This window comes from Felis catus, chromosome A3, assembly GCF_018350175.1.
Source record: "Felis catus isolate Fca126 chromosome A3, F.catus_Fca126_mat1.0, whole genome shotgun sequence".
NCBI lineage: Eukaryota > Metazoa > Chordata > Mammalia > Carnivora > Felidae > Felis > Felis catus.
Genome location: NC_058370.1, coordinates 112,629,842 through 112,701,930, shown reverse-complemented (window position 1 = coordinate 112,701,930; position 72,089 = coordinate 112,629,842). Strand labels below are relative to the sequence as shown.

General features: G+C 37.8%; 1 long non-coding RNA gene across 1 annotated transcript; it reads left to right on the top strand.

The window, feature by feature from the left end:
* Nucleotides 1-37,654: 37,654 nt before the first annotated feature.
* LOC109498307 lies at nt 37,655-69,730 on the top strand. Its single transcript, XR_002740845.2, has 3 exons — nt 37,655-43,132; nt 56,723-56,836; nt 67,966-69,730. It is a non-coding gene; the product is annotated as an uncharacterized LOC109498307 (long non-coding RNA).
* The last annotated feature ends 2,359 nt before the right edge of the window (nt 69,731-72,089 follow it).

The following is a 72,089-nucleotide window of genomic DNA, read 5'->3' as shown; positions in this document are numbered from 1 at the left end:
AGTGTAGAGTGGGGCTGACAGGTGAGTACCATGGCAGTCAGGGAAGCATGTGGGGGCTGCCGGTTACAAGGAAATAAAACCTTGACATGAGGACCTCATTCCTTCTAATCTGAGTGGATCTCAAGAGGGCAACAATCTGTAAGTATTAAATTCTTGACCTAGGTATCTGTATTCATCTTGAGAACATATTTTGCTGCAAATCACAGTGACAACACTCCTGTTGCTTAGTTCACTGAAGAACAAAGTGTGAATTGGTGAATCATGGGAAGCATTTGTTTCCATCTCCATACGAGAGGAGTCTTTTAGGAGGTTTGGTCAGGACGATGCTTGGAGCCTGTGGTTGCAGGGTACCCAAATGCCTGGTTATTCCACTTACGAGATGATAATCATTTCAGTTGTTTCTTTTAATTTTAAGCCCCATAAAAGGAGTTATTAAAAATATGATTTCTTCTTAGATTTTCCTCAGTGTCTTTGCAATCTGTTCAGTATATATTAATGCTCAACATATATTTTCCCACTTATTTTTGAAAACGTTCCTGAGACACCACCTTAGTTTTTGTTTGTTTGTTTCAGAAAATAAGATGCTTTATGTGACCACAAGCAAGCAAAAACCACCCCAAAGTAGCTCAAGTAACATTATGGGAAAAAATAGCTTCAATGTTGGATTTTGAAAGCACTAGAATTTTCCTTTTCTGTTTTCAGCTGTGGGACAGAGGAAGAGACAGAGTCCTAAAGTTACTGTGGTGTAGACATCAACAACCATGGATGATCTTGGATGTGTCATTACCTCTCTGGGTCTTGATATCCTAAAATACAAAAGGAAAGATTACACTAAGCCATCTCTCTGATCCCGTTAGCACCAACCCTCTGTGATCTTGAAGATGTAATCTCTGGTTTATAGATCTGCATTTATGTCAAGGGAAATGTCATGGTAAGTTTTACATCATCATAGCAAAACTGCTAAAGTAGTAGATTGAACAATGCATTTGTATATCACAATGCAACCGGTCATCCCTCATTTATACAAATCTTGTAGAAGAAATGACAGTCAAAAGCCTCTCCATATTCAAGTATAAAAAAAATCTATAAAATTGTATTCAACTGGTTAGCAGCCTGTGTCTGAGGTTTTAATAGAGTTATATTTCTTTTCTGTGTTCAGAGAAGGCTTTTCCAAATGGATATGAGATGGGCACTTGATTTGGCTGCCCTTTCTAAACTGTAGACTGAATTTATTCATGCATCTCATGATTTATCTCCTTTATTTGTTTCATTAAACATGGTTTTTATTTTTTCAGAAGCCAGCGCATATATTTTGTCATTATGGAAATGAATTTCAAGTAGGAAGGAATGAGATAAAAGATTTATCCCGCATGAAACAAATCTGATGTGTGAAAACCTGCATTAGAAAGAAAAAGATATATCAATGTAAAAATTATTCACTTTGCCCAGATATTTAGGAATGTATTTATTCCTCAAGGATTAAATTAGAGAACACTTAACCCAATATTTATTCATTCATTCAATTAACACAGATTCAATTTATGCACAATTTTTATAATTTCATTTCTTGTTTAATTAGGTCAATTTGTGGTGTTTAAGTAACTTCTGATTTTTTAAATGAAAGCATAAGTAGAATTTCTATTTGACAGTAGTAACTACATTGGATTTGGAAATAATGCAAAATGAGAGGACAAATAAAACTAAGAGAAAACTAATAAAGGTTAGTATAAAGCAAACCAAAACAAAAAAAGAACAGATATGGTTCCACCTAAAATCTGAACAGATTAAGAAAAAAATACTGAACAGACTAAGAAACAGAAATACAAAATCAAAATAATGGTCTGATTTTAGAATTTACGGTTTAGAAAAGGAATCCCTCTCCCCACATGCCCCTTTCTCTTTCTCTCTCTCTTTTACACATACTCTGTCTCTCTCACTATTCCCTCCTCAAGTTGGGACACACTAGGTTCATTATGTCTCCCTTATGGGAGACACTGAGATTTGGGAATTTAATCCTTTAAAGATTTTGCCATACTAGAGATTCAAATAGGATCATTCAGTTGATTATACTGAGTTCCTAGTATGCTAACTTTTATAATGGCCTTTATTTCCATGCAAATGAATGAAAAATGCTGTGCATTCTGTGTGTGAGGGGCTAGGAGGATTCTGAAGATGTTATTAAAAAAAAAAACAACAACTGATATTTATTTGGCACCTATTATGAGCTAAACACTATGTTAGTCATTTTGTATGTGAGGCAGTTCACTGAATCAGAAATTAAGGCCTGAAGATGACCTTTATCAAGGAGAGCGTCTAGGCATCATCCCCCACCTTCAGGTTTAATATATCATCTCTGTACTAGACTCATTCCCTAAAGTATGGTCACAGTCTATGAATTGCTTATCAGCTGGTTGTTTTCTCAGTATAGTAGACAGAGGAATATAATACTGCTGGGCATGGTTATTGATATTAGGGAAGTATGAAATGGAGGAGGAGGAGGAGGAGGAGATCAGAATAGGGAATGAATATATTTATTTAATGAAGCAACAAGAAAATCCTCATGGGAAAGGCTGTGTTTGAAATTGGTTTCTAAGAAATGAAACAATTTTGACAGGTAGGAATAGGGCTGGGAACATTCCAGAAGAAAGGAAGAACTCAGACAGAATCACCTGTGCAAAAAGGAAATCAGACAGTTTTATGGGAATCCTTAAGTAGAAAGCCAAGAAGTTCTAAAATGTTAGATGAGATTGCAAAAGGAGAGCTCAATTAGGAGGCAGTAATAGCAGACTAACTCCATGTGGGTCTGGGCAATCAGTTGGATGGGGAGAGTGTAAGGGAAAGTGAAGACTACAGTGAGTCAGCAAATAGTTGATTTTATTGCTATTATTATTACCAATAGGAAAAGGAAACCAGAACTAGTAAAAATCTTCCTGTGTGAACCTATTTACATTGCTTTTCTTCTTGAACCCTTTCTTCTTGATACTTATCCTAAGCAGAAAATTAACAACAGCAACCGGCTCTCCATGCCAGATGTGGACACACCAAATGGGATCAATCCTTGGACTGGAAACCTGGGTTCCCAGGCTGTGGCCACAGTACTAAGGGAGAGTGGATGCCAGCAGTGCATTATCACATTTCCAAATTAGTCAAGAGATCAATTTTTCCCAAGACATTACACTCTCTTCATTGGGATAATTTATGTATCTATTCAGTTAGCCCAAATATTATTTTCTCTTTTAATTTATGGGTATTTTTTCAAACAAATACTAAGTTGTTAAGACTTAAATATTTATTGGGGCTCCTGGGTGGCTCAGTCAGTTAAGCAACCGACTTAAGCTCACGTCACGATCTCATGGTTCATGAGTTCGAGCCCCATGTCGGGGTCTGTGCAGCCTGGAGCCTGCTTCAGATTCTGTGTCTCCCTCTCTCTCCGCTCCTCCCCTGCTCACATTCCATCTGTCTCTCAAAAAATAAATAAACATTAAAAAAATTTTTTAAAAATTAAAAAAAGACTTAAACATTTATTAAGTTATTTGGACCTAACTACTTAATAAACAGAACAGTTAGATAATTTATTTACCTTTAATTTTTAATTTTTTGACCCCTGAGTGATGTGAGAAAAATTACTGATACATTAAGGTGCTATAAACTTAAATTTTGGAAAATATGCATGTATACCTGTCTCTCTAGGACTGGGCATTATTTAATGCCATTAGATAGGATAAAATTTCTTTAACTCCCAGTCTCAAGAATCTTTTTCACCATCCCACTCCAGCTACCCAATTCCACCATTATATTTTACACCTTGTTGTCAGGAATAACCGTACCATTCCAGTGTCCTGTTTTAATCCATTCTTTGACCCCGCTGGGAGTTCTATTACTGAGTAGCTTTTACATTACTCATTCCTTTCCTCATGTACTCTCTTCCCTGATCATCTAGATCAGAACACATGCTCCATTACACTAAATATTCCCTTAAATATATCTTCAACTCCTTTCCCTTCCCTTTTCCTGTCATACTTACTTTACAATATCTCTATATTGATTAAACACAACTCTCCAGATACCTCACCTCTGCACTCAAGCATCAGAGTGTAGTTGGAGAAAAAGACACAACCACGCTGCCTAGTCAATGTTAAATTCTCAAATACATCAGCAATGCCTCATGGCCAGCCGAGCAAATTCACCTTATTTTCTGAGATGACCCGTTTATACCTCCTTGTCTTCCAAACTCTAACAACGCTCCCCCAAATTTTATTCCTTACTTCCCTGAAAAACTAGAATCTATCAGAATAGACTTCTTTTCCCTCCCCAAATCTCTTTCTATGCTTGCATCCTTATCTCCTCTCTTTTTCTTCTTGTTTCATGATTAAACTAGCACCATTCTAACCTACAGTTTCTGTAGTTGCCTATTAGATATATTACTTCTTTAAGGGCTTCTCTTTGCATCTTACTAGTTTTTCTCTTGTAGATCTCTTCTGTAAATATAAAATCATGCTATAAAGTCTTTCCCCTTAAAAATATAGGAAAGCATTCACCTTAGATCAAGCAGTCATCCCATTTGCTCCCGCTTATAGCAAAACAAAAACTGTCTCTACCCACTGACTGTCTCTTCCTCATCTCTCATTGTCTCTTTGATCCACTCCAATTAGGCTTTTGTTTTCATTATTCTGCCAAAATAACTCTTATAAAGGATACTTCCATTTTTCCAGGCTCAGTGGTCTCTTTTCAGTTTTTATATTATCAAATTTCTCAGTAGCATTTGGCATTGATGATCATTCCTTCTATTTTGCACTTTCTCACTGGCTTCTGGGGTAATACTGTCTGAGTTTTTCTCCTATTTCTTTCATTATTGTCTGTTTCATCCACTTCCAGTGAATCCCTATATGGAGGGTTTTGTCTTAATCAACTATACACCGAGCACCTATAACAGAACCTGGCACATGGTACCATGGGCCCCAGAATAGAGATAAAAGTTTCAGATGGAAAATTTAAGGCAGACAGTGAAGGCTGTGACTTTGAACCAGACCTTAAATAAAAGGTAGCATTTCATCAAATCTTTTATTTTGAAGGGTTGGAGAAAAAAGCATTAGCAAAGATACAAATTTAGAAATCCTTTGTTTGTCCTCAAACAAACCCTGGAAATAATGACGTGCTTTTGTGTCACACTACAGCATGGAGGTTAGAGGGTTCAACATATTAATTTTAGGGCCAAACACACAGTGGATAACAGACATCTACACTAAGTCCAGAGGAGAGTGTACATTCAGAGCTTAGGGGTAGTTCCTGGCATATGGGGGATATTAAGGTACATGAATGGATTTTTACTAGAATATAGTATATTGATTAATTAATGCTTTTGCAGGCCATATTTGTGAATTGCAATTTTTTTCATGTCAATCATCAATTATTAACTTTTAGCTTAGAATCCATTCTTCCTTGCCTTGCTTTGTGATACATGAGCTGAACTCTATAATACATTCATCACCTTGCACAATGCTAGGCCTTGTCAGTAGAGGGCGCTGGAGGGACATCTCTTCCAGTTTCAGCACCTTGCCTTTTCTCTTGCTCCTAGGGCATAGTGGCCAGCTGGTAGCTTCCTAGGTAGTTTCTCCAGGATCCTATGGGTGGTTCCTGAGTGAATCTGCAGGTATCTCACTGGGGAGCTTCCTAGAAAGTCCTGTGGGTACCCCAGTGGGTGCCTTCCATGAAAATCTTGGCACCTCAGTGAGTGGTTGGTTTTTTGCTTGCCAGTCCCAGCCTGCAGGCATTCAACAAACCAGTCATCGGGTGGGCCACAGCCATACCCTCCAAGGAAATCTGAATCTCAGCCCTGGTGGAGCCCCGTTGTGAGGTGGTTTCTTCCTTGGGTACTCTCCTTTAGCCCCATTGGTAGTGGCTGCTCCTGTGTCTACTTTTACTGTATTCTTTAGTATTCTCTTATGTTTTACTAGTAAAATATTCATTCCCTGCATACTCGTTAATAATTCCTGATATTCAAGTTTCCCTGATCAAATTACCACTGTGGTTTCTGTGATTGGATTATTAGTAGTAACTTATTATTCCACATAAAATGGTTATCACTCAAGATGTAGCAATGGGTGCATTCAGAGTGTGCCTACTAAATGGTCATTTATTTTCCTTTCCAACTGCCAGCAATAGGTCATCATGTGGTAGACTCTACATCCAAACTCAAATAACCCAATTTACCCAAGTATATGTTGAAACAAAACAAAATAAAACAAAACATCATAGGGGCGCCTGGGTGGCGCAGTCGGTTAAGCGTCCGACTTCAGCCAGGTCACGATCTCGCGGTCCGTGAGTTCGAGCCCCGCGTCAGGCTCTGGGCTGATGGCTCGGAGCCTGGAGCCTGTTTCCGATTCTGTGTCTCCCTCTCTCTCTGCCCCTCCCCCGTTCATGCTCTGTCTCTCTCTGTCCCAAAAATAAATAAAAACATTAAAAAAAAAATTAAAAAAAAAAAAACAAACAAAACATCATAAAATGTCTCCAGTCAAATGAGTTTGAGAAGTGTATGAAAATGATGTTTTCTTTTCTTGACAACACATACTAATTAAACAAATATTTGAATGAGAATAAAATGAACTTGAGATTTAATTGTGATATGTTGAAATTGTATTTCCAAGAGAGATAAGTCATCAAATGGAGAAACCAAAACAAATAAAATATGTTTTGTCAAACTTCTGTGTCTATACTAGTAGAGAGAAAGAAAATACTGAGCCAGCATTGGTTAGTTCTTGAGGGAAATTATTACTGCATTTTCTAGAGGCATAAACCAGAGACACTCTATGGTATAGACTAGGGAGTAACAAATTATGGCTGCAGGTGGACCTCCTGCTTTTGTAAATAAAATTATATTGGAATACAGCCATGGCCATTTATTTACACATTGTCTATGGTTGCTTTTACTCTTTTATGCAGACTAGAGTAGTTCTGACACCAACTGAATGGTCCCAGAAAGCCTCAAATGTTTACTGTCTGTTTAGGAAAGTTTCCTGACTTTGCAAGACATGAGATTTCTGTCATTGGGGCTTAAAAGCAGCTAAAAAAATGGATTTGGCTGTGTTCCAATAAAACTTTATTTGTAAAAACAGCCTAGAGGTCACATTTGGCTTGTGGGCTTTAGTTTGATGACGCTGCTCTAGAGCATAGTGATAAATATTATCTGAATAAATGAAAAAAAAAAGAATTTTAAAAGATTCTAAGACTGCCTCCACATTCTGTTCTTTTTCAGTATGTGTGGTGTCTGTTTGATGGCCATGTGACAACTGAAGACTGGCTCTGATGGATGACTTAAGTAACCTCTGGAGGGTACCCACACTGTGACCATAAACCACTATGCCCGTGTGGAAAACACTGCAGTCCTGGGGCGAAAGACAAACTTCATGCTTGATAAAAAAACAACTAAAAGGTAAGGTTTCTCTCTGGTGTGCTGCAGTCTTCAGTCTTCTGTTTTTCATTCCCACTGGCAGCTCAAAGCTGTCCTCAATCCATCATATGCCTCTTGAGTGTGTGCTCTGGGTTCACTGTCATGATGAAAAACTACTTCATGAATTTAGTGTAGGAACTCAGGATTGAGTCTGAGCTGTTTACATAGCTTCTGGGGAAAATGACACCCAAATGTGGGGGAAACAATCCAAGGGGCATTTCAAGTACGTGTTTTAAAATAGAAATATTGACAATGGTACCTATTTTTTTTCCCAAAGGAGTTTGTTAGTTCTACAAATCCAGATAGGCACATTTCGCTGGCCAGTTTGGGCTTACCTAATGTGATGATGCTACCTCTGTTGCGTCACTCAGATCTACCTTAGCACCTCTATCCTACTGCCACTCTCATAATTCAGGTTTTCATTCCTCTCCTCTGAACTGCTACCTCTAACACCTCATGTTTCTAATTTGTTTTACCTTTTCCAGACAGATTAATCTTCCTGAAACACAAATCTGATCATGTTGCTGTTTCCCTCAGATATTCCAATTGATTCCCCTTTGTCTGGAGAATAAAGTCTAATCTTAGCCATTTGACAGTCTTCAGCTCCATTTATCTCTACCACTCCTGCTTACACCCTCCTACCTCCTTTCATGGAGGATTGCCAGATTAGTATATAGGATATCCAGTTAATTTGAATTTCAGATAAGCAATGAGTCATTTTTTGGTATGAATGTATCATATATATATGTGTATATATATATATATATATAATATATACATATATATGTATATGGAAGACATTCGTACTATAAAAATGACTCATTGTTTATCTGAAATTTAAATGTAACTGAGACTGAGTGTCCTATATTTTTATTTGCTAAATCTGGCAACCCTACTTTCATGCCCACTACATTTGCCAGATTCAAATAATCTTTGTTCTCTAGATGCCCCTATGGTTTTTAGCATTTCGGATTTTGCCAGAATTACCTTCTCAGTACCTAGATACCATATAAAAATTTATATAATGTTCCCTCTCCTTAGCCAACATGATGTAGAAGAAAAGATATAGATGAGATAGTACGAGGTATACTTGGATTATCATTATAGCTCCTACTTGGCCATCTCTGTGACCTTTGGAAAAACTGCTTAGCTTTTACAGACTTTAGTTTCTTTACCTACACAATAAGGGTAATAACCAACTTCAAGTGATTACTTTAAGGTTAAGTATGAAATTTTATAAAATCTTTCTAAAAATATATAGTTCATACAAGAGGTTCACTAACTGGCAACACTTTACTAACTTTCTCCTTATATCAGTGCTTCTTAAACTTGAGGAACCTCAAGGCCCCCAAAATATATCTGGATCCCAATGTAAGAAATGTTTGATTAAATAGTTCAAAGTTAAAGTGGTTACTTAAGGTGATCATTTTATTTTATTTTATTTTTATTTACCTCATAAATAAATAGACACTAATCAGACTTAACCAATGAAAGTCTGTGGCAAAACATGGTTTACTAGGTATTTATCTAGGTAATCCAGAATAGATTATATTTTTAGACTCCCAACAAAATACAAAGATGGTATTTTAAAACTGTCATAAAGAACTTCCATGGAATCACTGGAACACTGAGATGGTCTCATTAGAGAAACACGGCATTCTATCTTATTTGTCTGTATGCTTTACTCTACTAGACAGATTGTCTTTGTGCAGGATACATGTTTGAGTCTTTATTTCTTCACCATGGAGCCTTCTGCAGAGCAAAAACTTCTATTTGTTGACTGAAGAGCTAACTGATTGAATAGATATTGATCTCTCAAATTCAGAAGTATAGGCTTTAAATTTTTTTAAATAGTTTTGAGAAAGAGAGAGAGAGAGAGAGAGAGAGAGCATGAGTGGAGGAAGGGCAGAGAGACATAGAGACAGAGAGGGATACACAGAATCCAAAGCAGGCTCCAGGCTCTGAGCTGTGAACACAGAGACCGATGTGAGACTCGAACTCATGAACCATGAGATCATGACCTGAGCCAGAGTTGGACATTTAACTGACTGAGCCACCCAGGTGCCCCAGAAGTATAGGCTTTAAATGTTTGGCTTATGTATATGTTTTGCCCATTTGTCAATTGTATCCAAGTTTATTTTTGTTTATTTTTTTGCGGGGGGGGGGAGAGGGTGCAAGTGAACGAGGGGCAGAGAGAGAGAGGGATTGAGAGAGAAGCAAAGCTCATCCAGGGCTTGTGTTTTACCCAAAGCAGGGCTTGAGCTCACCCAGTGTGGGACTTGACCTCATAAACTGTGAGATCATGACCTGAGCTGAAGTCAGATTCCTAGGCCCCTTTTTTGAGACAATTGTATTTTGATACAACTGCATCACTTCTGCCAGGTAGAAATGGGTTATATAATTTGGGCCATGGTTTATTGGGCATCTGACTTGGCTGGCATATGCTGAGTCAACCAGATTTTTTTCTCACAGGATGTGAGAACTGTTGGCAATTTCTGGTAGGTGCTTAAAGTTAAAGTTGCTGTCTGGCTTTCATGAAGCATCTTAATTCTGCTGGGAGAAGCAGAGAAAACTATTCTGCAGAGGGTGATAGTAATGTGGCATCCACTGAGTCAGTGCTTGGAGAAATTGTAAAGTAACTTTGTGACCTGCTTTTCCACTTCCTGTTTTGGTATGTGGTGGGAATGAAGTGGTCATAATTATGATTTTTGTTTAAGGAAGTTTAAGACTATTTTTTGTTACTCACAACCAAATGATCTCTAATTACAGCACCCTGGTCAAAATGGGTATTCGAGTATACCTACCAGGATTGTTTCATGGAGTAGTGAGGATCACTTGTGGGCAGTGTAGATACTGCTGCAACAAAACAGAAGAAACTAAAGGAGAGCAAGGAAAAAAGGACCACTGATTGGCTAAGTGGCCACAAAAAAAAAAAAAACTGGGGAAAAATAGTCTCTTCTAATTTCTACTAAGTCCTAGTAGATGATCTGTACCCTCTCCTTCATTTCCCACGAAATGTTCAGAAAACATACCATTCACTATACTTTGGATATGTATGTCTTCTTGTACTGAACATGTAGGATGAATAAGTTGGATGGCAAGATTGATACCTGGATTGACTGATTGCAGCAATGGGGTCCAGACTTGCATCTCAGATGTGCTGGGTGATGGCTTCAGCCTTCATTTCACTGAGAAGAGTATTCGTAAAACAGGCATAATAGAAAGAGCCTTGGACAAAGAATTGAAAGATATGGGATAACAGCCAAGATCCCTCACTTCTTTGTTATGTCTCGGGTTGTATTACTGAGAGAGTAATCCTGGAAAATGTTAGATGAGTTTTACAAAGTTCAAATGTTATCAAGAGAATGAAAGCACTTTATAAACCATAAAGAGCTACAAAGGTTAAATGTGGTTTTAGGTTCACAGTTTAGGTTATGAACTTCTTTTGTTTCTTTCCCAGTGCTTAGCACAGCAACAGTAACGTAGGAGGTGCTCATAAGATGGGTGTTGCAGAAATGAATCTAGGCTTCAGGGTCACATATGCATTTTATATACATATAAATTAATCTCAGAGCATTCATTGACAAAGAGGATGTAAACTGTCCTATCTAGTGTGGGACAAAGGACAGGAAATAGCAACAGAATTGATTTATGTTACAAGGAAGCATTCAAATGATACCCAACAGTGAGAATAGTAGCAGAGGAAGTTGAATATCCCTCCCCTAGAGAGTCTAAAGAGATTGGATTCTGTTCTCCTTGGAACAATTTAAGTCTAATCTTGATGAACTTGAAGATCTCTCAGCATCTCCTCTATCCCTTTAATCTTAGGATTAAAATGAACCTGAAATCTTCTTTACTGCTGGGACAGAAATTGATGTCTTCTGTATGGGCTTAGATAACACAGATTCAGTAGGAAAAGTCCCACAAATGCACTGCAGCATTTATGTAGCTTGGTTGGTTTCTCCATTGGCTACTTTAAGCATATTTATTATAAACATTTTTGATGTGTAATTCTAAAAGGCCTAAAATAGTTGGTGGGCTTTTTTACCACCAGTGAATCACCCTGAGGGTATATATACCTTTGGGCCTCTGATGTAAGTAATAAAGGGAAAGTGTGACTTAGTGCTCTTGTGACTAATTTCATGTCAGTTGCTTTTATTTATGCAACAACATGAATGAATCACTCCATGTATTTCAGTGGCTTTACATAAATGTGTAAGCAATACATTCCAGTTTCTCACCGTGGCAGCTTTTAAAATGATGGCAACATATAGACTAGAAGACATAACGTCTATATATGTTCCTTTGCAGTCTTCCTGGACTGATGACCTTCACTCTTAGAACTGCCTTTAGATTGGGACAAGACAGACCCACCATTGGAGGCCCTGAACTTTAGAGGTCCCTGTGTGTCACACAAACACACAGAGAATATATTCATTTAAGAACATGTGATAATTTCTGTTTCTTGGGATTCAGGACTCAGCATGGGCACAGTGCAGTCTGAAAAACTATGAACATTCATTCTCATGGCATAATACTGTTCAGGTCTCGGAGAAGTACCTCTCCATATCTTGCCCTATATTTTCAAAACAAAAGGTAGCCATATCCAAATGCCATAAAAGTTTGTGAGTCATGCTTCTGCCAGTGTCATCACAGATGGACTGTGCTTTTGGAAATCAGAATTTGAGGGCAAAAGGTACACAGATAAAAGGAAAGGCAAACAATTTTGTATCTATCTGGATTTAGTGAGGAAAACAGAGCCACTTTAGGTATTATGGGGAAGAAAATATCAATCAAAGGAATTCGAGTTTACATGATTGTGGCAAGAGTGGAGAGAGTGAGTGCTGGGAAGTCTACAGCAGGAATAGTCACTAATGACCTCAGCCTGAAGCACTAAAGTGCGTGATTCTTAAAAGTGTGTGATTGCAGCCAGGAAACTGCTGCAACCTCGGCATCTTTGGGAATGCTCCTACCAACTGTCAGACAATCACAAAAATGTGGGTGCATCTGGGATGTCTGGGAAGTCCTGAATATCCCTCATCCAGCCATCAATCTGGTTATCACGAAGTCCCAAAAATATCATGAATTGGGTTTCTATGAACTTCTAAGAGATCTCAAGAATTTCTTCTCTAGTCTGCCTGCAAAATATCACGAGAGTTTCCCTCATTGGCCAGCTCTAACCCAAAGCCATCAAAATAGGAGATCTTCAAAAATACAGTTCCTGGCTAATCTTCTGCATTGCAAAGGAGGGGATAGTGCTGTACTAGGTTAACAAAAAGCAATTCAACAAAATTGACCCCTTTACCAACTCAGCACTTCTCCCTGTATTTAATTTCTTTTTTTTTAAGTTTATTTGTTTTGAGAGAAAGAGAGAGAGAGAGAGAGAGAGAGCGTGTGCATGGGAGTGAGGGAGGGGCAGAGATAGAATCCCAAGCAGGCTCTGCCCTGTCAGGGCAGAGTCCAGTGCAAGGCCCCATGATATCATTACCTGAGCTGAAAACCAAGATTCAAAAAGTCAACCGACTGAGCCACCCAAGCAGCTCCTTCATTTAATTTCTGAGTGATGACAAATATAATGTCTCATTTCTAACTAGTCTAATACAACTAACCTTGATTCAAGTGCAGACACATTCATTCTCCCGGAAGGGAAAGTACAAAGGCTCCTATGCCATTTTATCCACTTCTGATATTCTATGACTTGAATATTGAAATGTAGAGTCAACCCATAGGAGCATATTTTATGTTTAACAATGGAAGATGGAGAAGAAGGTTAATTTATGCAAATGTATATATATCAAAGAATAAAGAAAATATAGATAGTTACTAGCCCTTTTTCTACAACTTGTTGCATGGCCATTCTTGATACTCACAACTTCTGACTTCCATTACTGATAGTCCCTTTTGCCCTAAGCAAGTTTATCATAGTTTCCTGCCTACTAGGGACTCAGAACTGATGAAGTGATAAATTGTTCCCTTAGCAGTGGATATAGCCACATTAGCCGTGGTGAATGCAAATTCTTATGTTTGAGACTCTACATAATGTCCATAACTCCAGCCATGATATTACTCACAAAATGGAACGTTTTATACATCTGATTTTTGAAGTCTCCTCTGCTGTTTGTGCTGCTGTGGTTACATGAGACACAATACCCCTCAAACTCTGTGACCTTCTTGAAAGATCTGTCCACATACCTTTTCTCCTAAGCAGATTTTCAATTTTTGAATCTGGCTCTTTTCAAATCCCTGACCACTCACTCAGCTAAATTGTTGGTGTCTGCACACATAAAAGTGTGGACTTATATTTCCATTTCCTAGGCAATCTTGTCTTCCAGACAAACCAAATAACAACTCAAAATTCTATTTACAGGGAAGATATCCATGAAACAACGACCCTTCAAAGGCCACTACTGCCTTCCATTTTTGGGTGGTTTTAGATTATCTTTTGGGACCATTTGTGAACCGTGCCCAACTGTTTTCTCTTGGTAAACTGGTAATAGGGGAGTCTCCATGAGGCCACATGTAAGGTGAGAGAGAAGAGGCAATGAAACAGAAGTAGGCACCCTGAGAGACATGCTCATGCAGCTTATGTGTGTCTTCAGGACCATCTGGAGCCCAGTTTCTCATATGCCACTAACACTTGGTGATGGACTGCTGCCACCCTCATCAGTGTTTATGGCTTCGTGATTCAGATACCACTGCATGTGATGAACAGGTTGGGTTCCATAGTAACTCTGTGGCTCATATCAGTTATTCAGGGCCCCAAGTACAAAAGAAGCTATGTTTCAGAGGAGAATCGTTCTGCCTTCTGCAGAAGAGGGCATGAGTTACTCTAGAATCCCAAGGGTCTGCATGATGATTCATCAATAGTGGCATGCCAAGGACTCCATGCATCATATCCATCACAGATACCTCATGTACCGTGGGAACAGCTTCATTATAAGGCACAAGAAGCAGAGAGGCTTGCATGGGTGTGGACCCATGGCAGGGCCTGCTCTCTGGACTCCACTAAAAAGTAGAAATCATGTAAGTTACTTGGTAAATTGTCCAAGCAACTTTCATGCCCAAATCTGACATATGTTGTCTTCAAAATTCAAGGAATCCTTGGGGTGCATGCGTGGCTCAGTTGCTTAAGTGTCTGACTCTTGATTTTGGCTCAGGTCATGATCTCATGGTTTATGAATTTGAGCCCCGTGTCAGGCTCTGAGCTGACAGAGTGGAGTCTGCTTGGGATTCTGTCTCTCCATCTCTCTCTCTCTCTCTCTCTCTCTCTCTCTCTCTCTCTCTGCCTCTCCCCAACTCTTTTGCATGTGCTCTCTCTCTCTCTCTCTCTCTCTCTCTCAATAAAATAAACTAACTAACTAACTAACTAACTAACTAACTAACTAACTAAATAAATAAATAAACTAAAAAGAAAAAAAGAAGAAACAAGAGGCCTAGTAGGCATGGTGTTTCTTTCTTAGTGGTAGTAGGTTCCAGATATACCAGCTTGTCCCTCACCTCAGATCTGATATGTTGACATGCATTGGAACTCTAGAAACCTTACTCAAGTTACAGAACTCTGAGTTACTGAGGGGTTTATTTCTTATGTTTTGTCATACATGTGTCTTACCAAGGTATCTAGGGTAGGGATTGGAAACAGTTTTTCTGTGAAGGGTCAGATATTAAATATTTTAGGCTTAGCAGATCATATAACATATATAACATTCTTTGTCACAATAGCACTACTACTATTCCTCCTTCTTCTTCTCCTCTTCTTCCGCCTCCTTCTTTTCCTTCTCCTTCTAACAATTCTTTAAAATATAAACAATCGTTCTTGGCTCATGAGCCATGTAAAAACAGGCTCCCAATAGTTTGTTGATCCCTGCTTTGGGCAATATTTCTCCAACTTTTTTTTTCTTTTAAAATTTCCACTCCATTTCAAGACTGCTACTTTTGTAAAATACAGCAAAAAATGAATAGCTAAAAAATAAAATTATAAACACATAGGGCATACAAGTTTAAATTTTTTAATATTAGGTTCAACAAATTATGCTATCAAATTTCTATATAATTTCTAAATACTTCGTTTAAATTTGTAATTATTTATTTTTGAGAGTCAGAGAGAGACAGAACATGAGTGGGGGAGGGGTAGAGGTAGAGGGAGCTGATAACTCTGAGCTGTCAGCACAGAGCCTGATGCAGGGCTTGAACCCATGGACTGTGAGATCATGACCTGAGCCAAAGTCGGACGCTTAATCAACTGAGCCACCCAGGCGCCCCTCTAAATTTTTATATCTTACTGTAAATTTTTATAATTAACCTATTGCATATTAGCGACAAATTGGTCTGCAGACTACACTTTGAGTTATACTGATCTAGGGTATTTGTTATTCCTTGCTCACCAGGTTGGTCTGCATTCAATTTAGTGAATTTACATCATAATCTGTGAAATGACCAGATGGTCAACTTCCATAGAACCTAGATTGAAACTGTAGACTGGAAAGTTAATGTATTCCTGAATGAAGGCAGAGGAAGTTTGTTGCAATTCCTTCATTTCTTAAAGGAATAGAGAGAGAAAAAATTGTACCAAATCACTAACTTCACATCAGGTATTAGCGGTTGTGCTGATTTGCTGGAACAGTAGCTGCTATTGGAGTCACTCCTTGATTAATTTATGATAATCCATTGTAATTCTCTAAGATTCATCTGGCTTCTGCATAGTCCAGAGAGGTGAGTTGATGTGGAGTTTGATAAGCATAACCTCGCCACCATTTTTCGTGTCCTTGACAGTGGCATTAATCTCTGTAGTTCTCCAGAATGCAGTATTTTGTTTGTTTGTTTTACCAATCCATGTCAAAGGCTACCCGTGTCTTATTTTCCTGTGCCAATGAGGTTTTTGTAAAATACAATTATCTTGCTTTTGGACAGGGACAGATCTCTGCTTATCTCTGGGAAATCTGAAGTCTGGTATTGACACTTAGGCAAGATAAGGATGAGATAGGCTAGGTAGTGATTTTTTAATGTGCTGTTAAAAGTGCAAAATTTCCTTGGTAGAGGCCAGGGCCAGTTTTTTAATGTTCTTTAGAGACATGCAGGTTGGATGACTTATGGCTGGTTTAACCAGTTGCATAACCTGGGTTTGTCTCTAGGATAAATAGGGCGTAGAAGACCCCTCTGGAAATTTTTGCCACAGCTCTCCTGAACTGAGAATTCTCATACATATCCAGACGTGTGGTGGCTCATAGTCCAGAAATGAGGCTCATCCTGGGTGGTTCAGAAAGGAACCTGAGTGGCTGAGCCTGCAAGTCTGTTGGCCCCCAATGCTTCCTGTGTTTGCTTCTTTTTTTTTCTCTGCCATATGCTTTGCCTTAAATATACTTAGGATGAGTGTACTCTTAAGAGTCTATTCAATTCTCCAAAGTTACATAACCTTTGTGGCATCATTGCTGTTTTTAGATTTAATCAATCAGAGAACCAATTCAGACCCTTATTCTTAGAACATTTTCATTTTCCCATACCAACATCATTCCAATCTTGATTCAAATAGGAGGGGAATGAAGGGGTTTAATATAAGAGCTAGGGCTTTATAAATGTAGACAGACTTATGGGAATAATGGTGAGGGAGGCTGTAGCCAAAAGGTCACAATTATGTGGGTGTTATTAGAATTGCTGTCATTTTCAGCATTTGTTGAGAAAATTCCCACCTATAGGGAAAAAATAGCTATTTGTATAATTTTGACTAAAAACGTTGATTACTAAGTCTTAAATATTCAGACATGTGATGTGTGGGATTTTATTTACAGTCTTGCTTAATTGTATTGACTCAATAGACCACATATAGTATCTTTATTATAGTATATTTGCATTTAATAAAATAGTTTCTTGATAAAACTGGAGAAGATTTTAAAGTTTATTTAGCCACATGATTAAAATAGGCATAAATAATATGTAATAACAATGGTTGTGTGGGATTTTCTGGGAATGAGAGTTTGTCTTTATCAAGACAAAGTTTTGGGTGATTTTGGACTCTTCCTTTTTACCCCTACCATTCAAAGATGTTTTGCTTTTATCTTGTATTTCTTGGTACGATTTTGTTTTAAAATTGCTTTCTTAAATTAAAAAAAAAAATTCAAAATCCACTGACATAACCCAAATCCTTATTTTATATTTGGGGAAATTAGGGTCTATAGAAATACATGAACTTTCTTAAGGCCACATAGTGAAATAGTGCAAAACTAGGAGTCAAACCCAAGTTCCTAGCCCCTGACTATGTTCTTTTCAGTCTTTTTACAAGCAGATAGCAGAGATCATTGGACTCTTGAAGTTCTTTGCAGAGAAACAGAAAAGGCTGTGATGGCTTATTTTACTTAAATTCAAATAGAATTTCATGTTAGTCAAATAATCTATATTATATTCTAGTATATATGAATAGAAGCTAATACCAAATACATACTGTCTCCTTCTCTGTCTCTGTCTCTCACATGCACATACATGCACAAAAATAATTTGAAATTAAAAAAAAATTATCTTTTTCCTCACAATTGCCTCCCTCAAGTTGGAAGAATACCATTTTAGTGGCAGGGTACCTAAGTATAACTGGAGAAATACCAAATTCATAGACACAGATGCAGAATTTGAGAACCTGGTGACAGTCCCTGTTGTCTTCCTCCCATATTTTTTAAGGCTCTGCCTCAAAGAGTTATAATTAATATTTTATATATTTAAAATCACATGTGTTTTATACAATCAAAAAATAATTATTTTATTTTCTCTCAGAAATCTTCAAAAATGGAGTTTTGAGATCTGGTGAGAGATTTTAAAATACATTCTAAAAATGTCTTCTTCAACAGCCCATCTCAGAGTTTGGCCTTCAGTTGAAAAGTTTAAAGATTCAGAGGATAGTGTTCAAGTGACCAGAAAACTGGGGATTTTTTTTTTTTAAGTCTGGTGTACTACAAGTCTGACATTCTTTCTGATGAATTAGTACTTCCTCCTAATCTAAAAAGAAGATTAAAGCTTCATGAATAGTTCAATTATATGTTGTGGGTTGAGTATCATAAACATTAATAGAGAGTTACCAGAAGCATCAAGATAAAAATGAACCCTTAGGTAGGTTGCATCAGGTGCTCTTAGAACAAATTCTTCCTGGAATTTAACCTCGTAAGGGAGACTTTTCTAGCTATTGCACTTAGAGTTAGGGTGTTACATGACAAGTCATTCCAGGAGAGAGATAGCCTACCATGTTGTTTGAGAGTTTCAGTGTATCTCCTCATCCTGCATCTACAATTTCTGAAAGTTACTTATTAAGTATTTTTCCATTGAAGTTAAATACAACTTTAACATATGATAAGGCTGTAACTGAATGGTGTTTTGACCTCCTGGGGTATGGTGACCAAGTAGTCAGCCCCCAAATACTGAAGAAACTATTCTGTGTGCCAGGCATCCAGGTGGTGACCCCAGGGGTGGAGATGTGAGGGGGTATGACTTTAGAGACCCTGGGGCTTTCAGAATATGTGATACAGTGGGTAAGGGAATACTCAGGATCAGAGATGCCTGGAAGTAGCCAGATTAGGAATTATTAACTGAGCAGAATCAAGCAGGTGGTGAAGGAAGATTTCCAAGTGGCCAGCCACTAAGAAAGGAACTTTTCCAGGCAGAACAAAACAAGGCATTAAGAGACATTGCAAAAAGTTATTCTTAGAAGGATCCTGGGAAGTCTTTAATTCAGTGCCTGGGATACTCTGAAGGGTAGTTAAAAAGAACTTCTTAGACCTGAGTTGAGATCAAAAGAATTTTATTTTCTTAGGCACCAAGGACACTGAGGAAATTAATTCTGGTCTCAATATTGAAGGGAATTAAATGTGGAAAATGAGAATGAAAAATAGTGCTAGATGTTGACCTACTGGAAGATGATGTGCAAAGAACCCTCAATATTTGAATTGATTCCTTAACACCAGAGAACATTTGGCCTAGAAAGTCAGTGTCTCTCACCTAATTGTTTGAAAATTCTATGCTGAGTAAGTAGATCATGATGCATAACTTCACCATGGCTGTTAACACTCCTTCCCACTTTCATGTCTCCATCTTTTCCCCAAGCAGGTTTTCATATAGCTGGCTTCTCTGAATATAAAGGGATCATAAAAAGTGAATTTCCTCATAGAGTTGCTAGATTAGGCAAGGAAAAATACAGGAGCCCAGTTAAATTTGAATTGCATATAAACTATCCATTTTTTAAGTATAGGTATTTCCCAGGCAACATTAGGAAGATACTTGTACTAAAAAAGTATGCATTATATATCTGAAATTTAAATGTAACCAGGTGTCCCATGTTTTATTTGACAACTTACTTCTTCAGCTTCTTTCTCAGCTAATGCTTTCTCTATATCGTCACCCATTAGCTCCTTTTTTGTCATTTCTCAGAAGATGTTACACTTTCTTTCTAGGACTGATCCATTGATATGCACTCTTGATTCCATTCATTTCTATTTTTTCTAGAAGCTTACTCTATCAGTATTTCCTCCATTTTGCACTTTAATTTTTCTCCTCTTTTATAATCTCCTGTTTCCTCCCTTTCCTACCCTCTCCGTTTGCTCCTTTCCCTCTATGAATAATACATCTCTATCCTAACACAATTTTTTCTTAACTGCTAAGCTGCTCAAAAGAATGATCCATACCAACTACTTTTTCTTCTTCACAGTACCATGTTTTGCATTATAATTTTGTAGTAATGTGTCTGATTCTCTAAGTAGTAATAATCCTAACTGTGGAGAAATGATTGTCTAGGGAGGGCAGTGTATTATCTAGAAGTTTATTTCTTAAAATTGCAGTTTGAGGCGAGGCCAGATGATAGTCAAGGAAGAAGTAAAGTTGAGAAGCAAAAATAAACACTGAAACAAATAAAAATAAGTTTTAATAAAAATTGTTACTATTTAATGAAATCTTTGGTCCATAGATTATTTAATCCTTACAAGAAGGGGTGCCTGGGTGGCTCAGCTGGTTAAGCATCTTGTTCCTAGCTCAGATCTTGATCTCAGAGTCATGAGTTCAAGTCCCACACTGGACTCTATGCTGGGCGTGAAGCCTACTTAAACAAACAAACAAACAAAAATTCCTCACAAAAACTACATATAATTTTATCTTACTCAAGATCACCCAGAGACTAAGTGGTGGAGCAGGCAATTGAACATAAGGATTTTGACTCTAAAGTCTATGGGATGTGGCCATGAGTAATCATCATGTAAACAAATTAGATAAAATAAATGCCTACCCAATTGCTTATGCCAATTTCAGTTAGTTCTTGAACTGTATATTCTATCATTAGCATGATTACTGTTTGCTCTGGTTATTAATTGGGTGCAACATAAGTGCTTAATTTTTTAATGACATGATTGCTTGATTGCTTGGAGGAAAGGCAGTTTGGATCAATGAAGACTAAAATTTGCATGTTACAGAAATTCCCTTTTATCTACAGTTTCACTTTCCATAGTTTCAGTTACCCATGGTTAACTATGGTTGGGAAACAGATGTTACTTCTTCTGACAAATTGTCAGAAGGTTAATAGTAACCTAACACTGTCACACTGCCTATGCCATTCACTTCTCTTGACCTCATCACATAGGCATTTTCTCATCTCACATCATCACAAGAAGAAGGGTGAATGCAGTATAGTAAGATATTTTGAGAGCAAGAGACCTCCCTCACATAAATTTTATTCTGGGATATGGCTATAATTATTCTATTTTATTATTAGGTTTTATTCTTAAACTCTTACTGTACCTCATTGATAAATTAGCTTACCATGGTATGTAATTATAGGAAAAAGCGTAGTATATATAAGGCTTGGTACTGTCTATGACTTTAGGCATCCACTGGGAGTCTTGGAATGTATCTCCCATGGATAAGAGGGAACTAATGTATTCATTTTCTGGATGACATTTTTAAATTAAAATTTAATGTTTATTTTATTTTTGAGAGAGAGAAAAAATGAACAGGAGAGAGGCAGAGAGAAAGGGAGACACAGAATCCAAAGCAGGCTCCAGGCTCTGAACTGTCAACACAGAGCCCAACATGGGGCTTGAAATCACGAAGCCTGAGATCATGACCTGAACTGAAGTTGATGCTTAACTGACTGAGCCACCCAGGTGCCCCTTCTGGATGACATTTTTAATTGCCTGACTGAAATAACAACTTGGACTACTGCAAGCATTTCTGAGTCTTCTTTAAGTAACCAAGATTCTGGTATACCCAGCAATTTAATGTATCATATCTGTGTTTAAGATTGTATTTAGACATTAAGTAATGGAAACATGCAACTGGAAGACATGGACCTGAGCATTCTTTTTGGTGACTGGCCATAGAGTGGATTTTCTATATTTTTAGTATTTTCATCTTCAAATTTAGTGTGATTTATTTCCCAGTCTCTTCCACCTCCAGTTCAACAAATATGTATTAAACACTTATTACATGCATAGCTATTTGGATTTGCAGTTGATAAAATAATAACAAAATCTCTGGCTTTACGGAAGTGGTTGGGAAAATGAAACCCCCAGATATACACAGGATGATGAAAACCAGTGCTGAGAGCCTGAACCAGGATGGCCAGAGTGATGCTGGAAGAGAAGGCTCCCAGGTGGGGGACATCATTAGAAATTGGTGACTAATTGAATATGGTTGTCAAGAGAGGGCTATATTGTATGAACACATAAAGAACCTTTGAAAAGAAAAAAAAAAAAGAGAAGGTGAAGAATGAAGAATAAAATAACATCAGCAACATCAAGAAAAAAGTTCGGGGTTACCTGGGTAGCTCAGTCAGTTAAGCCACAGACTTTAGCTCAGGTCATGGTCTCATAGCTCATGGGTTCGAGTCCCCTTGTTGGGTACTGTGGTGACAGCTCAGAGCCTGGAGTCTGCTTTGGATTCTGTGTCTCTCTTTCCCTCTCTGCCCCTCCCCCAACTCGCACTCTGTCTTTCTCTCTTTCAAAAATAAATAAACATTAAAAAAAAAAACTAAAAAAAAAGTTCAGACAGGCAATTATCGACTAAATTCAAACTTTTATTTCTGTTAATGTTTTCAATGTTAAAAGTCTCTTTTCAAAAATAAAATTTAAAATTGAATTGAGCCTCTGTAATCCTCTTCCCTTTCCAGGTTTGTCTTCTCATGTTCTAATTCTTGCTAATCATTTTCACATCAGTTTGACTGCATAAGAGAAGAATGTTCAAAACTGACATAGCAACTTTTGAGTTGGGAAGCATATTTTTATTGTATTTTAAAATGCAGTGAGAAGTGAATATTTTGCCCTTACTTAAACTCATACACAATTTTTGGGAAAAAATAAAGGAGTTTTATTTACATGCAAGGGTGCCAGATTTTTAAAAGGCAGGGGCCCATGAAAAGGGACAATACATGATATTTTGAGCTCAGATTATTAAATGGCAGTCCCAACTCCAGTTTATAAAATGTTTTGTTCAGGTATGACAGAAACCAATAGGTTTTGATAAACAAAAAATTACAGGTCTCCTTATTTTACGTGGTTTCAAAATCTCTTTCCAGTTCAGCAAATATGTATTAAACACTTGCTATGTGCATAGCCTAATTGGCCTATGGCAGATAAAATAATAGCAAATAATCTCACCATTTTTGAGATTCCCCTTTCATCTGCTTGCAAAAGCATATGTTCTTTTGGATATTTTCTTGTTCATAGATGGTATTAGGAAAGCCCTTCACCCACAGCCCATCTTGGAAAACAGTCTCTTTAATTGAGAAATGCAAAGCTTTTCCAGGCAGGCTGTGGAAATATTGTGCAAAATTAGATTTTTTTCCCCCTTTAAGTCCCTTCTTTTGGTCAGCCATTCATTTGAGGTGAAGATTTGACTAAATAAGTTTGCTTTGTGATTTTCCCATTCAGTATTGTTAATTTGATTTCATAATGGGTTTGAGGCATGTGGTTTTCCCACTTTTAGCTCTAGTGCATAAGCATGGATATTGGACACGAGCAAACCTTGTATTTAGCATTGTTATTCTCTAACTGGCTCCACTTCCCACTCAGTGAAATAACTTGTAAACCAAAGGCAGGGATCTTAGGTGATGCTAGGTTGTCCTGTGGTTACCTGATCAGTGATATGTTCACTTTTCTAGAGAGAGAGTGGTCAGACTAGCAGGAATATTAGGATGATCTTTCTCTCCATGTACATCATGGGTTCCTCCTTGAGAGACCAGAAGTATTTCTAGCACTGTGATTTTTTTTTTCATTCACAGCTTTACTGAGATATAGTTCATGCATCAGTCATACAGTTTACCTATTTAAAGGGTATAACTTGATAATTTTTAGTACATTCACCAAATAGTTGAACTGTCACCACGATTTTAGGACACTTTCATCATCACTAAAAGAAGCCTTATACCCCTTAGTCATCACCTCCTAAATCCTCCATCCACTCCAGTTTTAGGCAACCACTAATTTATTTTATTTCTCAATAAATTTTTATATTCCTGGATTTCACATAAATGGACTCCTATAGTATGTTGTCTTTTGTAATTGGCTTTTTTTTTCATTTAGCATGTTTTCAAGATTCATCCATGTTGTAACATGTGTCAGTATTTCATTGCTTTTTGTGGCCAAATAACATTCCATTGTACGGACATATCACCTTTTATTTATCCATTTATTAATTGATAGACATTTGCATTATTTTCACCTTTTGGCTATTATGAATAATGCTGCTTGCTGTTCATTACAAGTTTTTGTATGAATGTATGTTTTCATTTCTCTTGAATATATATCTAGGACTGGAAATCCTGGCTTAAATGGTACCTCTGTGGTAGATACTGTAACTGTCTACTCTTTGGATCATATTCTTCTTGAGGCTTTTTAGTTAGCTTCCAGTGCAATCCCTAATGGGTAGAAACTCATTGGAAAGAGACTTTATCTTGTATTAGGCCTATTTCCTTGAAGTTTAACAACAATAAGAGTAATTAAAATTAGTAAAATCATACCTCAAAGCTATATAAACATATGCCGATGTGTTTTCTAATAGGTCCAATCACTAGGTTAAAAATCATGGAAGGCGTTTATTGGGCTTTCTTTTGGAAAGCAAGCTTACATTCATTGTGCTGAGAATCTGTAATTACACTAATAATTATATTTCCCAACTCAGGAAAACAGGAAATATGTAAGAGCATAGCGTAGGTCAGAGAATTAAATTTGGTTTCATGCATGTCATGGATTCTGGTTTTGGTGGGTATTAGGAAAGTTTGTGGAATGGGTTTATGGGTCTTTATCTGAATTTTTATTGTTTTTGTTTAGAATATACAGCATATATCTATTGAACTGTTTGTTTATAGGCTAGAGAGAACTTATCTATCTATGGCTTCTTAAGAGGAAGGTAATGTAAAGGTACAGAAATTATAACCTAGCTTTATAGTGCGATTATAGTCTAGCTTTACTGAAAGACAGTTTACTCTGGGGGACCAACTGAAATAAAGTGGAAGGGTTTTATGTGAAAATAATGAAACTTGTATTTAATAGAGGTGTCAAGGTTTACCTTAAACTTTATACTAAGCTTATTTTGGGTGGCTAACATCATTACTGAAAAAGCTATTTGTGAATGTGGACCCTGGAGGAACCTATCTTGGGGTCCCATGTGGGACATGTGGTTAGCCTTTTTAATCTTCTTTGAGCCATCACAGGGCTTTCTCTTTTCCGATGCCCAAATTCTTTCTGGTTTCTTTCACAAGTTTCTTGTTAAGTATTAAAATTTATAGAGCAAGGAGGACTGATTTGGAAAAGGAAATTTGTTGTTTCCAACGATCTTGGCCATCTTCATTCAATTGTTTGATTTGTAATGCTGTGAGATTTTTTCCCTCTTCTTTTGTTCTTCTTTAAGAGTCTTGATAGTGCTTAGCTATTTGTGGTAATTTTTCCAGATGAGCCACTTGCCAATCTCAAATCTCCCAGTAATTTTCTTATTTCTGTTTCTAATACGTATGTGTACCAGAATATTATATAAAGGTATCAGCAAGACTTTTTTTTAAAAGTCATTGATTCAAGAACCTTTTACCTATAGTTTTGGATACTTATCCAGTCTTAATAAGGATGACATTATGAATGGCCTACAATAATTTTCTTTTGAAGCTAATTATTTGTTATATACTCATCCTCTGGTATGATGTTCATTAGGTTTCTATCTACTTTGGTTAGTCTTTTTTCTCTCTCTGATATTCTTAACGAAGAATTGATTAAACTGATGGAAATTTGGCAGTCTAGGGTATAGAAATATAACATTATTCTAAATTTCTGTGTATTTTTTGCCTGTATTCTATAAATTTGTGACAGTATTTAACTATGTTGTGAACCTTAGCATGGAGTTGAAGAGGTCAGCAAGTTTTTACTGGGTATTGAAGAGAAAGCTCTTTTTTGCTAAGGGTGGGATCAGCTATTAGAAAGGATATGAGATTTTGTGAGAGTGGAAAAGGAACAATGGGTGAAGTGTCCCTTGAAACTGCTATGGGTAAGGAAGCTGTGAAATAATTTCAAGTTTTCTTCATAAGAGCCTGTATCCTCAGCAAATGTCAAAGGAAGGAGAAGGAACACATGTTTGGTTTTTTCCTACATTTTCATTGTTACATTGAACAGGGAATCTTGTGAAAAGAAAAAAAAAAGCTACATGATACTCATGTTGATATAGAGAGGATTCAGTGTAGCAATCAAAGAAAGCAGCCCATTAGGCTATTGAGATTTTTGTCTTGAGTTCAAATTCTCCCCATAAGTGAAGGATTATGTTAAAGGCACAATTACTAACTATGGGTCACAGAAAATTTGGATGGTCTTAAATGAAGGAATGCCACTTAGTCAAATACATACTTGTGATTATAATGAGAGTATATTAAATGCTGGTCACTCTACCCCAAAATATGGCACCTTAGCATATTGAATATTTTAGGATGAAGGAATTTGAGAAACAGCATATGCGGCAGGAAGGCCTTTGTGGCCTCCCCTGGAAAGCAGATCCTAAAACCCTCATATGAGAGGTGCCTTTTATATCCCTAGAAGAAAGGAGCATCTTTGTCTCTGAAGACGAAGGGACATAGAGAGGAGTCTGAATAAATTGTGTCTTGCTAAGTTTCTTGCAGTTTGCCATGATTAACTCATACCCTTTGTCTTATCATTATCTTTTCATTACTTTCCACCCTTCATCAAACCTAGTGTGAAATCATTCAAATTTAACTGTTTCTTCTGGTCCTCATTTCCTTATGAATGCTCCGTTGTCACATAAAACTTACATTAAATAAGCTTGTATGTTTTTCTCTTGTTAATCTGTCTTTTATTATAGGTGTCCCAGCTAAGAACTTAAAAGGGTAGAAGAAAAAGATTTTGTCTTTCCCTACATAAAGAAGCAGAGGTTTTAAGATAAGATGGGGGGGGGGAGTGTATCTTATAATTAATTACTTCTACAAACACACAAAAACAAAGATATCTGTCAACACAAGAGATTTGGAGATTTTTTCATCAGCAAAATATAGTAGTATCTGTGGACATAGGACATAGGACAACTTTCCTTCTCAACCATATTGTTAAGACTGTAGCCCCTGTGACCTGGTTGTTAGAAAGCCTGAGTCAGAGGTTTTCTGGATTCCTATCATCCAAGTCAGACACATGACCAGAGCAAAGATAGGTACCACCTCTCAACACTTGTTTCTGGTGGAGAGAACCACATAGCCAAGAGATAAAATAATCCAGAAAATCAGAAAGCCATGAGCTAGAAACAATCTAGTCGCACCCTCAGGGATAGATGTGCTATAGCAATGAGGCAAGACTAACCAATGGAGACACTGACAGCATCTTGGGTCTAAGAGATGGTTGTCACTTTTCAAGAATGCAGGTTAATCAACTCCAGTGGTTTAGGTCTTAGAAGGACTTCTAGAACACTGTTAAAATATTTTAGAAAAAAATCTGGGGTTGGGGAGAGAATTTTTATTTGTATGCAAGTGATCTAAACTTTAAAAAGGGGCCCATAACATAGAATAAACAGTGTTCAGAGCTTACCTTACTACACAGCAGTCCCATTTCTGATTGGATAATTTGGCACAGTTCTGACAGAAACCATGAGTTCCTATCTACAATATCAAATACCACAATCTTTCTTGTTTTCTCAGGCAACAGTGCTTTGGGAAAGGTTTCTTCCATCCATGGCTACTTCTTTGTGTGGATTTCTTTGTAACTCATGGCTGTTATTCAGAAGTTTCTGCTATTCATGGCCTTTCTTGAAAAGTAAATCTTTGTTATTTTAGAAATGTAAATCTTTTCCTGAGTGAAAAAAGCATTTGGCTTGATTTGTGAAGTTTACTAGACTGAGTGCAAAATCTCTTTTGCCTTCTTCAGTATTCCTTTTATATTTTTTCCATCATTTCTCTTCCCTTGAGACTGAGAAATGTAGAATAGAATGTATTGACATGGGTTACAATTTTGTCCTGAGCGAGACATTTTTATAAGAAGCAGTACCTGGAAAACCAAGGATTATAGATAAATATTTGTTCCATGCCTAACATTTATAATATATTAAGATGGGGAATGTAGAATAAACAATGGACTGGGATTTAGAACATCCAGGATCTGGTCTTGGGTCTTCATTTATGAGTTTAAACTTGAACAAAACTCTTTTTGCTAAGTCACAGGTTCATCTGTAAGTAGGATAATGTACTCTTTTTTCTAACTCGAACAGATGGTTGTGAGATTCAAACACCTTGAAAACTAAATATAATAGAATATGAGTTATTATCACTCAATTAAAAATAAAAAATGACACTGCCAAGATAATGCATTTGTAGTGTTAATTAAAGTATATAGTGATACAGTTTATAAAATAGAGACCTAAATGTAAAGTAAATATATATACACAGATAGATAGATAATTAGTAACAAAAATTCATATCAAATCAGTAGAAAGATAAATTTTGCCACACAATTAGCAAATATTTTAAATTTATTATTTCTAGGGTGTCAGTAAACCTCAGGCCCTCACACAATGCTGGTAGAAGTGTAAATTTATAAACATTTCTGAATGGCAATTTGTAAGAAATAAAAGTCTTGAACATGTGTGGGCACTTCTGCAGAGTAATTAAGTTTCTGGGAATTTTAACTATGAGAAAATAAGAAACATGCAAGATGAATGTGTAAGTATATTAACTTTAATATTAGAAGTAATTGCAAATGGATAAGAGAACCATTTATGTAATCAATAATAAATTAAAATGCATCATGTATTCAGTGGATATCATCTACTCTCATTCTTTTTCATTTTATTTATTTATTTATGTTTGACAGAGCAAGTGCAAATGGGGGAGGGGCAGAGGAAGAGGGAGAGAGAGAATCTTCAGTAGGCTCCATGTTTAATGTGGAGCCCTATGTAGGGCTCAAGAAATCAAGAATCGGACAGACACTTAGCCAACTGAGCCACCCAGGTGCCCATCACCTACTCTCATTCTTGTTGTAGTCATTGATAAGCTCCCTTGTCACCAACTCTCATTCTTTGTGGTCTTACTTCGTGATTCTCAGTTATTCTCCTGAATATATTTCCTTTATATATTTTTTAACTCATGTACATTTAGATGATCATTCTGACCCTGGATTCTCAATTCCTTGATGTCTCCTCCAGTGATCTTTTCTGCTATAGTACTGCAACACTTAAGCAACATGTTGTCACAGTAACTCCTACCAACAGTAGTTTTCAAATTAGAGTGCCTGTGCTTTGAAACACAAAAGACTTTCTTAAGGAATTCTTGGGTAATTTAAGGAAATCACTTTCCAAATTCCCAGGATTCAGAAGGCCCCTTTCCTGAAATAGATAAGCTTGAGAATGAGCTGGTGGTGAGCGTCATGTCAGTTATCCTTTTCTGTTTCCATTTCCTCAATTGCCCTTCTCCTGTTTTACTACCTGTGTTAATCTCTTATTGGTGCTAGAACAAATTACTACAAATGTGGAGATTTAAAGCACCAGAAATTTGTCATCTTATAGTTCTGGAGGTCAGAATTCTGAAAATGGGTCTTATGAGGCCAAAATGAAGGTATTAATGGAGCCGAGTTCCTTCTGGAGCCTCTATGGAAGAAGCTGTTTCTTTGCCTTTGTCATTTTGTGTGGGCTGGGCACTTTCCTTGGCTCCTAGCCTCTTCCTTCAACTTCATTGCCAGCAACATAACATCTTCCATTGCTTCCTTTGATCTGAAACTCTTGCCTCCCTTTTAAAAGGATACCTGTGATGGGGCACCTGGGTGGCTCAGTCAGTTGGGTGCCTGACTTCAGCTCAGGTCATGATCTCACATCTCATGGGTTCGAGCCCCATGTTGGGCTCTGTGCTGACAGTTCAGAGCCTGGAGCCTGCTTTGGATTCTGTGTCTCCCTCTCTCTCTGCCCCTACCCCACTCTCTCTCTCTCTTTCTCTCTCTCTTAAAAATAAACATTAAAAAAATAAAAACAAGTATTTTTAAAAATTGCTATAGGAAGAATGCTTCATGTTACATTATTTTTTTTTAATTTTTTTCAACGTTTTTTAATTTATTTTTGGGACAGAGAGAGACAGAGCATGAACGGGGGACGGGCAGAGAGAGAGGGAGACACAGAATCGGAAACAGGCTCCAGGCTCTGAGCCATCAGCCCAGAGCCTGACGCGGGGCTCGAATTCACGGACCGCGAGATCGTGACCTGGCTGAAGTCAGACGCTTAACCGACTGCGCCACTCAGGCACCCCGATATGTTACATTATCAAAATGATATAACAGTTTTACTTTAAACTTTTAATATTTACAACATGATGAAAATTACATTCTTTGCATGTATTTGAACTTCCAATGAGAAAACTTCATCACCACTATACTTTTTCTAAAACTTTGTACAGTTACTTTTAACTTTGAAGTTTATTCCCTCAAGTAGTTGGACTCCAACAATATATTCACATCGTCAGGTCCCATAATCCATTGTTCGTACAAGTCTTTCATTACTGTTAGGCTTGCTTGTACTTTCCTTCCTTCCTTATATATTTCTTGTACATGCCCTCAGTATTTTGCCCCATTCTCAATTCATCACACTTCCTGAAAAAGCTTCAACTTTGAGGCTATGGATAAAAATCATATTTCTAACTATACTGAGCCTGCATTTCCCAATTAAATGTAGCTTAAAAAAAAAGAAAGGAAATACTGACTGGTCTTACTTTATATTCAGTAGTTATACTAAATGAATATGGACTAAATATTTCTAATAGAGGCAGAGGTAATCAGACTGGATTAATAAAAGTCAAGACTTAATTACATGCTGTCTGCTGAGACAGACACTTTCAATATAAAAACATAGGTTACAAGAAAAAGGATAGAAAACAATATTCCATACAAACGCTAATCATAATAAAGTTGGAGTGGCTGTATTATTAGCAAAGAAGTATGAATAATGTTATCAAGAATAAAGGGGGTATTGCATAATAATGAAAGTTAATAATACATCACAACCATATGTTTATGTCCTCAATAACTGAACATAAAAATTTATGAAGGAAAAACTGATAGATCTAAAAGGAGAATCAGGCAATTTCAGAATTACAGTTCAAGATTGCAAAACTTTTTTCTCCATAATTAATATTGTAATCAAACAGAAAATCAATAAAAGCTGTAAGACTTGCACAACACTATCATCTGACTTGAACTAATTGCATTTATTAAAGACTCCATCCCCAAATACAGAACTCTATTTTTTCTATTTTTTAAAAAACACTTGAAATATTTACTAAGATAAACTATATTTCTTTCCATAAAACAAGTCTCAATAAACTTAAAAGTACTGAAATAACACAGAGCATATTCTCTTAGCATAGTAAAATTAAAATAAATGTCATTAACAGGAGAATATCTGGAAAATACAAAAATATTTAATAATTGAGCCACACAGTTTTAAACAGCCAGTACACCAAAGAATTGAAATTGGAAGTAATGAAAAAGAAAACACAACATCCGAAAGTCTTTGGAAAGCACCAAAAGCAGCTTAGATGGAAGTCTATAGTTACAAATGCTTTTACGAAAAAATCAGAAGGGTCCAAAATCAGTTATCTAAGTTTGCAACTTAAGAGGCTAGAAAAAGGAAGAACAAGTTAGATTCAAAATAAGTGAAAGAGGGGTGCTGGATGGCTCAGTCCGTTAGGTGTCTGACTTCAGCTCAGATCATGGGTTCAAACCCCATGTCTGGCTCACTGACAGCTCAGAACCTGCAGCCTGCTTTAGATTCTGTGTCTCCCTCTCTCTCTGCCCTTCCCCCACTCATGCTCCATCTCTCTCTCTCTCTCACAAAAATAAATAAACATTAAAAAATAAGTAAAAGAAAGGAAAAAATGAAGATAAGTATGAAAATCTGTCAAAAGTGATGGGAGAAATCAATAAAACATACACCTGGTTTTTTGAAAATATCAATAAAATTTATTAATATCTAGTTACATTGAACAAGAAAAAAACAGAAGACCTATAACGCAATGTCAGGCATAAAAGACACAGCTATAGAGCCTACATACATTAAAAGAATAATAAAGAATATTATTAAACATTTTATGCAGTACATTAAAAAACAGATAAAAATAGCCAAATACTTTGAAAATAACAAGGAACAAAATTGACTCAAGAGTAAATTGAATGACTATATATTAGAAAATACCTCCAAGGCCAAATGGCTTCACAGGTAATTGGTATCAAACACTTAAGGCAGAAATTATACAAATTCTTTCAGAAAATTAATGAGGAGAACAAGCTTCCTAACTCATCTTATGAGACCAATATTACCTTATTGCTAAACCAGAAGATGTAAAGACATTACAGAAAAAGAAAATGACATAGCCATATCCTTCGTGGACATTAATGTAGTAGTCCTTAATAAAATATTAACTAAATCCAGTGATATGTAAAAAAAAAGGAAAATATACCATAACCAAGTGGGATTTATCCAAAGAATTCAGGATAGCAATATTCAAAAATCAATCAAGATTTCAGTCTCAGCCAAGTTGAAGTTGATTATAGTCTATCTCTGTCACTGACACTTTAAAAACTCTGGAGGGAAGACACACACACACACACACACACACACACACACACACTCACACTCACAGTCACATACACACCCCTACATGAAGACTGTGGGGTAAATAGCATCAGGCTGATTAGGAAGGGAGCAAAATTAATGACCATTAAATAAGTAGGGCTCAAGTGCATGATAGTGCGGGTGGCTAAAACTGCAAGTGATTACTGTCTTTCTGGACAATAAGGAAATACTATAAACTGTATGTCCACAAACTTGAAAACAGATTAAAGGGTCAGCAAACTATGGTCTCTGGCTCAATTTAGCCAGTCTGTTTTTGTAAATAAAGTTTTGTTGGAAAACAGCCACATTTGTTGGTTTATTTGTTGTCTGGCTGTTTTCACGCAGTAACATCAAAGTTGAGTAGTTATGATAGAGCCTGTATGCTTACAAGCCTAAAATACCTACTATATGGCCCTTTACAGGAAAGGTTAGCTCACCTTTGACTTTTTTTTTCAGGGTCAGTTTTCAGATAAAATGTTTTGGAGTCATCCTTGACGTCTCTCTCTCTAATGCTCTGTATCTAATCTATTGGCAAATGTATTGGCTGTACCTTAAAAATATATCCAGGGCCTGATTGTTTCTCACTATCCCCATAGCTATCCTTCTGATGGAGGCCACCATTCACTTTTAACTGCATTATTCCTATAGATTACTCCATGTTTTATGTTTGTTTGTTCTCTCGACTATCACTCTGCACTGTACTAAACGTAGACAGGAAAAGCTGGTTTGTTCAAAATAGAAATCTATTGTGTGGGGGTGGCAGCACCTGGGTGGCTCAGTGGGTTACATGTCCAACTCTTGATTTTGGGTCAGGTCATGATCTCAAGGTTTTGAGATTGAGCACCTCACATTGGGTACCATCCTGGGCGTGGAGCTCGCTTAAGACTCTCTCTTTCCCTCTCCCTCTGTCCCTCTCCTGCTAATGCAGGCTCTAAAGAAACAAACAAACAAATTATAAATAAAATTTAAATCTACTTATGTTACTTTTCTGCTTAAAAGCTTTCTTTGACTTCCTATTTTGCTCCGAGTAAAAGCTAAAGTCCTTCCAAAGACCAAAAGACTCAACACGGTCTGCCCACCTACTTAGCATCTCTACCTCCAACATCTGACATCTTTCATTTTCTACTCTCACTCACTTCCTGACCCTCTCCATGGCTCACTTCATTTCAATGCCCCGTTGACTTCCCAGCAGTTCCTTGAACCTGCTAGCCACTCTCCTGCTCAGGGCTGCAGCACATGCTGCTCATGCCTTTCCAAATGTCACATGATCAGTGATGTCCTACTTGAGCCCCCTAAATAACAGTGTCATTCCCCCCCCTCCCCCCACCAAATCCTACTCTCTCCCTATCCTCCTTACTTTGGTCTATATTCTTATTAGTACTTTTCACATTCTGACAATAAATATTTGTTGATGGGTTTATGAAAATACACAGAATATTAAAAATATTATGTCAGAAAAACTCTCAAGCTATGTAAATTAAAAAATACATATTATAATACCATTCCCCTGAATATTCTCAATTTTTTAAATAAATTTTATGTATATATGTCTGCATATACAGAAAAGGATGAATGTGTATTCACCAAGGTCTTTTACTGTGAGGAAGAATGTGAGTGGTTTTAATTTTCTTCAACTCCCTACAGTTACTGTTTATTATAAATTTTTTTAATGTTTATTTTTGAGAGAGAGACAGAGACAGAGACAGAGCATGAGTGGGGGAGGGGCAAAGAGAGAGGGAGACATAGACTTCAAAGCAGGCTCCGGACTCTGAGCTATCAGCACAGACCCTGACAAGGGGTTATACTTACAAACCCATGAGATCATGATCTGAGCCGAAGTCAGACACTTAAACCACTGAGCCAGCCAGGTGCCCCTAATGTTTATTATAAATAGACCAAAAATATTACTAAAATACAGGGAATAAATTTCCCTGAAAAAGTTGTATAACTGACAGGGGTCTTCAACTTGGTGCCTCTTTGATACATTTGTTTCTTTTTTTTAATGTTTACTTATTTTTGAGAGATAGTGAAAAAGAACAAAAATGGGAGGGGTATAAAGAGAGGGAGACAGAGGATCTAAAGCAGGCTCCATGCTGACAGCAGAGAGCCTGATGTGGGGCTTGAACTCATGATGTGAAGCTTGAGCCCACAAACCATGAGATCATGACCTGAGCTGAAGTCAGACATTTAACCAAGTGACCCACCCAGGCACCCCTCTCTATGATACGTTTGTAACACGGGGACATTACAGTGCCCAGAGTTCAGGGACTTGAAATCGTAGGCTCATGGCCGGAGAAGCTGTTCTAGAACATCTACTGCCGAGTATGAACTCAGGCTGAGTTGCCATATTGTGTGCGATTGTCCCCTCTTCTTTAGCATATCACTAGATCTCTCATAATTCAAACCTCTTTAAAAGATGTAATTTTAATAATTTAAGGCTTTTTAAATCTCGAAATTCACTCACTCCACATTAACTTGCCTTTTGACAAGAGTACAAACTTAACTGTTTAAGTAAATGGGTAGGCTATTTGTATGTCTAAACTTTGGATATATTATTCATGCCTCAAATCTGCTTCTTCCTGTTTTCACCAGGGCTTAAAAAAAGAACAAAACCCCCCAAACAAAAACAAACCAAAGAAACAAACAAAAAACCCCCAAAGCCTTAACACTAGGTAAACTGTTTTCACTTCTAAATACAGCTATGCAAAAAATTCACCAACTTCGGTTAAAGTAGGAGTTACTCACTAATTATACTGCCAACTTTAGGTTGATAGATACTAGATAAAAGTGGGATAGGGTATCAACCCATGGATCAGAACCTTGTTTTATTTTGCTTTGGCTTCTGAAAAATCAGTGAATGCTCTATTTAGGAATGTTCAGAACTGGAATATCATTTGAGTTTTGAATAGTGACAATTTTTTAAACTGAGTAAGTTTACTTCAAAGAAATATACTTTTTAAAAAGAATTTAAGTGTTTTTAAAAAAAGTTTGCTCATTTTTGAGAGAGAGAGAGAGAGAGAGAGAGAGAGGGAGAGAGTGAAAGAGAATGGGGGTGGGCAGAGAGAGAGATGGAGAGAGAGAATCCCAAGCAGGCTCCACGCTGTCAGTGCAGAGTCCAATGTAGGGCTCAAACTCACAAACCATGAGATCATGACCTGAGCCAAAATCAAGAGTTCAATGCTTAACTGACTGAGCCACCCAGGTGCCCCAGAAATATACCTTTGAGAAGAGATAACATTGACACAATTTTAGACCTCTCTAAACACTAAAATGTTTATTAGATTTCACTGTTCAGTGTTAAACCCGTTTCCTTCCTGGTTGAGGTGTTCATACTCCTCTCTCATTTGGTTCTCTCATAATATAGTATGAAAAATACATCACTCACTCATGTTTGGGTCAGTACAAATGGGTGACTGTTACTACAGTATCTGCCACAGCATTTGTGATGTTTCTGGTGTTCCAGAAAGTACAATTTCCATAATTTTGGGAAAGACTCTTTCTTGCTCAAATTTATCCAGACGCATACTTCTCTTTGAAAGTTTGCTGGCCATTTCCTCTAACAAACTGATATCTGCTGTGCAATCCTTACTGTGTATCCTCATGGAATCTTATAAAATTAACTCTCATTGAGCTGTCTACAGTTCTGAGGTCTTTTCCCAGAAAACACTCATATCCTTTTGCCACAAGTCTTTCTTCCTCCATTTGATTTTTGGGTCTGTGGTTGAGGGGAAGCTCCTAACTAAAAGTATAAAATTAGTTAATTGTTAGAAGTAATGAAAATAAATAGGTTGGATTCCTGGCCCATTGTTGACCTGAAACCTAATGAAGCTTTCAAAAGCCTGCAGGAAATAAGGGATGAGTTCTTGGCCAACAGACCTTGGAAGGGAGAAGTCACTTCCATTGGCAGTTGGAGCAGATGGCATCTTAAGCATGACAGATTTCCCACTACTCCAAGTAGAATCAATATCCAGTAGCATGAAGTAAATTAGCTGGCAGTGGGTAAGAGGTACGCCTATTAGTTTGATTTAGGTTTGGGTCAATTTGCATAGTTTTGCCATGATACTTTGTTTCAGTTCATTGCTTTTAACCAGATCCAACAGCAATCATCTCAAGGATTCTGTGATGACTGGCTCACCAAAATAAACCTGAAACTAGGAAGATTTAAGAAGAAAGAGCAAAAGATCTGAAGGAGCCAAAACTATATCTCCATGCTGGCTTTCTTCCTCTGTGGATATTCAGCTAAGGCAATTTCCCTGGCAGCCCTCTCCTGAGAAAAAGTCATAAAGTAGGAGCAGGAGGATGGAGAAGTATATGGAGAAGAAGTATATGGAGAAGATACCAATAGTTTTTGAGTTTGCTTTATGTGTGGTGTTTTCTACCTGGAATTCTTTTAATTTTTATGACAGATCACACAGGTAGCTAGTGACAATCTGACCTCAGATCCATGCTTGGCTGAGTCCAAAAGCCATGCCTTTTCAAACTTTCAGGTACATTATGCTGATGGTTGGTCTTCCATTAGCATTTAGCTCTTTTCTTCAACTCAGCATCCTGTCTCAGTCTATTCTGCAAGACTTTGCTCCCCAGGAAACTATGTGCTTGGCCTCGGTTGCACTGACTAAATAAAAGGGCCAGTTGTGTTTTAATTAGGAAACTGTAACTTAATGTGAAGAAATGAATTCCAAATGGTGAATTGTTTTACATACTAATGCAAGAACTATTCACCAAATATGTGCCAAATATACTGTCCTGAGTACTGGAGAAACAATAGTGAGCAAAAAAAAAAAAAAAATGGCATGGCCCTTGGTTTCATGGAGCATAGAACTTAAGGAGGAAATAGGCATTAATCAAATAGTCACATAATTACATGTGAAAATCCAATTGTTGAAAGTGATCTGAAAGAGAACTAAAGGATACTATATAATATTGAAGTCTGGTCACAGGTTGGGTTCACAGAGTAGAGGACATTTATTTATTTCATTTTATTTTTTTTTAATTTTATTGTTTATTTTTGAGAGAGAGAGAGAGAGAGAAAGAAAGAGAAAGAAAGAGAAAGAGCGATTGGGGGAGGGGCAGAGAGAGAGGGAGACACAATGCGAAGCAGGCTCCCGGCTCTGAGCTGTCAGCACAGAGCCTGATGCAAGGCTCGAACTCATGAACCGCGAGATCATGACCTGACCCAAAGTCAGACGCTTAACTGACTGAGCCACCCAGGTGCCCCGAGGACATTTATTAAAGAGTATTCTTGAGGGCATCACCTGTGGAAGGAAAGAGAGCAGGAGAGATCAGATTGGATTGTGATGTAGGCTCATTGAAGACTTCAGCTGACATTAGGAGAGCCCCAAAAGTAGAACACTGCCGGGTTGCCTAAAGTTGGGATGAGGGGCCAGGTCTTTACAGTTCATCTCAGTCAGACACTGGAGTTTTGTTGCTTTGGAAGAGAGGTGTTTTGAGAGCAGAGTAGAATGTGTGAAAATGGATACTTTTACTTACAATTTAGCTTATTGGGGAAAGGGGGATAGAATGGTTAGCTAGAGGACAATGAGGGATGCATGGAGTATTCTGTCTTCAGCAGAAGAAGCTCAGGCATGGTCCTGTTGAGATGGAGAAGCTTGGCGGGATGGGTGCTTCTAGGGAGGAGGTTTTTCCAGAGGCACAGATGTCTCCCCATGAAAATAATCTAGTGTAAGCCCTGCCTTGTTTCTTGGTTGGGGTTTAAGTATGATACACGTAGACTTAACACTTTCAACTCTTTACTTAAAGGTGTTTTTCAACATATTTGCGAGAAAGCCCACCTCAGCAAGTAGAATAATGAAGGTCAAACATAGAAGCCTGGGTCACATGCTGGGCATGAGCTAAAGGGGGGACATGAGTTTGGCACAGGATATTAGGAACGATCATTTTAGGATCTGGAATGGTATCTCACACTAACACAAAGGATGTGACTATTGATTGATCCAGAGCTAGAATTTGTGCCTTTATTCTAAGTATTGGAAATTTGCATGGTATAATTAGAACTAGCAGGTATGGTTGTTCCCAAGAAGAGAGGATTCAAAACATAGTAGCTACTGGGGATGGCAATAGAGAACTACATTCAATGTTAAGCTCTGTGGTTCAGCTTATCAATTATCTGCTTATACCTGGAATTGAAAGGTGAGAAAATATGAATTTTGAGCTTTTTGTGATGATAATATTCTAAATATGTTACTGTGCCATTTCATCACAAGGGATTTTGCAGTTTCCACTTTCAATCTGGGTGGCTAATTCTGTTGTCCTCACAAAAACACATTCATAGAGGAAGACCTGTGATATGTTTGTTCATTCATTCAGCAAATTTTTTTTTTAATATATACTGTGGGATTGGCACTTTGCTAGTAGCAAAGTAGAAACTGGTCAGACAAAAGGATTCAGAACAGTCTTGCAGGCGAAGACAGACAATGGTACATGACAGAAATAACTAAATGATTGCATATTTTTATAAATGCTTTAAAGGGAATGAGAAACCATGGAAGAGAATCACAGAACAAGAGTGATGTGGTAGGTGAGGGAACTCACTTTAGACAGAGTGATTGGAAAGATCTTTCCAAGGAGTTGACACTTTGGCTAAGACCTCAGGTTAAGAGAGAGAAGCTAGAAGAAAGAAGAAAGAGCATTACAGGCAAAGGGAACAGCATGCATGAAGATCCTAAGGCAAGACAGGGTTTGGTGGGTACAAGAGCCTGAAAGATGCCCAGAAAGATTAGAAAGGTTGCAGAGGAAACATGTCATATCACCAGTATCCATAGGTAGCCACGTGGAAAGAAGCATGAATTTTATTTTCAGTGTAATGGGAAGCCGTCAAAGAGTTTAAGAGGAGACTCAGGACCTGATCCACACTTAAGAATTATCTCCTGGCTGACTTATGGGGAAGAATTTTGGTGAGGGAAAGAGTGGAAACAGTAGTTTATAGAAGAAATAATAAAAGTATGGTGGGAAGACAAATTCATGGATTAAGTCACATTTTTGAGAAAAATGATTAAAATATTAATGAATTGAATAGGAGATGTTATGGAGAGAAGTAAATCTTGGATGACTCTCAGATTTCTGGATTGAGCATCTGGATGGTTGCTGATACCATTTACCCAGAAGAAGAAATTGGAAGAGAGTGGGGCGACTGAGGATTCAGTTTTGAGCATGTTGTGTTTGAGATATCTATAAGCTATTGAAGTGGCTATTTCAGGGAGGTAATGGGATATGTGTATGTTTAAAGATGAGGGCAGTGATCTGTGTATGAAGAGTAAATTTTGGAGTTGATGACACATAAATGATATACAGTCCTAGTAAAGGATGAAATCATTTAGGGAAGAAAATAATCAGGTGTAAAAGCACACCTTTCACAGAGTCTTGAGGAAGTCCAAAATTAAGATTTCAGGTGGATGATAGAATATCTTGGCACTAGAGTCAGAATTCCCCTGGTATAGTGACATAATATCTGGTTACATTTTCACAATGACACTTAGGAATAAATAATAAGAACACTTTTCATTTATAAAGCAATTGCTATGGCAGTCACTCTTCCAAGGGTTCCACCTACAGTCGCATATATAATTCTCACAACAATCTTATGTGGCAGGCACTACCATAGTCACCCCATTTTATTGTTGAGGAACCCAAGGTCCTGAGAAGGTAACTAACTTGCCCAAGGTTACACATGGAGGCAAGATTCAAACCCAAGCAAATTGGCTGTAGAGCCTGTACAAAGCTGTGATGCTATTTTACCCCTTAAAATGCACTTTGCATTTAGGATGGTGTACTGTCTCAAGTGGTAAAGGTTATGGATTAAGGCTACATTCAAGGGTGCTCATGATTTGCCCATAAGTCTATCACAGAGCTGACTGCACTGAAGGATGAGATCTGATTCGCCATAGGGGGAAAGAGAGGCAGAATGCACATGAGGTCTCACAGCAATATCTGTTCATCTTGTAATTTTCCAACCAGTACCCTGAGTTCCAGCCCTAGTGATGGAGAGGGAGAGAACAGCTTCTCCATGCTGTCTCCAAGACAGCAGGAATACAAGGCAGTGTGGCTGGGAGAACCCCTATAGCTAGTGTCACACAGAGGAGGGTGTCTACTCATTTCTGCTGGGTCCACAGTGTGGCTCCCCCTGGTCTGCAAGGCTCAGGCACAGTGTCTGTTGCAGAGAAGAAGGCTCTCTGCTTTTGGATGCTTTGTGAGTTTAGTGGTAGCAGATCATGGAGACACTTGGATTGGTGATGGCAGCATGTTTTGTAACTGCTCCATGGGCTCTGTGTCAACCTTATATCATTCAGAGGAAAACTTCAGCATGGATTTTCAGGTTTGGCAGACGATGTGGGGTAATGGAACAAGGTAGAGGGAAAGTAACATGAACCATGTATGTCAGTTATTAAGTTTTTTTTTTTTTTCCAGTTCCAAGTTCACCCTTTTATACTCGTCTTGTGGTGCTGGACAAGGACTCTGAAACCATGTCGGCCCCTGGATGGTTCCATGGTAGGCTCTGCCAGTAAGCCACTATGGGGAGACTGCAGAGCTGATGGAGAATGTAGACATGCTCCTTTGTGTTTGCTTCCCTCAAACTCTCTGTCTGCTGGCTGTTCTCAGAGGGCCTGCCTCAGCCTCACTTTTCACCCTGGCAACAACCACACCTGCCTACAGCAGCAGCTGAATCCAGTTCAAAATTCGCCAGCCTTTGAAGAATAAGGCTTCTTTGCCCCACTGAGCCCCCTCCTTAGAGGGGTCTTGGTCTCAGTCTCACGGGCCCTCCTCCAAGCTCAGATACACCCACCAATGCTCAGTCCTTCCTGAGATGTCTGAGATTCAGCTTCCCAGGATTCCTTGTAAGTTGTAATGCTCTAGTCTCTCCCTTTTGTTCCTTGGCTGTTGGGATGACAGCTGTCTCTTGCAGGCATTACACCTGTTGTACTATAGAAATGTCCTCTTATCCTTTCAGTTACCTAGTTAATAGCTATTTATCTAGCTATCACATCTTTATACTAAATTCTCCCACTCAGATAACTCACATGGTTTTTGTTTCTTGCTGGCACCCTGGTGGATAAGCCATGTGTGTTTATAAATCCCTGGGCAGGGAGGATACTTCCAGAATGCTTGTGTATGGAATTTTAGGAATACTGTGATTATAACCCTAGGCTTGACTTCAGGTTTGATATGTCTGGCACACCTGTTCTGATTTGTGCCTCCTGAAATCAAGCTCCATATTCTGAGCAAACCCACTGGAGGAATTTCCCACCTGAAAATATGGACAATTAAACTCACTTGACAGAGGGGTTTAAAGTACACACTGGATTCTCTGTGTGCTGCTTTGTAATTCTTAGGTGACAGGTAAGATTTGCTTACACAACAGTAGACTGAAAGGCAGGTGACCTCTGTTCTGGACTTGGTACTTTTAGCTTGACATATGACTCTTAACGGGTTATATCATCATTTTACGTCTGAGATTTTTTTTTTCACTGATGTGAAAATTTTGAGAAGACTTTGATGGTCTCATACAGGTCAAATATTATATGATTTCTTTCTCATTTCTTGCTGAAAATATTTAAGAAGTGTGGAGACCATTGTTGATGGAAGTGTATGAGACTGTATTAGTTTTCTATTGCTGTGTAACAAGCCACTATAGAAACAATACCCATATATGATTTCACAGATTCTCTGGGTCAGGAGTCCAAGCATGGTTTTCTGTATCCTCTGGTCAGGTCAGGGTCTCACCAGGCTGCCATCTAGGTCTCTTTTGACAGTCGGAGTCCTTTTCCATTATCATTGGTTGTAGGCAGAATTCAATTCCTTGTAATTCTAGGACTGAGGTCCCCTCTTTCTTGCTGGCTGTCAGCTAGGGGGTCATTCTCAGATCCTTGAAATCACTCGCCATTCCCTGCCCTTGGCCCTCTCCACAACATGGTAGTTTGCTTCTCTGGGACTGGCAGGAGAATCTCTCTCACTTCCAATCTCATCCTCTAGGATGGATCCAGTTTGTTTCATAGGCTCACCTACCCAGGATAATCTCTCTTTTGATAACTCATTGTTAACTTATTTAGGACCTACATTACATCTATAGAATCCCTTCACCTTTGTCATATAATGTAACCTAATCATAAGAATGAAATTGGCTCTATTCACAGACTTGTATTCAATAGGAGGAGAGGAGATAGGCTGTGGACAAGGAGTGAGAATCTCGGGGGCTACCTTGGAATTCTGTCTGCTACAGAGACCAGGCACCTACCAAGCTGGGATGGCTTCAGCCTCCTCATGTATTTGTGATTGTCATGGTTAATTTGAATGTCACTCATTTGAATATGTAGATTGGAAGCCACTGCAATCCAAGTGACCTCCTTTTCACCTTCCCCCAAAGTAGACCACAGCTGCTCTGGAACTGATCTGCAAGACCACACACTGTGCAGTTGCTTTGGCAACCAACACATATTCTGTCCCATTTGAGCGCTAGTTGAAATGGTTTCTGCAATGGCATCGCTACGCAGAGTTGGAACTAAAATGTCACAGCGTGCTAAAACCCCAGATGTGGCAGACACTCAAATCCAGTGATTACCTGAAGAGCCAGTGTGAGCCTTTGTGCCATACGTAAGTTTACAATATAGACTTGTTTTCATTTGTTGTTCAAAGGGATGAATGCCTTCTAACACCACTATTGGTTTGCTAGCCAGTATATTATGTACTGTATATAGAAGGTATGCAGATACAAGCAGATATTTGTTAAACAAAATCAAAGTTTCCTTTTAAGAATGGTTATTTATTATGTATCTGACTGGTGCATACAAAATTTGAATTTCCATGACCCCTGTTCCCCCAAACTACTTTGAACAGTCTACTAAAAGTACAAAAACGTCAAATTTCTTTTTGTCCAGCTAATTATATTTCTGACTGAAGTGACCCCTGCACCTTTAGAAATCCTGCTCATTTGCCAAGGAGCAGGAACTGTAATTATTCACTGAATTGCTCACAAGAATGAACAACTTACTTCTAGCATTTTTTGCATTCACATGTTTAAAAACAATCACCCAGTAGCTACACAGTGAGTTGCTGAGGGTATTTGGTCCTCATGATGCAGATGAGCAATCCCATGCACAGAAAAGATACCAGAAAAGCATTGTTATCTGCTCAGGTGACAAATACTGCCCGCTGCTCTTGTCAATTCAGTTCCACAAATATCAGCTCCTTCGGGTGTTGGTCAGTGTTCCTGACAAAAAGGTTTCCAGTGCCCAGAATGTTGGGAAATGTAGCACACTTTGTCTTCCCCTTCACAGCCACAGTTTCCATTAGCAGGTAAAAAACTCATGAAGGGGTTTAACCCAGCATTTCCCAAACTTATTTGACTACACACACTCCCTTTTCCCCTCAGTGACTCAGTAGATCACCTAACAGGGTCTCAAGAAAGTAATCATCCTGGAATGCATTTGGAGGTGTACTGTCTAGATTAGCAAGACTTTTGATGACAGGGGTTGTGCTCATTTCCTTTGGGCCGTTCTTCTAATTGGGGTGGGTAAATTGGGGAATACACATTGACCAAGCACACATGATGTGTAAGACACTGCACAGTGACTCCTTTTTTCTTTTAAGTTAGATTAAACAAAATGTTTATTTATTTTGAGAGAGAGGGAGAGAGCAGAGAGGGGGCATAGAGAGAGGGAGAGAGAGAATCCCAGGCAGGCTGTGCACTCTCAGTGCAGAGCCCGATGTGGGGCTTGAATTCATGAACTGAATCATGACCTGAGCCGAAACCAAGAGCTGGATGCTTAACCAACTGAGCCATTCAGGAGGCCCACACAGTAACTCTTTTTAACCTTTAATTACCCCTATATGACAGGTAATCTGACTTCCATGTTGCTGATGCAGATACTGGAGTTCAAAGAAGTGAAATAATGTCCGTAGACCCCCAACTGACCTATGAAACCCAAGCCCTAGGACCTTTGCACTCTCCTGTGCTGAAGCCTGAAAAACAAAACTGCTGATGACAGCATTTTGTACTTTTTACTTGAAAAGTACAACTTTCATGGAAGGGTTCTGGAGAGGCCCTTGGAGGAAAATTAAAGAGCCTATTCATGTCTCCAAGTAAGGTTTTGAATATTGTATGTTGGGCAGAGAGGCAGCAGTATTTTTATAGTCGGGGACACTGACGCTGGGGGTGAAGAGTGGGAGCTGAACCAGATGTCAGGCCCCAGTACCCTCAGGCTTTTGGGAGGTGATGACCACCCTTACTTCCTGAAAAGAAATGGGTCCTGGGTTTTGCTAATGCTCTGACTACATCACTTAGATTCCGGCTGAATATGTGCCTTCTTGTGCGATTTTGATAGAAATTGCACTGCTTTGAATTTTCTCTTAAAAGTAAGTACTCAAGCAGTCTTTACCACATGCACCGGCAATAGTTGATAAATTCTTTAGAGATTTCATTTTCCTGAAATGTCCTCTACGTAGAACAATTTACAGGAATAAGTTTCTAAGGAAAAAAGAAACCTTATAGCTAGCTTACTGAGGACTCCAGCGTATAACGGTATTCTATGTTTTGAGGACTGTCTTCTCAGTACTATATTTTAGACCCTTTTTGGAAAAATTGCTCTTGTGCTATAACCTGCTATAGCGATTTTGAATAATAGTGTTAATAAAAGGTGGCTTGTTGAGATTCAGGGTTTTATTCATTTCAGTTAGTAGAGAGAGCAATATTAATATGTCTTAAAATTGCACAATAAGAAAACCAGGGTGTGTTTATGTTTTCCATGGGTGTGATGTATTGAGTCATTCCACATCTCAAGTGTTGCTCAGTTTTGACTGTCATGGAAGGCATTTAATCAAGATGGACTTGAAAATAGCACACTGTGGTATTAACCAAATGCACTCACCATGGAAAGTGATAAAGAGTACTTTAGCTGAGTTATTTGTAACCAAAAATGCTCAGATACAAGTCCGTCGCATTCTTGCTTCAAGCAAGTGTCTCAACCACCTTGTCACTGACTTTGCACCTTAGCTCTGCCCTAATCCGCCCTGCTCCATCCAGCTCTGTAAACAACCAAGCACAGAAGGAGAGCCCCTCAGAAGACACTTCACTGCCTTCTGGCTGTTCTTCCTATCAAGCAGCAATATGTACTATTTTAGCATATTTATATGTGTGTGTATAGTGTATTCATATATGTGAAGGCTCTGCTTGTTTCTATTATTTGTGGCTTCTGAGATCAATCAGTCACCTAGGTGACAGGCTATGTTTTTCTCCCATGTTATGAGCTGTGTATCTGTGTGTGCGACTCAGTGAGGTGGTTCTCATTCGCAGTTGCTCATTAAAATTCCCCAGAAATTAAAAAAGAAACAAACCTGGGAATTAAGAGAACAATTAAATCAGAATGTCTGGAGGTAGGGTGAGAATCTAATTACTTACTGTTTATTCTAAAACTTTCCATTATGGAACATCTTTAACATATATACAAAGTGGGAAAATAATATAATGTACCCACAGGATAATGTAGCTACCCCCCAGCTTCTACCAATTCATTGTTCAGTTTGTTCATCTATACCCCAGTTGTTCCTACTTTCACTGCCTCCTTCTCTTGGATTTTTTAGACATGAGTCCTGGATATCATATCATTTCATTTGTACATATTTTTGTATATGTATATGTGTGACTAAAAGATAACTCATTAAAAGAATCAATATCATCAGGACCCTAAAATCTTAATAACTTAATTAATTCCTTTATATAATCAAGATACCCTGTTAGTGTTTACACCTCCTCAGTTGTTCCCAATTTTTCATTGTTTGATGGCTCAAATTAGGATTCAAGTGAGGGGAATTCATGAGATTTGTTAATGTGTCTCTTAATGTCTCTTTCAGTCTATAGATTACCTCCATCTCTTTTCCTTTCTCGCAATTTAAAAAAGGGAGTGGGTCAGGGGTGCCCGAGTGCCTAGTTGGTTAAGCATCCGATCTTAGTTGTGGCTCAGGTTGTGATCACACAGTTTGTGAGTTCGAGTGCCATGTCAGGCTCCACACTAACAGTGTGGAGCCTGCTTGAATTCTCTCTCACCCTCTTTCTGCCTCTCCCCCATTCATGCTCTCTCTCTTTCTCTCAAAAATAAATAAATCAACTTAAAAAAAAGGGGGACTGGGTCATTTGTATTATGGAGTTTTCTAAAGGGTTACCAGTGACTGAATTTCTGTGACATCATTAAACAGCTTTCCTTTATTTCCTATAAATTGGTAGGTAGAGCTATAAGTTTGATAGGATTTAGATGGGATCACTTTGGAAAGGCTATTTAATAAATTTTTTGAGCACAGACATCATTAGGTAAAACATTTCTGATTGTTTCTCTTTTTGTGATATTAGCATCCTCTGATAAACTCATTGTTTTTTTTTATTAAGGTTTACAAGATGGTGATATTTGAGTTCAGTGAGTCTTTACCTACTAGCTGGAGTACTTCTGTAATGAGAACCTTTCCCTTATCAACTCTTTGATTACCCCAAGAAATAGTTTATATAGCAAAGAAAAAAAATGCTTGGTTCTTTCCCTTCATTTATCAGGTTTCAAATAATGACATGGTTCCCATTTGTTCTAATGAAGAGTTTTTTAAATGGCATTATTATGAAAGCATGAATTAAGAAATATTTGATTTACTTTAATATCTTACAATTATTTTCCTTATTTATGCTTAAATTACCTCAACAATAGCCAGAGAAGCCTCTTAATTTTGGATTCTGAGACCCTCAGACATAGTCCTAGTAGCCTCTGATAACATTCTTACTTTCTGGTATGAAAGCTCATCTTGAACATTCCTGGAAACAGCCATTTCTCCAAGGAGTCCTAGGTTTTTACGGAGAAATCTATTTAGAGACACAAATCTGATTGCTAGGCATGCTCATTGTTACAGCATTGCTCATTTTCTAGGCCTTTCCAGTAGACAGAGCTGAGAAATATGTATATATTTTAAAATTCAGGAATGCAGTGTTTTTCTTTAATTTCCTCACTTTAACATCTGAATCTCCTTTCTTCCATGCCAAAAATCTAGTTCCTCATTAACATAAGAGCTCATTTAATATCTCATATGGCACATTGCATTTTCCAAATGCAAATGGCTACAAAAATATTTCCAATCCCACGTGTGCTCCCACTTATCATCAGAAGGAATCTATTTTCTTTCCATTGAAACTGTAAGCTTCAATGAACAGAATGCGACAGAAATGACCCTGCATGACTTCTGGTGGGTAGGTCATAAAAGGTGACGGAACTTCTGTTGGGCTTTCTCTCAGGATGCTCACCCTGGGAACCAGCCATTGTTGTAATCAAAGGTTCCAGAGAGAGATCACCTGTAGGTGTTCTGACCAACAGCCCCAGATATAGTCTCAGCAGACAGCGTCAACCACCAGACCTGTGAGTGAGGGAGCCTTCAGATGATCCCACTTTCCCAGCTGAAAAAGATTGGAGCAGAGAAGTTGTTTCCATCATAAGCTGCCCAAATACTCAGTTCAGAAGCAAAGTAAATGTCATTTCATTGGTATTAAATTACTCATGCCTTGTTGCTTTTAAGTATGGCCCTTTCTCTTATCTTTTTAATTTAATAGTTTTGTTAAAATATAATCGACATATAAAAAACAATTTAAAGTGTACAATTCAGTAAGTTTTGACATATGCATACACTATGAACCCATTGGTACAATCAAGAGAATAAACCTGTCAACCTAAGCCTTTCCTCCTGCTCCTTTGTGATCTGTGTAATCCGTACCTGCTGACACTCCTGCCCCCAACCCCTCTCTGTCTCCAGGCAACCACTCATTGGCTTCCTGTTATTATACATTAGCAGAATTTTCTAGAAATTTATACTAATTGAGTACATTCTGTACTTTTTTTTTCCTGGATTCTTTCCACCAGTATTTTTATTTTAAGATTCCTTCATGTTCTAGTGTCTACCAATAGTTCATTCCTTCTCATTTCTCTCTCTGGCTACTTTCTATTTGTTCCTTACTACCAGAAATTATGAAGTTTCCTAGTAATTTCTTCCCTCTCTCCTCCGTCTCTTCCAGGATCTATTTGAAATATTATTTTACTTCTAGATTTTACCTAAAAGCAATCAGTGTGCTCACTCTCCTTTTCATATATGTCCCTGTTTTGGTCCCCCCATTTTATTATAATCAGAGACTGTAACCATCACCTTATAATTTTCTGCCATGATCATCACCTCATCTCAGATGAGTATATTCTACATTCTACAGATGAGTGTATAATGTTTACCACCATATCTTACATCAGTATTTCTCTAGTCCCTTTGGTTATCTGAAGCTTTCTTTAGTAGAGAAACAGTTTTCTCTGTGTTCTTGAGGGTTGTTGTAGCTGTTTGCTTGTTTGTTTTGGCAGGTTAATTAATAACAGTTGTGCCCTTGGGGCTCCTGGGTGGCTCAGTCGGTTAAGTGTCCAATTTTGGCTCAGGTCATGATCCCGCGGTTTGTGGGTTCCAGCCCTGCCTGGGGCTCTGTGCTGACAGTTCAGAGTCTGAAGCCAGCTTCGGATTCTGTGTCTCCCCCTCTCTCTCTCTGTTCCTCCCCCACTCGCTCTGTCTCTTTCTCAAAAATAAATAAACACTAAAGAAAATTAAAAAATAAAATAATAGTTGTGCCCTTTTCACTTGGAGTTATGTTTGCCTGGACAGTTAGCACACCATGGTTCCACATTTTCTTTTCCAAAAGTATCCTACATGTGTTGCTTCATTTTCTGCTGATATGAAATCAGAATGTCTGATGACCACCTGATTTAAAAATTTCTTTTTCTTAACAAGTGACTTTGGAGAAGAGAGGAGGCATGCTTCATACCTACCTGACTCTTTTTTTTTATTTTTGTTTTTCTGAAATACAATTATTTTACAAGAATATGTTACAGCTGTGCTATCTTTTTCTCAAAAATATGTTAAATCTTTGTATGTTTTTTATTGTAAAACTTTCCTCGTTTCCACTTTCTGTTTCTTTTAAGGGATTATCCATCATGTTCATTTGCTTTTGAGGGATTTCGAGTTGAGTCTTCATTTCTAAAGTGATTTTTTCTTCTGGTTATGTTCTTTCCTGAGTCTTGTCCCCTATCCTTTCATAAAAGCTTCCATTTTCTAATAACCTCATTTCTGTGGGTTTCTAATTCTGTTTATGCTGTGCTTTCATAGCTTCTATAATTTCTTATAAATATTTTCAGTTTTCTTTTTCTGAAAGGTAGAGTTTTGTGGACATATATTTCTGAAGAGCCTTAATTGTATTCTGCTATATATATTATATATGTATTAACCAAGTTATTATAATACATATGTGTTTATACTGCTTATGTTACAGAAGTAAGTTTTCCCATGTTTTAGGGAGGATTATCCAGGATAGCTTTTCTAGATTCAGGGCTTTAGAACTACCGTTACTGTTATTATCATGAAATGATTAAAAAAAAAAAAGTATACTCATTTCTGAAATCCAACTCCTCTGTACCTTTCCCCCACTTCTTTTATCTAGATTTTCTTTCTCCTTTGGTCTGTTGTACCTGTGCTGCTCAATTGGTATTTTCCTCAAGGTGTTTTGTTTTGTTTTGTTTTATTTTTAATTACAAATGCTGATTATTTTCAAGAGAGAGTGAGAGTGCACATGCACGAGCCGGGTAGGGGCAGAAAGGGAGGATGGAGAGGACAGAGGATCCAAAGCAGGCTCTGTGCTGACAGCAGAGAGCTTGAAGGGGTCCAGAGGCTCTGAACTGGGAGATCATATACCATGAGCCTAAGTCTGACGCTTAACGAAAGAGCCACCCAGGTGCCCCCGGGGTGTGGTTTTATCTTGCATGGGAGCTTCCCTTTCTTCCTTTGGAAAATTCATAGTGCCCACCCCCCACATTAACACCCTGCCAGGAAAAGCCCTCCTAAGTTCTGCAGCAGTTCTCACACTGGCATCACACTTTTCGGTGAGTGTTTTTACACCGGGGGTGGGGGGCTCTCTGGTTCTCGGAGCCTTTGGAAGCTTCTGTGCTTTCTTTCTGTTTCTCCCAGGCAGAAGTGGATAATGTGTGTGTATTTACTGATGCTGGTTTTCCCCACTTTCTTGCTCATGTTTTTGGGTTTGTGTACACTCCTATTTTTGTTGTAGCCATGGGTGTTAAAATTTGTTCTGTCAGATTTGGTTAGAGGGAACAGGGGTTCTGAGATGTTTAAGAATCAAGGATTCCCCTTCCACTGTCTCCAAATCCTTGATACTTTTTTCTTCCCCCACAAATCTCCCTGGTGATAATACAACACCACCAGAGTTGACAAGTCAGAAGCTTTGAATCCTTTCTCTATTTTGGGCAGTGTTTCTCTTTAAATTCACTTAAATTATTTGAACTTTTATTTTCTTATTGATTAAATGATCACAATAGTACTTGTACTATCTTCCTCATAGAGTTGATATGTTATACAAAGGTCATATATGTGAAAAAATCTTTGAAAATGTGAATGTGATATAATCTGTATCCCAGTAGTTTATTTTTTTTAAGTTTATTTATTTATTTTGAGAGAGACAGAGACAGGTCAAGTGGGGGAGGGGCAGAGAGAGAGAATCCCAAGCAGGCTCCGCTCTGTCAGCACAGAGCCTGACACGGAGCTGGAACCCACGAACTGTGAGATCATGACCTGGGCTGAAACCAAGAGTCAGATGCTTAACTGACTGAGCCACCCAGGCGCCCCTCCCAGTAGTTTATTCTTAAATGAACACCAACCACCCAATAACCATGCCTCTGTTCCACATACAACATGCTGTAAGACATTGCAGAGGTGAGGGCAGTACTTAGGTTTCCTGCTAAAGAAATCTGAGCTCTTGCATTATTTTGAGACACTGTTCCGTCTTGGTTCAGAATGGTGGTTCTGAAGGTCTGCCCTGTCTTTGGGGGCCAGGAGAGAGCTGGAGGTCAAGTTTGCTGAGTCTGGGTTTAAGCAGCACAGGTATTCTCGATTTCTGTTTTACATCTGTTCTCCTATGTATTATTGTGTATGTAAAAGTGTTCCTCGACAACAATGATATATTGGCTTAGAAATGTCCCGGATTTGGCAATCCCTAATTTAGGTACACAATAAGCACCAAAATTTATTTCCCCATCAGTTAGTTATTTTCATCTCTGTGCACTTTCAAACACAGTACATGGTAGCTCATCTCTAAGCTACCCTTCACAATATACAGAACCCACCATGGACTCACACTGTGTGCTAATACTCACCTGAGCACATTATGTTATCTTCCCTGGTAGCTGAGAGTAATGTGCTAGAGAGAGAAGGAACATTTTTTTGTCTTGCCAACTCCTGGTACTTTGATAATTCCAAGCAAATTTTGGAAATAGTTAAAATTTAATTTTCTATCAGTCTTTCTGCCCTCCACTCCATTACTCTCATGCCCCCCTCCTTCTGGCCTCCACTGATTTCAGGCTCAGCCTTTGTACCATTTCAGCTGAGGGGCAGAAGAAAGGTTTGGGTCTCTAAAGTGATTTCCTGACCTCCCTTGGCTGAAAACTATGGGCTCCTTCCACAAAGCAGCTGATCTTTGTCGGCCATTAGATTACTATAATTAAGCCAATTCACATCAGCAAATGACTGATGACCTATAACCATTCCATGGCTATTAATATTTTTAAAGGAGGATGCTTGATTGCTAATTGGGGAATTTTACACACTGTGGCTAACAAAAAGGGGGAGGGACAAAGCAAAACATCGGGCTATATTGGGAAGGATTTTGCACAGATGAGCTAAGTAGTGGGTTCCTGGTTAGGGCCACTACAAAGCATGCAAGCTGTGTTCTTTGTATTTGCAGAAAGTGCCACTAGATGGAAGGTGCCCCTGGAGCTGAGTCACTCAGTGGCCATGACTAGGGTAAATCCATGACACATTTTCTTGCTTTTTTTCATGTTATACCTCACAGATTTCTCCAAAGCATTACATTTTGCAATGTCTTCTCAAACAATAGAGTAGGTCCCTTGTAAATGGAGGTTGTTTTAAAAGTCAGATATTTTAAATTGGGGGCTGCCTCTAGACATGCTGGGACTTCTCAGCAGGTCTGCAGCAGAGGCTGCCAGCTGCTCACCCCAATATCCATTCTCTCCTTCCTCCCTAATTAACAGAACCCAGATATGTTGGGAGTGGCAGTATGTCTAGCTAGAAGCTTCTTTTCCCCATCATTCTTTGTTAATAATAGATTGCAGGCATGTGTCTAAGATCTGGCCACCAACATGTAAGCAAAAGTGTTGCATGAATTTTCCAGAAATACACTTTAAGAGAGAAGAGATGCCTCTTTGTCCTTTTCTTCTGCCTACTGGCTGGGAACTGAGAGCTGATCGCTGGAGATAAAGGAATCATCAAGATAACGCAGAAAGAGGGGCACCTGGGTGGCTCAGTTGGTTAAGTGTCTGACTTCAGCTCAGTCATGATCTCTCGCTTTGTGGGTTTGAAGCTTGCATCAGGCTCTGTCAGCACAGAGCCTGGAGCCTGCTTTGATTCTGTGTCTCTCTCTCTCCCTGCCCCTCTCCCACTCACACTCTGTCTTTCTCTGTCTCTCTCTCTCTCTCTCAAAAACAAATAAACATTAAAAAATTAAAAAAAAAAAGATGAGGCAGAAAGATAAAAGCCAGGGTTTTTGATGGCAGTGTGAAGCCAAAATACCAACTCTGGTCTGCCCATATGTGGACAACCTTTACTTGAGAGAGAAATAAACTTGTGTCTTGGGTAATCCTCTATTTTCTAAGTCTCTGTTACTTACAGCCAAACCTATTCCTGTTACAAGCTCCCAAGTCACAATTTAATTACAGTCAGGGCACTGTCCCCATGTCATTTATAGTTAAACAAAATGATTTAAATTTTGCTTTGAAATATATACAAATTTCTACTTAAGAATATTCTTCTAAGAAATTAATTTTTAAAAGTTATCACACCTTAGAAATACTTTCTAGTTCAAATCTAAATTACAGCACGAACTCCCTAAGAGGTGCTTGGTGCATTGCTTCTCAGTCTTCAATGTGGGTATGAACCACCCACATTGTGTTGGAGATTGTGTTGGAGAATAAAATCTAGATTCTGACTCAGAAGGTCTGAGGTGGAGCCTGAGATTCTACATTTTTAACAAGCTCCAAGTGATGCTGATGCTACTAATCTAATCAGCACTTTAGATCGTCAGCATCAAGTCACCTAGGGTGTCCTTAAATGTGTAGCTTCATGGCTTCTCACCTCCCTTTCTTTCTCTGCCCACTTTCCCCTCTTGAGAGTTTCTGGAGGTGGGGATCAGAAAACAATTCATCATAAGTCATGTTTTCTGGGTAATTTTTTTCTTTTCATCCTTTCCCTGAAGAAATATCCTTTCTAAAAATCTTCTTGGATTGTAGTTTAAAGATAGATTTTGATCATGAGTTCCCTTTGATTTACTTGACCTCTTTATGTATGATGCATTCTAGTTCTTTTTTCACCTCTTTTTTCTCATCATTATTTCATTGATTGAAGCTTCTTGTATTGTTTTCCCACTAGTTTCTTTCCTCTATTTGGACGTATATGCTCCATATCATTTTTTAAGTGATTACCTTGATGTTTTAGCATGCATATTTATAAAAGTCTAAAGTTAATCAGTATTTTTATTTTCCTCCAGAATAATACAAGAATCTTATAATTTTTTAAACCGTGGTATTTATATGCAATTGTTATTCACTGTTTTGTTTTTCCTCTGATAGTTTTCCATGGATAATTATTGTTACAATTGTTGGGGTTGAATCAGTAGCCACTTATTTAGTAAATCATACCTGTGTAATGATGCTTTCATAGTAACCCAAAATAATGGGGTTTGAATACTTCCTGGATTGGTAAACAAGTGTTGGTGATGAGAGGGTAACATGCCCAGAGAGAGCATGGGGGCTCCACATACCTTTCTCCATACCCTGCCTTGTGAATCTCTTCTATTTTGATGTTCCTGAGTTATGTTCTTTTATCATAAACCAGTAACCTAGTAAGTAAATTATTTTCCTGAGCTCTGTGAGCCATCTTAGCAAATGATCAAATCCAGGATGGGGTGATAGGAATCATCAATCTATAGCCTGTCAGCTAGAAGTACAGGTGATAATGTGTTTTGATTGGTGTCTGGAGTTGAGGGAGCAGTCTTGTGGGACTGACCCCTTAACCTGTGGGATCTGACACTATCTCTAGATAGGTAGTGTCAGAGTTGAGTTAAATTGTGAGACAGTCAGCTAGTATCTGGAGCATCAGAGAATTACTTGGTGTGGGAAAACTATATACATTTGATGACCAGAAGTGAAGTATGTGTGTTGTGAATTAAAAAACCCAGGAGGAGTTTTCCTTTATAATCTTCAATTTAAATCTCAATCAGGATTGCGATTTTAAAGATGTAGTCAGGCAATGATGTGTTCAAATTATTCATTGTTTAGAATGTGAACATAAGTATATTTTAGATTTTGGGGCACCTGAGTGGCTCAGTCGGTTAAGAATCTGACTCTTAGTTTCGGCTCAGGTCATGATCTCACGGTATGTGAGTTTGAGCCCCACATCAGGCTCCATACTGATAGCTCAGAGCCTGCTTGGGATTCTCTTTCTCTCTTCCTCTCTCTGCCCCTCCCCCACTCACTCTCTCTGTCTCTCTTTCAAAAATAAATAAATAAAACTTAAAAAAATTTTTAAAAAATATATTTTAGATTTTAAAACTCAGAAGTCTGTGGGAAAATGGAGGTTTATATATATATATATGATCACTAATATTCATTATCATGTGTCAGTGAATAGATATTTAACAACTTTGTCCAGATGAATCTTGGGATTTTCTTCATTAAATCCTAAATTCCAATTTCCATGGAAAGAAAGGGCATGAGATTAGATTGTATTGGATATGTATATGTATGTACGTAACTATCACCTCCTTGATAGTTAGTAGATGTTCAATAAATTTTGGATAAATGGACGAATGAATTGACAGTGTTAATAAGTCATAGTCAAAGAAAGGAATATGATATGTTGGAGACTTTGTGTATGTGTATGTGTTTTTGTGTATGCATGTGTAGTAAGTGGGGTAGGAGAGTCCTTGCCTTTCCTCTAGTTTTAAGGAACTGATAGTCAAATAGGGACTGATAGATTTTATTGATGGATTCACTTGGTCAACAATTCCCATTGTCTGGGCTGTCAGACAAAGCAAACTTGATATTAGGTCACCTCCTAAGGCTCTGACTTGCCTCACACTATCTAACTCACTGAAAGAAACTATAGTGAGAGTCCCGCATTACTCATTTTCTTCATGGATTTGGAATGTTGGGAAAGACAATTAACAGCAATAATAGAAGTTAACATTTATCCAGCACTTATGATATGATAGGTATTCTTTAAGGGTTTTACTTGTATCAGCTCCTCCCATAGTAATCTTTCAAGATATGTGAACTTCCTAGCTTGATTTCACAGCTGGCACAAAGAGGTTAAGAAACTTGCCCCAGGTCACACAACTGGTAGGTTGTAGAACCTAGATTCAAACCTGGACAGCACTCTTAGTACCTACCAGATGCTTACTACCTGCATCTTAACTCATGAGAATAAAGACTGAAGAGTTTGAACCACACTGAGCAGTAGCTTTCTTCACTCCAGGGTAATGGTTCTCACCTGGAGGCAATTTTGCCCCTCAGGGAACATTTAGCAATATCAGAGACATTTTTGATTGTCAAGACTTGGAATAGAGTATCTATTGAGTAGAGGAAAGAGATGCTGCTAAACACCGAACAATGCGTAAGAATAAGCCTTCACAATTATTATCCAGTCTAAAGTTAGAGGAATCCTGTTCTAGGTTAGTAACTTTCTGCCTTGGCTGAAGATTAGAATGATTTGGGAAGGAACCTTACAATTATATCAAGACCTCGGAGAGTAGGATATTGTTTTAAGCTCCCTACATGATTCCAGTGTACAACCAAGGTAGAGATCTGCTTTCCTAGGGAATTTTTGCCCTCACAAATTCCAGTTGGTCCTCATCTCCATTGATGATATAAGTGGTTAGAGAGAGAGGCAGGAGTTTTATTATAGCACTTCATATTTGTGGGAACTTTTGCACCTTCTCTAAGGAAACATAAAAAAAGAGAAAGAATCTGAAAAAAAAACTGAACATTCTCTGTAGAGGTTGCTCTAAAATCCTATCATTTATTTTGTATTGAAATCTTGATTATCCTCCCCTAGCCAAACCTCTTCAAGACTAAGCCTTGATCTTGATGTCAGTTTGTAAGACTAACACTTTGATGGAGGTGAGAGACTCATGTATGAATAGTGATGGAGGAGCCATGGAGCTAGAAGGTAAGAAAGCTGAGAATGATATTTCGGGTGTCTGTCATCTTGTGAAGGTGTGGCTTTAAGTAGGGAACTTGAAAGAGGACTCTTCATAGGGATTTTGGCAATGGTGACTTCATTGTTTGGGGTATATACTTTGAGAAGAGTCAATGTCCAGATGTGAGCTCTTGAGTGATGGCCATGATGATTCTGCCTACTGCATAGTCATGAGGATCTAGGAGGCGGAGAAAACCAAACCTCTGATATAAACTTTAGAAATCAAGTAAGATTGCCTAAGCCAGGTTATATAGACATTAGGTTGTTCTTTGTTTTTAATATTTTTTAAACCCTTAAACATTTAATAAAATCAGCTTTAATGTTCTAAGTTTGACCTAGGTGTGCTAAGGAATCCTAAGGGGGAGTACTTCTGTGTTTATTAAAGGATGAGCAACACTTTTGAAGAATTGTGTTGTGTTGGTATCAGTGCCTCATATAATAGTTTCCAATGAAACCATGAATTCTTGAGTTAGGACTACATCTTCTAAACTTTTCTTTGCATCTAGAGGCTTCCTGTTTAAAGACTATGATATGCAAAGTGTGCTTTATTTATTTACTTTTTAATTTAATTTAATTTATTCCAGAAGAAATGCAACTCTTTGATTTTAGCTTGTAAGACCCGTATTGGACTCCTTAGCCCCAGAAATGTAAGATCATAAATATGTTGTATTAAGCTACCAAAGTTATGGTAATTTGTTATAGCAATCTTAGGAAACTCAAATAATCGTGCCACTCTTTCTGGTACAATGGGTCCATTCCTTTCTGACCCTTGCTTGTTCATAGCAATCTCTGCTGTTATTATCAACAAAATATATAAGCACAGGAAGTATGACTATGAAAATAAAGTAAGAACAAATGTGTGAGCGTGGCATATAGTCCCATCAAACAGTTTCCAGACTAAATTGTGAGAAATGATCTGCTAGAAGATATTTGTCAAATCTGTAATAGTTAATCACATGAAAGTACTCTAAAGATGTACAGAACATTTTGCATAATGTATTATACAGAATTATATATTTAATTTAATACATTTAAAAGGATGCAATTTCATGTAAATATGACTAAAAATTCTGGCTTGTGTATGAGGAATAAAATATTTTAAGGCCTGAGTATCCAATTAAATATGCAATTTTCAGGTCCCAAGTTTATAATGCCTGGGTACAGCTTTAATTTTGTTTTTATTTGAATATAGTTGACACACAATTTTACATTAATTTCAGGTGTGCAACTAATGATTCAACCAGTTTACACATAATGCTATGTTCACTACAAATGTAGCTTCCATGAACAGCCTTCATTTAAAATTCTATATCTACTTAACTTCTTGTAGATGTAGATTTTCTCTATTTTTTTCATATGCAGGCAAATGGCATTTACTTCTGATTACTTTGGAGAAGAAAAGACTTTTGGTTGTTCCATTTTTTGGATTTATATTTCAGTGTCAGAAATGACATTTGGGGATTTGGAATTCACAGTATCAGCCACAGTATTTTCTGGGTAAAATTAAAAGTGATTTTCTCTGACAGGGATAGAGAATACATGGAATATGTAGGTGAGAGAAAGAAGGTGAGTGTGAGCAGGTGTTGGTAAAGGAAAAGCAGTGGGGAAAATAGACTACCATAGCCGAGAAGTGATCCCATAGTGTAACACTTCTGGGGACAGTCTCAGGGGTGGAAGGATAGCCAATGTAGAGATAAGCAATATTAATGATATTTCTGGTTTTGTTCTTTCTGTATATATTTTAAAGTTATGTATCAAGGTGACTGTATTGTCTTCAATCTCACAGTTTTAACTAGAAAATAGAGAAGGCTGAAATATGTTAAATTAATAATGAGTTTAAATATATAATTCATCATTGAATGATTTTAGGACTCATAATTCTTTTAATTATCCATGGCTGATAATTCTCTAACTTTTAGTGGTTCTTAAATTTTAGTGTGTACAAAAGCATTACTCAGGAAGTTTGTTTAACCGACTCTGATTGGGGATCTTGAGGTGAGGGCCCAGAATCCTAATTTTAATAAGTACCTCAGGTACTTATTTTGTAGTGACTGATCCACAAACCACACCTGAATCAGCACCAGGCTCCTAGCCTCCACCCCATGCTCATTCACCTGAGGGGAGCCTTCTGAAGTTGATGTGTAAAGCTTACTTACTCATCGCACAGAGTGGGGTCCCCACACCAGCATCATGGACATCACCAGGGAGCTTGTTAGATATGTAGACACTCAGTCCCATCTCAGACTCACTGAATCAGAATCTGCATTTGAATATCCTGGGGTTGGGGGATGGTAATGGGATGATTCACGAGCACATTAGTTGGAGAAGCACTGTCTTCCTGGAAATTGTCAGTCTCCCTAACAGTGGTTTTTAATCAATGGAGTGCCTCCAAATCTTCTAAGGAACTCTGAAAAATTACCCTGATTCCACCTTAAACCCACTGACCTTTCAACAATACAAGGGCAGAAAATATCTTTAAAAAAGATCTAAAGGTGACTCTGCCTCACACAACTGGTTAAAAACAATTGCTCTATAGGACTTGCCTGGCAATTTAGAACCTTTGGGATAACAAAAATCAAACCAGATTACTCTCAAATATCAGATTTGCTTTGTGGGGTGACAGCCTAAAATTCAGGGTAGACATTTTTATTACCTCGTACAGTCTTTGTTCTTTTTAGCTTCCTTGTCCTAGTTGTCACTCTGGGAGAACTCAAAGAAGTCAGCTAGTTTTCATCTCTGTCTTGTGTCCTCAGGGGACAGCTGATTTATTCCCAAGTTCTCCTGCCTTTTTAATTTTTTTTTTTTAAGGCTGTACTAGTGTAGGTCAGCCTATTCATAATTCACTCTGAGACTGGAGAAAGGACTCTGAGGTCCTCATTTTCCTTAGGAATTGAGCAGTAGTTTGTTAAAACTCCAGAGCTGTCAGCCCTTTCTGTAACTGTGGTCCCCATAAATATGAGGAAATAATAAAACTTTATTAAAGGACAATCCAGGCGTGAATCTTTATTCCATTTAATGGGTCTTGTATTAAAGTAACTTTTAAGCTATTCCTATGTAGTTTTTAACTCAGTCATCTGTGGTGTAGACAGTTTACTGAAGGTATTTTGTTTATAACTGAAAAGGGCTATAAATTAAGGCCCTCGTTCAGATTGTCCTTAATAGGACAATAGATCCTTTGTAGGTGAGATCTGAACCAACTGAGGATAATCAAACTTTTGCTTGGTGGTCTGTGGCTATATTGTCACTTGCTACTTTTCCTGAATCCAGGAAGAGATAAAGGAAGCCAGACCAATTGCCTGAGGAAGTTCTTCTGGTGGTGGATTTCTTTAGGAATTTTTCTACCTTGCTTTGTGTTCAGTCTAACACCAGTCTAGAAGCAGAAAACCTTCCTTCCGGCATGTCAGTCAGCATAAGAATATAGTATTATACGGGAAGAGCTATGGGGCAAGGTTTTTCTTCCACGGCTTGAATTCAGCACCTTGGAGAAGTCCCATCTCCTTTCTGTGGGCACAATGCTGCCACAGACTCCTTGCCCAAGCCCTTTACCTGGTCTGCATTTTGAAATGGGACACGCTTAAGTGAAATTGCTGCTTTCCATGATAGAGCATATTTGGGCCAAGGGAGCTATGCCTATACTACCCTGTTCTGCCTCATCACTTTCTCTCTCCAAAGCCCGGGCTCACAGTTGAGAGGACATTTATGTACTCTGAGCAGTGTTAGAAGTATAATACTCTCGGGGTGCCTGGGTGGCGCAGTCGGTTAAGCGTCTGACTTCAGCCAGGTCACGATCTCGCGGTCTGTGAGTTCAAGCCCCGCGTCAGGCTCTGGGCTGATGGCTCAGAGCCTGGAGCTTGTTTCCGGTTCTGTGTCTCCCTCTCTCTCTGCCCCTCCCCCATTCATGCTCTGTCTCTCTGTCCCAAAAATAAAATAAAATGTTGAAAAAAAAATTAAAAAAAAAAGAAGTATAATACTCTCGGTAGATGGTCCTCACCAGAGGAGAAGGCCTAATCTGAGAAATGAGAGAATAATACCCATTGTGTCATCTTGCCGCTGAGGGAAGACATATCTTTGAAATAAGAATTACCATTGTCAGCAGGCAGTGCTTTACTTTAAGGACTTTATAATGATGATAAAAATTGTGGTTGGCAAATTAGTAAACATTTATTGCACTTTTAATGTTACATAGTAAATGAAAGAATATATAAATAGTGAGGGAGTAGGTTCTCATCTGCTACATTAAGTTGATTGCATGTTAGAAGTTAGCACAAAAAGGAATTCTCACCCAAGCTGAAATGAGTTGAAGAAAGGAATAGCCAGCAGGATGAGGATCCTGACTTTATAGCCAAGGCTAGGGATGGAGGCTTGTCCTCTATGGAGCTTCACAATGCTCTTTTCACCGGGGTAAGCCTCATATACTTTTTAGTCAAATTGGAAGATCACTAGTGATTTTTGTCCTCAGAAAGAAGCACCTTGATTTTCTGAAGCAGTGATTTAGCAAATTATATTTGGCAATCTTCTAGTTTTAGTCACTTGGACTATGATTGCATCATATTATAGTAATTTTATCAAGGAGTGAACTGACCTGGTACAACACTTTGTGGCAACTCATTGCCGACTTACTCCTTACATGGCCACTTTGTGAACAAAAGAAAAGCATAAGAATGGAAGGAGAATTTTGTCATTTTCTAATTTAACATTGATACATTTTTGGGCTTATGGAGTTTACAGCAGACATAGAGAAAGAAATCATGGATCTCTCTTCATGGTTCGCCAGGCCCATAACTGAGCTTAGAGGAGGTGTGCCTTCTCTTTTACCTCATAGTTTCTTTGCACCTATCTTGGAAAACTCCTTACCCATTGTTCTTTGGACCACGACAGCCAACAAATAGCCCATTTTAATTGTTCTACTTTCTCACAAGTTCCTTAAAGTATAAATAAGAACTTTGCTATTATTCCTATTTCTGTCTTTGACTCTTTATTTATTTATTTTTTTCAACGTTTATTTATTTTTGGGACAGAGAAAGACAGAGCATGAACGGGGGAGGGGCAGAGAGAGAGGGAGACACAGAATCGGAAGCAGCCTCCAGGCTCTGAGCCATCAGCCCAGAGCCCGACGCAGGGCCTGAACTCACGGACCGTGAGATCGTGACCTGGCTGAAGTCGGACGCTTAACCGACTGCGCCACCCAGGCGCCCCTGTCTTTGACTCTTTAAAAAAAACTTTTTGAATGTTTATTTATTTTTGAGAGAGAAAGAGCATGAGCAGAGGAGGGGTAGGGAGAGAGGGATACACAGAATCGGAAGCAGGCTCCAGGCTCTGAGCTGTCAGCACAGAGCCCGACGCGGGGCTAGAACTCATGAGCCATGAGATCATGACCTGAGCCAAAGTCAGATGCTCAACTGACTGAGTCACCCAGGCGCCCCTCTGTCTCTGATTCTTAACCTCTTTTGAGGGACATAGACATTTTGTGGTTGTGTCGCCCAGAATGAGTTGAAATGCCCGGGAGGAAAGGTGGCTATAGTAGAAAGCAAGAGGTTTAAGAAACAAATATTTGACTAATTCTCAACCCCACACTTCATAGCTAGGAAAAACTCAGATCATAATCAAAGGGGACATGTCTTCCTATTCACCATGGCATCCCTAGTACAGAGCGAGTGTCTGCCATATGACTCTCTGCAAAGATTAATGGACTAATTGGAAGATCACCTGAGATACTGGAAGTGAAAGGACACAGAGGATGAACTCAATGAATACTATTTGCCTTCCTCTGCTCTGCTGATGTGTGGGCAGGAGAAACCATCACCTTCTATAAACACATGTCAGACATGCAGTACCTGTGTTCAGAATTATCAGGGGTTAATTCATTTGATAGCTGGGGCTCCAAGGAGACAAATTCCAGTAGGAGTTGTGGAAGAGATAGCAAAACCAGGTTTTCTTTCCTTTTATGTTCTCTTCATACGATACCTTTTCAATTCCTTATCTAACCTTGGTTTATAATGACATTTTCTGGTGGGTAGAGAATTCTAGTCAACTCTACAGCTACAAAAAATATGTGAAAAAGGAAGGCAGGTATACACATGATTAGTTTGACTCTTTTTGCTTACTACATTTTTATCATTTTTGTGCTGACAGTGTTTCAATCTTTGCAAATTGAGAATGTAAAATGCTTAGCATTTTGACTGGCTAAATCCACAGTAGCAGTTACTAGCTGTTCTGCTATAACTAAGCAATTAGTGAAAACTTATTCAGTGCATAGGATGGTGCTAATTAGTGCCTGGAATATACAAATAAAAATGGGCATTACTGATGCAATAAGCAATAATTGCTAAAGGGTGCTGTTAATCTGCATTTCTCCACTCTGAGGACAAAATCTTGTCTGCTATGGTCTCCCTATCAAAAAACAGAATTTATTTAATTAGAACTTTAGGGAGGCAGAAAAACAATTAGTTTGGAGTGACCAAATGCAGTAGTTGTGAGTAAATGAAAATAGTACATAATGAACTTAAGCTATCATTTATGTGCAGTACTGCTGATGTATCGGGACTTGATATAAACTTACAATTTCTCCTATTAGCTTGGTGAGGACTTTTAGTCCTCTGTATCCTCTCCAATTATTGCAGAGAGGATGGACATTAGATCTGATTCCATGGACATATGGCCGTACTGCCCGTGGTCTTATGCCCAAGCCATTCTGGGTTGAACTCTTATTTCAAAGGCCTTGTTTTTCTTTTCTGCTTATGCATGGGCTCAAGGTTTAATTTGCTTAATGTTACTCTTTTGCTTTCATTAACCTCTATAAAATGCTTATTGTTAATTTTTTATGTAACCTAAATGGGCTATTCTTGGTTCTTTTGCATGGGGCTGCATAGTCCATTACCATGGTTTTAGTTACTTCCCAATCTTGCAAATCTCCCTCCAGAGCTTCAAACCCATATGTTCAAATTCCTTCTGGCATGTCCCATAGATCACTCAAACTCACATGACTAAAACTGATTATTTTCTACTCCCTGGCTCCCAAATTGTTCAAATTCAGACTTGGTTACTTACTGGTGTGGGGCTTGGGGAGGTCACTCCGCTTTTATGTGTCTCAGTTTCCTCATCTATAAAAAGGGATAAAGATAACAACTATCTCATAGAGTTGATGAGGATGAGTGAGTTAATATGTGTGACTTTACATTGTAAAAACTATATATATGTTAGTTATTATTTTTGAAAGTTTATTCCCTTAAAGTTCTCTAACTTTGCAAATGACACCACATTTACCCAGTGGCTCAAGCTAGAAACCTCAGTATCATTCTCAATTCATCTCCCTGAACCTCCAGTCACCTCCCATGAATACTATTTCCTACACATCTGAATTTCACCTCTTTTCTCCCAGTGCCACTGCACAATCCTGTATTACTGCAGTAACCTCCTAGATAGAGCTTCACTGTCTGCAATACATACTTCATCTCTACTTTTACACTAAATACAGAACTATATTTTAAAAATGCAAATCAAATTGAATATTGTCCATGCTTGAAACATTTCCATTCTCATGTTTACCTTTCCACTGTCTCTGACAAGGTCCACAGAAGTCTGAATAATCTGGCCTCTGCTTTCTTCTGTGACCTTATCCCCTACCGCATGCTTCCTTTGCTGTCACTTCTGGGTCTCTGTTGAAACTATTTCTTATGCCTGGTCTGAGGACTCTTCTTGCCCAGCTGCTCCTGCCCCCACCCCAGTTAGGGTACCTCCTTCTCATATTTTAGGTTTCAGTTTAGATATCACTTCTTCCAGGCAGGCTTTCTTTATTAGCTGCCTATGGATTATGCATTGCTTTGATTGCTTAGTATCCCTATTCCCTTGTAGGAAAATCAACTCCAGTGGCCTAAATTGATCCATTCCCACGGTGAGGGTGGCTTTGTGACACTTAAAAATCTAAGACCATTGTTCTCTGGTCAGAGAAATGTAAGGAAAATGGCCTAGTCCATATATCAGTCTAATTTCAGATTGTCACTAGCATGTGCAGGCCTGACCCGAGTGAATTACCAAGTATCAATTATTATAATTTCTCTTTCATTAGACTTTGTTCTCTTTGAATGTAAAGATTTTGTCTGTCTTGTCTATCATTATATCTTTTGTGCCTTAGCATGAAACAGTCATTCAAAAAAATATTTGTTGAATTGATTCATATATCTTAGGGTGTGAAATAACACGAAGAAATGATTTTATCCAGTACCCTGATAAAGTATGATACTCTCCTCATGTTTGACAAATGGGTCACCTGAGGTCTAGAAATTTGGACACGCCCTCTAGGTTACATAGAATAAACTAGAAAGAAAGTCTTCTGTTTCTTAACATGATTTTCTTTCTACCATTCCTAGTTACCACCCAGTTGCGTTTGTACATTTTTAATATGCTAATTTGCCCACAGAGAGACTGATAAACCTTGCTGTCTTATCCTTTGTTTATTAAATCTCAGGGTTAAAGTTGAATTAGACTGGACCAAAAGTGCCAGTTCAGGGAGTTGGGGCTTTATTTCCTAAGTTAATTTTCATACTCTGTGGAGCTCCTGTCAAAGGTCGCACTGCTAAGGACTTCCCACTCCTATTTCAGAGAGGTTCCTTGTTCATTCATGTTCCTTGGCTTTATGGAAAGCCTTCTTTTAAAGAGAGAAATGCATGAATAAAATATTTGAAAGCCATTGCTCCAGGGAGTACAGCAACAATTTCATTTACTACTTAAACTCAGCTTTTGTTGAACTCTTAAGGTAAAATCTGCTGCCTTTTTGTCTCTAAACAGCTTTTCTTAATAGCTTGCAGGGTGAGAGGTTAATGTTGTATCTATATGTTTAAATAGCTAAATGTTATCAGTTACAAAAGAAAATAATATATTAGAACCTGAAAGAATTTGGTGAGCCATATTAAGAAAAACAGAATATGCTTTAAGTTTTGTCTTTCATTGCCTTTTTGAGAAAATATGCAGTTGTGGGGAATTTGGAAAATGCCTCTTACATACACATTCTTATATTCTCTGGATTCGTTTAGTGATATATGCAGCTGTTGAGTTAAAAGAAAATGGCTAGAAAAACTGCTGACGCTTGACCAGTAATTGTGGATTAAAGTTAATGGGAATTTGCCTGGGGATGAGTGTTGATAGTCCTAATGATTTCTGAATAGCATTGCAAAGGCTTTTGAAGAATCTTTTAAATCTCTCAATCTCTCTATTCTGTTACTTGTAAAATAAGGGGCTTTACATAGATGAGGACAGCACACATTTTATAGATTTGTATGGTACTTTACAGTTTACTAAGTGCTTTTATATTTTTCTTAGAAAAATGTAAGGCTTCTCATAGCTCCATAATTCTACTACTTTATGTTTTATTGATTCTTTTGAATATTCTTTGAGATTTTTAAAATTTGAAACTGATATATTGAATAGTTTTAGTTTAGCAATGATACGACCTTCCAACTCTGTGCTTTTCTGGAGGTTATGTGGGTTATGACCATGTACTTTGTTAAGGAATAACCTACTGATGAGTAAATAGTGTAAAAAGATGCATTTCAAAACAATTTTCTTTTTCTAATACCTTGTGAACAAAGTGATAAGTAGCTGAATATACAATTGTGGCACAAATTTCCATATATCTTTTTTTATTTTCTGTAAAGAATTCTATAATACTGGGAAAATAATGCAGTCCATGTGGGAATTGGTTTTCAGATTATCATTATCATGGGCGATCCAAAGATGGTTGAATTATTAAATTTAAATTACTAAAACAAAGAACAAAATAATGTCCATTGTTAGAAGACACTCTAAATACTTCTACTAACTCAAATATTTTCTCATTTCTCTGACATCGGTTTGAGATTATTACCATTTGAGTCCCCAAAGTAGTGGAAACCATTTAATATAGATTATTTAAATTTTTTTTAATGTTTATTCATTTTTGAGAGAGAGAGAGAGAGAGAGAGAGAGAGAGAGAGAGAGAGAGAGCACAAGTGGGGGAGGGACAGAGAGAGAGGGAGACACAGAATCTGAAGCAGGCTCCAGGCTACAAGCTCTCAACACAGAGTCTGACACAGGGCTTGAACCCACAAACCGCGAGATCATGACCTGAGCCAAAGTCAGATGTTCAACCGACTGAGCCACCCAGGTGCCCTAATATAGGTTATTTTTAAATTAAAGAGAATAACTTTGGAGAAATTTTGTTGGTTTTCTTGTTTGTTGTTTTCCATTTGAGTATAGGAGTGATTCTTATCATTTCTTGCATAGATTTGTATGTAGGAAATAAGACTGCCAAAGAAGAAATAGTGGTGATTAATGCTAATACAGTTCCCTCCTCTAGACATCAGACATGCTCCTGTTCATACTTTCATGCCTTTTCAGAACAGCACCTAGAGGAAGAAAACAAATGGAATGACATTTATATGTAGCAGTTACTCTCTATATGGGAGTAAAATGACCCAAATGAAGACTCCATATCTAGGTAGTCATTTTCTTCTCTATGTGGAGCTTGGATGATCTTATATAGTTTTAAGTGCAGGAATTGTACCACTTCTATTTCTACCAACAAATTTAAATGAGGAAAAGATCTGGGACTTCTCTTTTGAAATTCAAATTTGTTAAAGCTAATCTTGTGGACTGGAGTGGCTTTTAACCAGTCCATCTTGAAGAAAAATAATCCCAAGAATCTGCTTTGAGAGGAGCAGGATTCTCAGTTAGGGTTGACTCTTGCATGGAGGACTAGAGGCTGAAGACACTGTGTGGCTCATATGCTAAATTTTTCCCCTGGGATGTATCTGTGTGAGGACATGGGACTCGCTTAATTAATACAGAAATTAAACTTTCAAATTCAACTACACATACATGACAGAAACTAGAAAGTCAAAATAAGAATTTAATTTTTATGAACCTTTCTAGATTCACTATCACTAAATTTCAAAGAGCATGTACCACGGTGTGCAATGGAAGACTTTATCTTTTGTATTCCTTTTTGAATTTGGCTCACACATGCCTCTGATAGTGTGAGCATCTCTCCACATGGAAGGACAGCTAGTATTTAAAGGTTTGCACATTGACTATATGAGATTTTCAGCTTGTACTCTGATGTTAAGTTCTAGATCCCATATATTGTGGAATTTTGGTGTAATAATTGGAGTTCAGGCTAAGTTTGAAGTCGACACCCCCTGACTAAGCAGAACACTGACAAGATGTGACATCTCTGCCAACTTGAGGATCTACTTTGGCCTGGGAAAATTGGAAGAGACCTTGTAATGGAAGCGAGGACACCAAGAAGTATAACAAAAGATATCTGGATGAGGTGAGTTGGTCACTCTGTTAGGTTGGGATACTCTCATTTCAGAAAGAAGTGATACGGAGGCTTTGGTGTCAGCAATAGCATGAACATAGACTAGCTGGGTTTCTGCTTCATCTCTACAGGAAGCTGGTCATTTTTGCCCCAGTGAGCTCTGGAGGTGAAATCAAGAACTCTTACCACTCTAGGATGGTGGTGCTTTGAGAACCCAAGTAATATTGCTTTGTGACTCTCTTTCCAGCATTCGTTCCTTTTATTCTCTCTTTTAATTAAAATGCAAGGAGCTGGTCCCTACCTTGGTAACTGTACTGTGCAAATAAAGAATATATAGATATAGATATATATTAAAATCATTCACATTTATAAAATTATGCTCTGAAGACAGCAGTTAAAAGGGAAAGCTTGTTGTCCTATTTCAGAATTCTGGTAAAAGAAGCACAGAATACCCAGTTAAGGTAAATATTTTAGTTCTATTAATTAGTTTTTCCTATAAAATGAGAAAAGCTCATAGGTGAAATATAGTAGTCATATCAGTAAATATTTACAAAGTTTCTGCTCAGCCACATTAGACAAAGGATCCCAAATATCCTTTGTCCTATAATTCTTAAATTTTGTATAGTTTTACCAAATGAGAAAAATGGCCCAATTTTGATCATTTCTTCTTCTATAGCTTCTAGAAATGACCATTTTGCTGGAATGTGTTCCTAGAAATCAATAATGCTGTGAAACCTGTTTTCCCATAAACAATATTAGAGTTCAAAATCATATTTCTTATTCAGGTTTCAGTAATATATAAACCTATAAATTAAACCCAAAACATAAAATCAGGGATAGCTAACCATCACTATAAATATTCAATAATTGACTTTCATTTTTAGAAAAAGAAATAGATTATTATATTACATACAAGAGCTAGCAATATATTTTCATTTCATAGGTCTGTAATTGTCAAAAAATGGCAATTTCCTATGGTTTAACCTATTATATATAATTTACATGAAGTTCACAAAGCAGAATTTTGGTAGGTTATAAATTTGGCCACAACCAGTATATTAGCTCAAACATGGGTTTGAAATGTATTTAATAATAACCTTGCCTGCCTGATTTGGGAATGTACTTTTTAGGATAATTTGGATGGAAGTCCTGGGAAATGTGTATGTATTTCTTTTTTCACCCTTAAATTTTTTCCTGTAATAATAGAGCATCAGAAATCATCCCATTAGCCTCAGGTTTGTGCCCAAAGTATGAGGGAAACAATTGATATTGTGGATGAAGTTTTGATGATTCTTTTATTTACAATAATATATTTGAAAGTAAGGGTTAGTAAAAAGAACAATTAAATAAGTACATAAAGCTATGGCAATATAAATATTTATTAAAGCACTATTTAGTATAGTGAAAAGTAGGAAAAACATAAATGCCTGAAAGAAAGGATTAGCTAAATACATTACAGTACAAAGGGAAATTTTATAGACATTGAAAATAATGTTGTAGGGGCACCTGGGTGGCTCAGTTAGTTAAGCGTCCAACTTTGGCTCAGGTCATGATCTTGCGGTTTATGAGTTCCAGTCCAGTGTTGGGCTCTGTGAGAGCTGTCTCACTCTCTCTGCCCTCCCCTGCTCACACTCTCTCGGTCTCTCTCTCAGAAGTAAACATTAAAAAAATAATAATAATAAAATAAAGGAAATCCTTTAAAAATGATGTTGTAGAAGAGTATTAACATCAGAAAAATTATCATTATATATTGTTAAATGAAACATGTAGGTTACAAAATGATGCAGTATAAAAATACATACTGATACACATATAGGTAGAATAGAAAGGCTGTTCAACAGTAGAAATGCTAGTAGTGTTTTTTTCTTTCTGATTGTGTTGTTTTAGTTTTCTTTTGCCAGTCTAAATTTTTAAGTTTAAAAACTGTGAAAGAATATGTTTATCATTGTGATAAGATAAGAACAAGAAAATGCAGGACTTCCTCCCATTACTTCTCCCTCAAAGAATTTTTTTGAATTATTTCAAATTATACTATTGTGAACAACTTGTACATATATATATATATCTTTACATTCTCAAGAATGTAATTTTCAGTGGGATAAATTGAACAACAGTTGAGTTGTTATAGTAAAGAGTATTTAAAATATAATTTTTGTAGATATAAACAAAAAGATTGCATCCAGTAAAGTATAGGGGAAATGATATGAAAAAGATTTTCAATGGAAGCATAAATACACATGTTCAATATGTATATGAAAGTCAAGGCAAGTTAAAATAACATGATTTTCTATTTACCAGATTTGTTAAAATTAATGAATGTGATATGTCAAGTTTTGATAAGGCCACAGAGAAACAGGTGCTCTCATGTGTAGGTGAAGGGAATATTAAGTGGTATTGTGTGTTATTTACAAAGCAGAAACATAGCCAAGCCCAAAGTCATTGGAAAATATACTCTAACATTTAGTCAGAGGTATTACAAAGTTGTACAGCAAGGGCCTGGCATGTGTACTTTTATTTCAGACTTTGTCCATTTTAATATAATAGCTTGAGTAGTAGGAAGGTATTTGTGATGTTGTAAAAGAATGATTTGCTTTAAAAATAATTCCCTAGTGGTTTTCCAAATACACATTTTAGGACCATACTGTTTACCTTACTGAGGTGGATAAAATGGTTTCTCATGTGAAATGTTTATTTGTTAATGGGCAATATGAGGGCCATATCAACCCATGTATGCTCCTGTGTATTTTACCAGTCACCTCCTCATCTCTTCTTCCCTGTTTAATGCTCAGAATGACTCTGAGCAGTATTATTTTGGGTACACTGAATAATTAAATGACTTGAATACAATTCAATAGTTGGTATCTTTAGCAATGCAGAGAATACCATGAATTAACTTCTGCATGTGACTTTTTAAAATTATCTTTCCCAAGGTCACAGACTTAGAACATGGCAAATCCAGTCTTGGAATACCCTTGAGCTGTCTCCTTCTAACTCTGCCAATGCACATCTTCTGTACTCAGTGGCCAACAAATGGACTAATTTTTCCAAAAGCCTGTTCTATAACCACATTAAAAAGAAATTAGCCTAAAGGTGTAATCAGGTTAAGTACTGACCTTATGACTGAAGAGGCTTGTTCAGATGGTCAGACCCACATGGCTCAGGGAGTTCAGGCACCAGGCACATTTTCTGTGAGAGTAGCGATGAATAAATGTTTACCCCAAATCTGGCCCAGGCCATTACCTGACTGCTTCATTGCCTTTGATATTATCTTGCAGTATTTTCATCTTTAATTTTTTAATTTAGGAGAAATAAATATTTAGAAGCTTTCATTGTTATCTCACACAGGGGCAAAATGGTTGTGTCACACAGATTTCTTTATTACCTTTGGCCTTCTAGCCAGGACTCTAGATCGGGCAAAGTTCATCCATTGGTGGGTCAAGTGCCTGGATTTGTGAAGTGGTATAGGTCATAATAGATCAGTGAGGTGACTGTTTATTTTTGAATTATCTTAGAAGGCCATGAATTTGGATAAGTTTAGCTCAAGCCTTACAGCTGAGAAGTTTCCATTTGCTAAGCATTTTGGGATTTCATTTGTAAGAATGAAATTTAGACTGAGATATAAAGAAAAGAAAAATTATCTTTTCTATATCATCTCTCACAAGCTGCATGTAAGCAGTCCTTGTTGTTTCAATTCTCCTTTCCAGGAGAAGCTTAACCTTGCCTTCCTCCTTTAACAAAGAACATTACAATATAAATTATAATACAGACTGTAATGGCAGAGGCAGTTCTAGCAACTGCTGCACCTTTGAAACAAAAGAAAACAAAATAGGGAAGCTATTCTTCCATAAATACTGAGTTCAAGCTGATGGTTGCCAGAGGGAAGGGGGCTGGGGCTGGGTAAAATGGGTGAAAGGGAGTGGGAGATACAGA